Raw genomic sequence first — 60922 nt, forward strand, 5'->3', positions numbered from 1 at the left:
ACTGAGAATATTCTAGATTTTTTATTCAAAGTATGGCATATACGCAACTTGTCTGTATTCCCTCAGGTGCTTTTTACTGTATCAGGAGCCCCAGAGCACCGGAATCTGCATTATAAATTGAGCCCATAGGTGATCTGAATTCGCACTGGAGTCTGAGAACCACACTGTTCAAGGCACTGGCGGGATCCAACAGAGCAAGGTGGATGCGTGGATGCGGTCTCGGCATTCCAAGGGTATTTATGCATGTGTATGTGCGCACGTGCCTGTCAGCAGACTACTATAATGAGGTTAATATGCGTGCTGGAATAGCTGCAGGGAGGTCGCCTAGCAGGTGCACCTCGTCCAGACAGGAGATTCAGGAAGTCTCACAGGCAGCACCTCAAAGCTGAAATCTGGAGGCACCTGCACTGCAGAGAAACATGGGGAGTTGTCAGCCCGTAGACGGTAAACGCAGCTTTGGCTGTCAACGAAGAAAAATGACCAGGAGAAGATGTAGAGAGAGGGGAGGTAGCAGAGAGAGAAGAGGGCCAAAGACCGAACTGTGAAAGACTCCAAACCACCTCACTCCCTAAGATTTCACCTGCGCTGGACTTCATCAGCCCCTTCGTCCATCCCTCAGGCCTCCGGGAGACCTTCCGCGGAGCTGAGCCCGCGCCTAGGACTGCGGAGCCGCGCGGACCGCCGCCCCCGCCGCCTCAGCGCTGCAGTGCCCCGCCCAGCGGAGCCAGGAGGGGCGGGGCGCGGCTCCGCTGGGACCGCCCCCTGGGGGGGGCCTGGAGACGGCGCAGGGCGCGCCCGCTTTGCGTGGTGACGTCAGAGCGCCCGCGCTGGCGCCGAGGGAGGAGTGGGAGCCGAGAGCCGGCGGGCGCTGAGACTCCGGTAACCCGGGCTGGGCGGGGGAGAGGAAGGGGCGGGGCGGGGCGCCCCTCGGAGTGTGGAGTCGTGGTCGGACCTGGAACGGGAGCCCAGGAGACGCTCAGGACTCGCCGCTTCTCCCAGCAGGCTCCTGTCCGGCCCGGCGATGGAGTTTCCGGACCTCGGGGCTCACTGTTCCGAGCCAAGCTGTCAGCGCTTGGGTGAGGGGCAGTGCCGGGCGGGAAAGGGCTTGGAACTGCTGGTGGAGCGAGACGGGTGGGCTCCGGGGCTGGAAGTACCAGGAAAGGGCGGGGCGCGAAGCCGGGGGCGGTGGCCGAGGGGGCGTGGCTAAGGAGATCGATCGCGGAGTCACGCTGGGTGCAGCGTGGGGCGTACCGGGCGGTGTTCTCCTTCCCTGGAGAGGGCAGGACACCGAGGTCCCGCCGGGCCTGCAGTCTGACCCCCTCCCTGCAGATTTCCTGCCGCTCAAGTGCGATGCCTGCTCGGGCATCTTCTGCGCAGACCATGTGGCCTACGCCCAGCATCACTGTGCATCTGCTTACCAAAAGGTGAGGGGGCGATCCCGAGGGTGGAAGGGGCGGGTGGAGCGTGCACGCACAGCCCCCCGAGCCCGCTAGCCTCGCGTGTCCTCTCCGTGTTCTCCTTCCTAAGGCTCAGTCAGTGCTGGGGAATATTGCGTTTTCTTGTTGCGTTTGTCTGGGGGCACGTCCAGGTTCTTTCAGGACCAGAGAGTTGTTGCGCTGATTCCCGCCCCCTTGACTGTAGGATATCCAGGTACCGGTATGCCCCCTCTGTAACGTGCCTGTGCCTGTGGCCAGAGGGGAGGCCCCCGACCGCGCCGTGGGGGAGCACATTGACAGAGACTGTCGCTCAGACCCAGCACAGCAGAAACGGAAGGTGAGCCGTGGAGGGGGCCGGGCGACCCTGCTGGGACGCCTACGCGGCGGATCCTGTAATGTGGTTGGGGTCTGAGCAGAGACAGAGTTTCCCCTTCTCCTCAGATCTTCACCAATAAGTGTGAGCGCCCCGGCTGCCGCCAGCGGGAGATGATGAAACTGACCTGCGAGCGCTGTGGCCGAAACTTCTGCATCAAACACCGGCACCCACTGGACCATGACTGCTCTGCGGAGGGGCGCCCGACCAGCCGGGCAGGGTAACGGCCACCAAGTCCTCTATTTGCCTGTGGCACTGTCTCATCCTTTTAGAACAGGCTCAACCTCTGTCATTGCAAACTAGGAACCTTCAACCCTGTCCCCAGTGGCTGGGGAGGGGGGGTGTCTTTTAGCCTCGGGTGCATGTTTTTCCAGGCAGAGCAAGTCCCTCCCTCCCCCGCCCCGGGGGAGGCTCCTTCTTGGAGGCTTGCCAAGAGCGTCTCTTCCCTACAGACTGGCCGCCATCTCCAGGGCACAGGGCCTGGCCACTTCTGCGAGCACCGTCCCCAGCCCAAGCCGGACCTGGCCTTCCTCCACTCCCAGCAGGTAGGCCCGCCCATTTCTCCTCCCCTCCCTTTCCCCTTCTCGTCTCTGACCTCAGCTCTCTGCCGTAGAGCCACAACCCAGTCTCCATCCCGGACAGCCCCTCCAGTGGTTGCTTTGCAGAATGGCTTGGTGAGTTGGGCAGAGGTTGGATGGACAGGAGACCCACGCAGTGCTTCAGCCCTAAGGAAACTGGTCTTGTCTTTCCCTTTGCAGAGTGAGGATGAGGCTCTGCAACGAGCCTTGGCATTGTCCCTGGCAGAGACCAAACCCCAGGTCCCCAGGTACCTCCTCTCTGCTCAAAGAGGGTGGGCCATGGGCAAGGGCTGTTTGGAGGGAGGTGGGGCCGCTCTGACCCGATGCCAGGTCATAGTTAGGACACGAATACCCACCTTGTGAGGCTGCTATGGGGATGGAGAGAGTACCCAGAAGGGCTCAGCACCGCGGCGCCTAACATGAATTTTAGACGTCACTGTTTCTCGTCCCAGTTCTCAGGAGGAGGAAGACCTGGCCTTAGCACAGGCACTGTCAGCCAGTGAGGCAGAGTACCAGCGGCAGCAGGTGTGAGCGGGGGTGCAGATGGGGTCCTGCCCTGGAGGGAGGCAGAGGGGTGTGTGGGTGGGTGGGTGGCGCATGCGTGTGCTTGGGGGCGGGGGAGGGGGTCTTCTAAGGGGCGGTGGTTCTCCTTTTGCTTTCAGTGCTGCCTCCAGCCCATGCTGAGCTCTGAACTGAGGGCTGTCCCCTCACCTCCTTGACTTCGCACCCTGTCTTCCCTTCTTCCCCTCTCCTTGCTCCAGGCGCAGAGCCGCAGCTTGAAGCCATCCAACTGCAGCCTGTGCTAGGGCCCTGGGCTTGGGGAGGGAGGCTCGGCTGAGGAGGACTGTGGCCCTCACATCTCTAGGGTACACAGGGAGAGGAGGCCCCGAGCGGCCTGGAGTGCACAGATAAGCAGGAGTAACAGGTGGCCTCCAGGGAGCACCAGGCCCGTGGAGATAAGACTGCAGAAGGCCCTGCGAGCTCTCTGGCGGCAGGGGACAGCGGCGAGGAACCGTTCCCTGGTCGGGCCCTCCACGGGCGCTGAGCAGGCCCTACTCTCGGCCTCCTTCATGTCATCCCCCTAACCCCGGGGCTGCCCCGCTGTGTAGTGGGCAGGGAGGGGCCTGGAGAGAATAAAAGATCTTGGCAGACTAAGACATGCAAGCGCTGTGTTTCTTTCTCTTCTCCAGCTCCGAACAGAAAGTCTTGTTAAGAATGTTCACCTGGCTCCAGGTGAGCCCACTGCGACGGCCCCCATCACAAAGCCACAGCCACTGCACACGAGCCACACATTTATTAACCCCAAAAGGTGCTTTTCGGAAAGGTCCCTCTATCTCACCACTGCTAGCACCAAACCTCCAGACCGGGGTGACAAGGCTGGGCACAGGGGTCTATCTTATTCCCCGCTGAGTTAGCCTTCGGGAGAAGGGCCACACGCTTGTCACTGTGCCGTGGCCTGGGGCTCGCTGTCCTCAGAAGCTTCCTCCTGTCCCCGCTGCTGCAGCTGCCACATGTCCGCATACACCCCTCCTCGGGACAGCAGAGCCTCGTGCCTAGGCAAGGAGGAAAAGCGTCAGCCTGACCACAGGCCTCCCCCGAGGCCTGGCCACCAGCCTGCAGAGGACGGGGAGTGGGCAAGGGAGAAGCTTCTGGAACTTCTCCCGCTCTCCATGGAGCCCCCAATTCAGAAGCCCTGCCCTGTGCGTCCCGACTCTCTCTTACTGTCCTCTCTCCACGATGCAGCCGTCCTTGATGACAAGGATCTGGTCAGCACTGATGACGGTCGAGAGCCTGCAAAGCCAGAGATCGGTGTCCTGCTATCCCCTGGGAAACAGGCCACAGCGCCAGCTGCCCCCTCCTGTAGTCCCGTACCTGTGTGCCACGACGATGGTGGTGCGGTTGGCGCAGACTTTGGCTAGAGAAGCCTGGATGGCCCTCTCGTTAGACGTATCCAGCGCTGACGTCGCCTATGGAGAGAGCCTGGGTAAAACTGCTCCTGCCTCGCACGACCCTCGAGGGAAGGAGGGGGCAGGCCGCTAGCTGAGAGCTAACTGCTGGGCCTGACAGCTGTTGAGTGTTTAACACAGACTTGTACTGTCTGTCCAGGTGGGAACTGGCGCCCAGCAGGGATGGTTCGGGCACGCATGGGGCAGAGGTGTTGCGGGCAGGGGGAAGGCTGCCCGAGGCGTCACCTCGTCCAGCAGAATGATGTCTGGGGCCTTGAGAATGGTGCGGGCGATGGCGACACGCTGCTTCTCGCCTCCACTCAGCTTCAGACCCCGCTCGCCCACCTGCGTCTCGTACCCTGGGGATAACGCCGGCCTCCCTCAGTCATGAGCAATAAACTTGGCTTCTGTGACCTGAGGGGCGGGGGCGCGGCGTCCGCAGAGGAGCTCACCTTCCGGGAAGCCCAGGATGGCGTCGTGGATGCCCGCGGCCTTGGCAGCAGCCTCCACCTCGTCACTGTCGGCCGTGATACGGCCGTAGCGGATGTTGTTGGCGATGGTGTCGTTGAAGAGGACCGTGTCCTGGGGCACAACTCCAATGTGGGAGCGCAGAGAGTTCTGGGTTACCTGAGGCCGACAGACCATGTGTGCTGCCTGTGAGATTCCTCCCAAGCCCGGTGGGGAGGCTGAGCTGGCAGCAAACACCGGGGGTGAGAGGCCCCAGGGAAGAATCCTGTGGGCGCCACCGCAAATCCCAGCTGGGTGGACAAATCACTCAACAGCTCTCTTTCTGCATCTACACGAAAATACACAGGGCTGGTGCTGTGGCACAGCGGGTTAGGCCGCCTCCTGCAACGCAGGCATCCCATATGCTGGAGCGTCGGTTTGAGTCCCAGCTGCTCTGTTTCTCATGCCGCGCCTTGCTAACAGGCCTAGGAAAGCAATGGAAGATGGCCCGAGTACTTGGGGCTCTGCCACCGACATAGGAGAGCCGGATGGAGCTCCAGACTCCTGGCTTCTGCCGGGCCCAGTCCTTGGGGCCGTTTGGGAAAGTGAAGCAGTGGATGGAAGGTCTGTCTCTCCTCTCTCTGCCACTCTTTCAAATAGATCAATCAATCTGAGAAAATCCACCTTCTCTACATGCTTCAGCTGAGCGCACCTTGCGCGGCACACACAAATCCTCATGGCTACACTGCTCCTGGGCTTGGGGGGCTCACATGGCGCCGGGGATGGCTTCTACTCCCAGGACGCGCAGCCCCTGCCATTCTCCCGCACCTGGACCCCTGAGTCTCCTCCCTGGCACCTTACCTGGGAAATGTCCTGCCCATCTATTCGGATGCAGCCCGAGCTGATGTCATAGAAGCGAAAGAGCAGGCGCAGAATGGTGCTCTTCCCCGCGCCAGATGGGCCCACCTGGTGCATTGGAACCAGAGGGGGAAAGTCTCAGGCCCACTGGCTTTGGGGGCTTCTCTTCTGAAAGGCCACCAGTGGCCATTCACTCCTTTTGCCCGTCATACTGGGGCTCTGACCCCACAGCCTGGGTCATGAGCCACCATGGGCACCGAATGAGGGAAGCGTGCGGGGTCTGGGCCAAGGGGCAGGGTTTCCTCTCACCAAGGCCAGCGTCTGTCCAGGCATCACGGTGAAAGACACATCCCGCAGGGTCTCCCGGCTGCAAGGAAGGGTGGGCGTGGTCAGCAGGCCCCTCCCATCACCAGAGCTACAGGTGGACTCTGCCCTTCTCTGCCCAAGCTCTCTTCCAGGCACTGGTGGGCCAAAAAGCAGGCATTCAGGGCAGGGAGGCAGAGTGCAACTGGACACCGAGAAAGGAAAATGCAGGCACAGCGGGGAGCGCTCACCCGTCCGAGTAGCTGAAGTGCACGTTCTCAAACTCAATCCGGCCCTTGTGAAAGTGAAGGGGCCCCGCTCCAGGAAGGTCTTTCACCTGGGACAGTGCCACCAGTGTGCCTAGAATTACTGGCCTGGAAGCTTCCAGGCACAAGAAACACCCGGACTGCACACCCTCCCCTGGTCTTCACTCACTTCCGTCTCCTCCTTGAGCAGGTCGAACATGTTCTCCATGTCGATGAAGTTGGTCTGGATCATCCTGCAAGAAGGGTGCAGGCGGGGCTCTGCTGAGGCGCTGGGGACAGCAGGCACCTGGACAGGTGCGGGCCAGGGATCCGCTTACCTGTAGTAGGTGCCGAACCAGTTGAGGGGCATGTACAGCTGGATGATGTAGGTGCCGAACAACACGAAGTCCCCGACCTGTGGAGACCCAGGGGAGCCCGCGGTGTCACTCACTGCAGGCTACGCTTCCTGTCATCCTGCCCGCTTCCCACCCAGGAGCCTGGGTGCCCACATGGAGACGCTGGGCCCCGCCTTGCTGCTCCCCCAAACCTTCTCTTCCCCGATTCGGCCTCACCTGCAGCTTCTGCTCACTGACAAAGTAGGCACACAGCAGGGAGCCCGTGAGGAGCCCGAGCCCGATCACCAGGTTCTGGGTCTGATTCAGCAAAACCAGCGAGGCACTTGACTTCCACTCCAATTCCTGGGGCAATGACACAGGAGGGAGGAATGGCCCGGACATCCCGGCCGGCGCCCCCCAGCACCCGGGCGATACTCCCAGGCCAGCTCACTACCCTCAAGAGACTTCCTACTGGCACCCTCACCTGATACTTGATGATGGCCTCGCGATAGCGTTCCACTTCGTAACTCTCGGCGTTGTAATACTTCACCTGAAAGGACTTCAAACTCAGGGTCCGACCGGAGCAGAGCCAGCACTGGGCTGGCTCCCTCCAAACACCCAACCCCCCCTCGATGTCAGGCCTCGCACACAAGCACCGCTGACGCCCGCTGAGCCCAGGCCACACTCCTCCATGCCTCCAGGCCTCCCTACCGTCTCAAAGTTCAGCAGAGAGTCCACTGCACGTGCACGGGTGGCGTTCTCCTGCGTGTTCATACTACGCCGGAACTTGGCTCTCCATTCAGTGACCACAATGGTCAGGACTGGTGGAAAGTTGACAGGAGGGGGCAGAGTAAGACCCCATTCCTGACAGCAGAGGCCAGGGTGATGGTCCACTCCCCGCCATATACATGCTAAGCCTCCACTAGGGCCCAGGCGCTGGGAGAATAGGCCATGTCCGAGACATCGATGCAAAGCCACATGGGTACAGAAAGTCTTTGGCGAACAAACCAACCAAGGGGAGCCACGGCTTCCTACACAAATGAGGTTCCTTCCTGCCCTGCAGCCACAGCGGGGACTTAATGTGACAAGGATGCCCTGCCCTGGCCCTCCATCCAGGTTAAGCCGAGATTCGACCTGACACAGGACGAGACCCTCTCGTCACTGGGGGAGCAGCCGGAGCCTCTTCAGGCTCACAGATCTGCAGCCTCACAGGTGGGTCAGCCGGGTGGGGGGTTCCTGCCTACGGGAGCCCCTCGAGTTCAGGGGGCACTCACAGAGGTAGAGGCTCATGCACAGGAACACGATGAGGCCAAACCAGGCATTGAAGAACATGCTGAAGTAGATGATGCCAATGATGATGTCCGCCAGCGTGGGTAAGATGTTGAACACCAGGTAGCTAACAGGGCGAGTCCAAGCAACAGAGAAGGGTTTGAGGGCTTAGATCCAGCAACCCTACCTCCAGGAGCTTCAGTGTAGTGTTTTGTCTTTGACGAAAATCAGCAGCAAGTTGGAATTGATCTAAATGCCACTCAACAGGTGGATGGCTAAGTAAACCACAGCACGCCCAGACTGCAGGCTTCTCAGCATCAGGTGTAACAAACCAGGGAAATCCCCAATGTCCCCTGCTGGAGCAAGTCTGGGCCAACACCTATGTCACAGCAAATCCTCTTTTAGGGACAGCCACCCCAACATCCCATCAGTCCTGTGCCTCTGCACAGATCTCCGTAAAAATGCGAAAAGGCAGAACTCAACACGCTAAACAGGGCGGGCAGCTCAGAAGTGAGTTGAGTTCAAAAGAGGTTTGTTCGGTGTCTGTGGGTATCTGAGTTATGATAGCCTATGAACGCTAATCCTATAATTAAAGGGGAAAAAAAAATATCAAGGCTTGGGGGGCAGCTGCTCAGGCTGGGTCTATGCTGCTTCTCCTGACGGTATGCCCCACCCCTCCCGCCCCCACCGGCGCCGCACCTGAGCAGCCCAGTGACACTGGACGTGCCCCGGTCCACGATTCGCAGCACCTCCCCTGTGCGGCGTGCCAGGTGCCAGCGCAGTGAGAGCTCGTGCAGGTGGGAGAAGAGGTGCAGCTCCACCCGCCGCGATGTGAACTGCTGCACGCGGATCCACAGGAAGGTGCGCAGGTTGCTCACGAAGCCTGGGGGGGAGTCAGGAGGAGGCCTCAGCAGGGGCAGGGGGGCTCGGAGACCCAGAGACCAGTGGCCCGGCATTTGGATGTGAAAGCGCTAAGGGCATGGAGATGCCTGGGAGAGGAATGCCTGCAAAGGACGATGGTGATGCTGAGGCGATGCCCAAGAGAGGGGGCCCGAGGCCAAGCAGGGTGACTGCTGAGTCCCTCGTACCTGTACTGCCGGTGCCACCCCCCTGGAGGAACTTGAGGAAGACGTAGGTGATGACCGTCCAGGTCAGGGAGCTCCAAGGGGCCTTGTTGGTCAGCAAGTTCACTGTGGAGAACACGAGTCAGAGCCTGCTTACTGCCCCCAGGATTCTCTTCAGGCTTCAGCCACAGCCTCTGACTGCCCTGCTCTCTGTCCCACCTCCCTAGGGAAGGGCGGCCCCAGCCTCCAGCGGGCTGAGCTGGCACCCCTCTTGCCGCTCACCAATGTCCCTATAGAAGATGGGGACCAACACATTGAGTGCCCGGTCCAAGCCCATGAGCCCCAGACAGATCAGCACAACCAGCTGCAGAGCGGGACTCCCTCGAGGCCACAGGTAGCCACTCAGTAGGCGGAGCTTCCTGCCGAGGTCTCGCCAGGTGGACTGCTGGTCTGTGGACCGAACCTGGCATGATGAGAGACACAGGGGAAGGGCGCTCAGAAGGGCGGAGGTGCACCAGCCGGGACCCCTCTAGGGAAGAATGCGTGGCGCTCCAGCTGTGACCCCTCAGACCCACCGGGAGCTCTAACAGGTCACAAACTGAGCTTGGACAGGGAAGTCATCACGGTGCGGGGAAGGAAAGATGACAGGCGGTGAAGTGAACACAGAGGCCAGGAATCAGAAACTGAGGCTTACCTGGCTCCTTTCTGTGTCTTGGTCCTCGTCATGAACTTGCAAGGTGTAGGACAGGGGACGGAGTCCGGGGGCCCAGAGCCCCAGGACAAACAGCCCTCCGGACACCACATACCGCAGTACCCACAGGCCAAACTGAACCTAGAATCAAACAAGCGTGGGTAGGAGATCATCGAGGGCCCAAATCCCACCGTACAGTATTCAGAGACTTGAGTACTTGAGTTGTCCTCAGGGGCCCAACTCCTAACAGGCTTAAAAAAAAAAAAAACAAAAATAAACACACACCACCTACAGTGACTCAGCACACACCCGCCCCACCAGCTGGTGACAGCCCCACCCTTCTTCCTTTTCTTGGAGGAGCCGGGACAAACGGACATGCACTATTCTTCCCCAGGCCTGCCCTCAGTGCCTCCCCTCACCCCGCGAGGCCTCTCACCTGCTGGCCCAAGTTCGCCCTTGCCCACCACCACTGCGGGCTGTTCCAAGACACCAGAGCCAAGTTCTCAGCAGCAAACGCCACAGACCAGAAGAGCAGGAGACCCGGGCTGTGCCTGAACTTGATCCAGATGCCCATGGCCAGACTGTGCCGTGCCTGGTTCCGTTCCACCACAAGCAGCCACAGGCCACAGGCGCTGGCCACACTCTGCAGTATGGAGGCTAGCAGTACATAGCTTGGCAGCGGGGCCCCCCGCGCTGTGCCCATCCGGCCAAAAAGGCTGGCCAGGGGCAGCGCCACCTGGAACGTGGCCAGCAGCAGCTGCAATATGTAAGGAGCGACGCGAGGCCCGGCGCCCCAGGACAGCGCCTCGGCGCCGGCGGGCCGCTCCCGGCGCTTGCAGGGAAGGGCCAGCACCAAGGCCAGAGCCCCCAGGGCCAGCAGCGTGGAGGGCACGAGCGTGAAGAAGAAGCAGGGGCTCAGGCCGTCCTGCGCCCAGGCCGGACCCACGGGCCCTTCGGCCTCGCAGTAGTTGCCTACAGCCACCATGGTCAGGCGTGGCAGCAGGCAGAGACGGCGGGCGCTGCGGGACCGGAGACAGGGACCGGTGGCTCGGGGAAGGGCACGGATGCCAGCGTGCCTCGGGTCATAGATCCGCCGGGCCCTAAGCCGCTGGGGTCGTGAGGAGGAACGCACGTGGACCCGGCCACACCGCCCACTCGCCACGCGCACGCGCCGCCGTCACGCACTCACGCACGGCACGTACGCCGCCTCCGATTTTTCCCCCTCGCTCGCGGCCCGGGACCCTCCGGCCAAATCCAGGCCCGCAGGAATGAATGTTCGGCGTTCGACTCGCGCTGCCCTCTACGGCGGCCGCCCCGCCGGCCCCGCCCGCCAGGCCCGCCCCAGCCCCTACTCAGGGTCCCCATTGGCCGAATGTCTCCGAGGGGGCGGGAGAATCGCGCACGTGAGGAAGGCCGGCTTGAGGGGCTGAGCCGGCTTGGTCACGTGCTCGGGGCGGGAAATCCAACCGCAAGACCGCCGGCCAGGGACTTCCACCTCCACTGAAGCGGGGCTCGGAGATGGCCTTGCACCAGCTGGCCGCTTGGTATGCCCAGGAGCTGGCATGCTCCTAGTTTCCTGGACTCCTGCCCCGTCCGCAGGCACTGGAGGGACTCACACGCACCCCACTCTTACTCCCAAGGCCCTGAGTGACTCAAAAAGCCGCGCGACCCGGTCAAAGTCCCTTCTTTATTGAGGGTTATCAAGCTGTACACGGTTCCCACCCCACTCGCAGTTCACTGTCCCCTCAGTGCACCAGGGCCGGACAGGGAGTAGGTCAGAGGGTAGGCGCTGAGTCCCAGCATGCAACGCGGTAGCCCAAAGCCTGGGCGACGACCCTGCATCCCCTGCGAGATGACCGCGGGATGTGGGCCAGAGCTTTTCTTGCTGGGTTGTAGACAGCCGAGGTGGCGCTCTAGCCCTGTCCATCCCACGTGCGGGTGGCGAGGGGCACGGCAAGCAGCAATGGGGGCCCAGGAAGGCCTCGGTTCCCAGGGGCCCATCCTGGAAGTTGGAGAGGGCAGCAAGGAATTCCCATCGTGCTCCTGCGATTTGGAAGCCTTCCTTCTTAGTGTCAACGGTGGTGTGAGGGGAGCTGGGAGCTAGGGCCTCCACCCCAATGGCGACGGGCGAACAGAGGGGAGCAAGCAGCACACACATGCCGTGATGTGCAGGAAGCAAGAAGAGAGGTGAGCTGGCTGCAGCACTGGGCGAGAACTGGGGTGAGGTAAGGGCCACAGCCTGAGCTGCTCATCTATGCAGGGTGGGGCGCCCCGCTCCACAGTTGGCACAGGTTCGCCCTGGTTGGCAGCTTCTGTGGTGGGCAGCTCCCTGGAGACTTGCGGGGGTGGGTGCAAAGGTGGCAGTACTGGGGCTGGGCTGGGGACCAGTTTCTAGCACCACACTCTGAGCCAAGGGGGTCCTGGGGCTAAGGCTAGACTCGCGCGTGCCCCTGGTTCCTAGGCCCCAAATTCCTCTCCTGGGGCTGTGGCAGGCCCACCGTTGGCACCTCCCTTGGCCAGGCACGGACACACAAACACCACACACGTGGAGCCAGGCAACACTCAGAGGACCTCCTGTGGCAGGCGGATGGGACCGCAGGGCAGCAGTGGCCTCCATCCTGGGGCACAGGGACCTTCCTCGGCTTTGTCTATACCTGAGGAGAGAAGACAGATGGTGATGGAGAGCAGCCCTCGGCAATCCGCGTGTCCCATGGAAACCCGGAAATAAAGGAAAAGGATGCATGAGTCCCATCTTCCTTGTGTCCTGCGACTGTGACACCAGGTGCAGATAGTAATCTGGAGCTGGAAAGAATTCTTTCTGCACCTCTGCCTGGCAGTGTTCAGGGGGCTGCTTCCGCCTGAGGGCGGCTTTGTGGTCGTGTTTCCAGATCTCTTCCCCTGTTCCGTAAATGCTTGGTCTTACCTGTTCTTATTCCATGGCATATGCCATATAAACAGTTAACCCTGATGCAGACAAGCACAACCTTCATAAATTCTAAAAGGCTGTTACCACCTGCCCATGCTCTGTTCTCGGGGCTCCTCCAAATAGCATTAAAATGCGGGCTTCTGCGACGACCACTTTCCAACAGGGAGCGCCCACGCCCGCACTGGGTACCACCTGCATAGGGAGTTTGGGAACAAGTGCAGGGCACGGTGTGTCCACTCTGCGTTTTCATTGGCAGTTAGCCCTCAGAGCCCTGTCCGGGAGGTTGTCAGGGAGGAGAGATGAGGAAGCTACGTTCATTTCTGGCGAGTTAAGACTTGGGGAGTGTTTGGCAATGACAGGGGAAATAAATCTGGGTTAGGAAGAAAAAAAAAAAAAAAGCAAAGACAGGGAAAGGAGAAAGGAGGTGATTCTTAGGGAGGCTAGTGGAGAGTCCAGCCCTGGACGGCGGAGCCGGCTGCGGAGGCGACGGGCGTGCGCTTTGTGGGTGGTGGGGCACCTTACTTCCCCCGCGCGGCTCCCTCAGCCTGCAAGCCGCTACCCTGTGGTGCTCGGCCGTTCTTTTTTTTTTTTTTTTTTTTTTTTTTACAGGCAGAGTGGATAGTGAGAGAGAGAGACAGAGAGAAAGGTCTTCCTTTTTGCCGTTGGTTCACCCTCCAATGGCCGCTATGGACGGCGTATCTCGCTAATCCGAAGCCAGGAGCCAGGTGCTTCTCCTGGTCTCCCTTGCGGGTGCAGGGCCCAAGCACTTGGGCCATCCTCCACTGCCTTCCCGGGCCATAGCAGAGAGCTGGCCTGGAAGAGGGGCAACCGGGATAGAGTCCGGCGCCCCAACCGGGACTAGAACCCAGTGTGCCGGCGCCGCAAGGTGGAGGATTAGCCTGTTAAGCCACGGCGCTGGCCTCGGCCGTTCTTCCAAAAGCCTTTACCTTGTGCACCTGAGGCGGAAGCTCATCCTCCGATCCTTCCTCGGGCACGGGCTCAGGGTGCCTGGATGCCGACTGCCCGTCTTCAGCCCACCCTCCAAGGGGCAGCCGAGAGAAGTGAGAAGGAGCCCGAGGCACCGTGCCAGGATCTGGAGAGACAAGGGGCACAGACAGGAATGAGAAAGGTCTGGGGGGATGCTGGGGGCACAGGGGCCAGCCTCCCTTTGGGGGGGCCTCAAGAACCACCCTCCTCTAACTCTTTCCCCCGGAACCCACTGGATACCTGTGATGCCTCCGTAGCGCCTCTGGAAGCCCCCGTGCAGGGCAGTGGTCTCAGGTGCTCCAGGCCGGGGTGCGGCACAGGGGTAGCTGGCAGAGCGGGGGATGGGTTGGGGCGCCCGGGCCCCCTCCCCTGCTTCCTCTGGGGCACTCTCCCCACTCTCATCACTCTCCCGGCGGTGCCACACGTGCCGCTCAGGTTCAGCCTGGGTCTGCTGCTTGTGGAGCTGGGAAAGAGAGGGGTTCCTGGGTTGGGGACAGGCTGTTTGCCTGAAACAGCTGGCCCCCACCTTGGTGTTGGCCAGTTTCCGCTGCTACTGCCTCACCTAGAATCTTTGACCCAGGTCACCTGCCCTGTTAATGGCGTGCAACAAATCTGACTCACCTGGGTTACGTTCTGAGCAGATCCCTGGCAAAACCTGTGTGTAGGCTGTGGGGGCCCTCGTGTTACCTATCCAGGTGATTCAAGAGCACGCTGAGGGTCAGAGTGCCAGACAGGTGCTGGGGACATAGCGGTGCACAAAACAGACCACAGTGCTTGCCCTTGTGGGGCTCCCAGGCTGTTGCTGGTGGCTGGGAGAGGGCAGACCATAACCAAATAAACAAGGAAGACATGCAGCACATCAGATGGTGCCAAATGCTCTGGAGAGAAACAGAAGAGGAGGATTCGGGCCAAGGAGGCTCTGGCTGAGGGAGGGCAGAGGACATTTCAGGGCAGAGGTAACAGCAGAGACCTGAGGAAGAAGACGAGGCAGTCATCTAGGCAGCTCGGGGAGGGGGATTCTAGGCAGGGAAGACCTTGAGGGGGTGCGGACCCTCGATGCGAGCATACCTGGCTAGAGAGGCCACTAAGAGATTGTAGGTCACAGAGCAGGTGGAACCTGCTGGAACCCAGGCTCTGCTTGTCTGCATCTAAGTCCCCCGCCTCCACGTCTCAGCTGCCCGCTCACCTGGTGCATGTAGAGGGCGTGCAGGCTCATCTCGGTGGACGCGTATTCGGACAGCACCAGGCTCTGCAGCTGTCCTTCCCACACGCTGCTCCCGGAGCTGGCTGTCCTGGCGTCCACCCTGTGCCTCCCGGCAGAGACACACAGCGGTCGTCAGCACCTCTGCGACCCATGCCAGCTGCAGGGGGCTGCTGCCCTGCCCTCCCGCCTTGGCCCACCTCTACTCACCCAGAGCCCGTCATGGTGCTAGGGGCCCGGCCTGTGGGGCCCTGCCCAGGCTGCAGAGGGGAGAAGGAGCGAAGGGCAGAAGCAACTTCAGCCCGGTGCCTGGAGCCCTGCAGGTCCCTGGGCAGTGGGGGGCCCCGGCAGGATGAGCCGGCCACCACATTTGCAATAAGGCTCAGGGGCTATGAAAGAAAAGGGGAGAGTAGAAATCTCAGGGCAGGAGAGAGACCTCGGGATGCCCTGGTGTTCTGTGCCTCAGGACACAATGGGACACCCAGGAAGATGCCTTCCACCCCACGCCTGGTCCTCAGTTCCCTGCCCGGCCCTGTGACACACCTCGGACTCCGACTGTAAGGACTGGATGGACGTGAAGAGCGCGTTTTCAGGGAGCAGACCCCCTTGGGCAAGGCTGGCAGCGGCTCCGTCCCGCTGCACCTGCTCCTTGAGGAAGCCCAGGAAGGCCGTGCTCTCACGTGGTGGCTGCCAGCCAGGGTTGGTGATGGCAAAGTGCATGAGGGACAACTCTGTCTTCCCATCCTCTGCTTGCTGGTACACCGAGGCCTCTGTCTGCCCGCCGGACAGCCACTGTGCAAGGGAGACCGCGGTAAGCAGGACTGCCCTCTTACAGGGACCCCGCCTGCACCCTTCCCGCAGCAGGGAGCCCTGCCCCGGAGGACAGAGGCCGCAGTGCGTCGCCGTATGTGCCCCGGTGCCCACCCCACCAGCAGCCAGCCACATGCCAGGGTTCGTTGCTTGCACTGTGCTTTTCTCAAGGGAGCCTGGCCCGTCGCGCACATTAGGGCTGAAATCCAGCCCAGGCTCCTGGTTACCAGCAGTGTGTCCCTGGGGCAGGGCTGCCTTCCTGTGGCTTGTGGGCTCAGAAGGGGTGCCATTTTGCACTTTGCCCAGAGACGCTGTTGAGGGCAGCAGCATCCCTGGTCCCCTGTCTCTGGTCTCTGCCAGTACCTGCGGGTGCCCGTGCTGGCGAACGTCCATCTGAGCGAAGGAGCAGGTGTCGCCAACGCCGACGACCTCCACGGTGAAGTTGCGGAAGAAGTCTATGATCTCCAGGGCCCGTGGGCGCAGGCAGAAGATGAGGATGAGGGGTGTGACGATGGGGCTCAGTAGCTCCTCCAGGATGAACACCTAAGGGGGAGGGGACAAGGTCATGGAAGGCAGAGGGAGTGCGGCCCTCACCACCGAGCTACCAGCCGGTCTCTAGCAGGCCCTAACTGCAACTCCACTCACTGCCTTGTACTGGAAGAGCTGGGCAAACTCGTCCCGGGTCTGCGAGCGGTGGGCATTACCCTGCCAGTGGTCAGGCATGTAGTGGATGTGAGCGAGGATCACGCGAAGCAGCTGCTCAGGGCAGAACACCATGTGCTGGTCCGGGATAAAGGACCTGCTGGGATCGGGGGCCTGGTGAGGGGCTGAAGCCGCCCCCTGGCCTGCGAGCCTGCTTGCTCCCACCTGCTTGCCCTGCGCACCTGCACACGGTCACCGTGACCCCCAGGAGCGTGACGGTGGTCAGGACGTGCTCCACAGCCAGCACATCTTCGTCGTAGATGGTGAGGGCGATAAGCACGGCCAGGATGGAGCCGGCGAAGAAGGCGCCGTTCTTGGCCAGCAGCGTCAGCAGCGGAGACAGGAAGCAATTCATGTACTTGGAGGCGGGCTTGTAGCCGCGGTTGAGGCGCGACTGCAGCTCGTGCTCCAGCTCGTTGAAGTGGCGGAGGTAGCAGCGGCCATAGAGCGACCAGCAGCGGGCTCCCAGGGCCCCGGGCTCCCGCTTCAGCACCTCGGCATAGCTGAAGAAGGCGTAGAGGATCTGCCAGATGAGGATGAGGGGGCACAGCAGGAAGTTGGCGATGCCAATCCACAGGATGCGGTTGCTGAGGCGCTGGGCCAGTTCTAGCCTTTGCCCTCCGCGTTTGTACTCAGCCTTGAGGCTCCATTCGTTGAGAAAGAGAGAGCCGGGGCCCCAGAAGAGGATCAGCTCGAAGTTGTACTTGAGGCCGCGGGTGAAGAACACGGCCTCCCCGAGGCCGGGCAGGCGGAAGCGCAGGGGCAGCAGGGATTTGTTCACCAGGGCCACCATGTAGTTCTGGAAGCGGAGGATGCGGTGGTAGATGTCCAGCTCGGTGAGCTCACGCTTGTGGATGCAGATCTGGTGCTCCTTCTGGGTCTGCACGATCCGGGCCTGCACTTCCTGCCACGTGCAGTACGGCAGGGCAGACTGCAGGTGGAGGGGAGAAAAGACAAGGTGTGGAAGGCGGGCTTGTTGTCGCGACCCCGTGCCCAGCATTAGGTGTGAGGCTTAGGGGGTCGTGCGCTTAGACTCGCCGATGACAGGTAAGGACACCTGATGTCCAGGAATACCCCCAAGACACCTGAGGCTGTGGCGCTAACTTCCCCACTCCCCAGCCTTACCATGGGGATACGCAGGGCATGCAGGTAGAAGGAGTGGATCTCCCAGTAGCAGCAAATGTTGTAGATGAACTTGATAAGTCGGTGGACCCAGAAGACACCAGCGATGACCAGGATGGTGATAAGGGAGCCATTTTCCTGAATCCTGGTGTGGAAAAAGGAGGAGAGGCGGGGAGGCCCTCAAGGAAGGAATCTTGGCGGACATGCTGCTCTCTGCCGGGCTAAGCCCAAGCCTGAGTGCTGGGGTATGAGTGACAACCTCAGGCTCCACCCCCCACCCACCTGCTGGCAGAACCACAGGTGTTGGTGTTCCTCTGACCTTAGCCCTTACCTGGCACTGCACACTTGGGCAGGCAAAAAAGCATCTGGCAGAGTGACTTTGATAGGCTCGGTAGGGTGAAGACTGTGGTTCACCATCTTGTTGGCAAATAGGATGTCATAGTCCACACAGCTGACCAGGAAGGTAGTGAAGGCAACCACAAAAAGGAACTGCCTGGGGAGTTGGGAAGAGAGACTCAGGCACCCAGTGAAATAAAGTAGGGCAACGGAGGAGGGTGGCAGCAGACTGGGGACAAGGAAGGGGCTGGAGAACTCTCCATGGGCCCTTGCTACTGCCAAGCCCCACGGGGCCTTCTCAGGCCCGAATCAGCTCCTGTTTTTCACTCTTAGCCTCAGGCACCTGTTTTCCTCACTTCACGGCAATCTCTGCCATGGCCCCTGTACTCTCTCACACTCACTCTCCTCGTGGTTCTGAGCTGCAGCCCCTGATTGCCTTTTGAGCACTCCCCTTTGGGGGTCTGCACTCTTCTTCCTGAAGGAGGGCTTCCCAGCCCCTTTCCTCTTTGGCAGCACCATATGGCTCCTCCCTCCTAGAAGCCTCCAGCCAGCAGCTGGAACGGAAGCATTTTTCTGAAGTCAGCGGCTGGCATCTCGGGGCCCACCTGATTGAAGCCCAGGCATTCCCCCGGAGCTCGGATGACGGGATCACGGACTGAGTTCTCCTTATGGGAGAGCCGGTACTGGCAAAGCTCAAATAATGAGAAACTGAGGCTATCCGTTATGGTGCCACACCCAGTTCCAAAACTACAAAGGTCTGCAGAGTTTTGAACCTGGGACTGAGCTGGCAAGTGGGGCCAGGGGTGAGGACAAGGAGATGAGCTCCTCTACTACACTGTCTGTCTTGTACTTACATGAGCTCGAATACCTCCCCAATGAGCATACACGTGAAGCCATTCTTCTGGTGTAGATTATAGACGTGCAATTGTTAAGAAGAAATGACCAGCAAAGGCAGCGTTAAGAGCACAGGGTTTGATGTCATATAGCTGAGCTTAAGTCCTCATTCTGTGACTTTCCAGCTGTGTGGCTCTGCCCAAGTTCCTTAACCTCTAAGCTTTTGTCCACAGTGCTAAGTTAGGAATGATTGCACCTGTCTCATCAGGTTATTAGGTCTGAAATGACACACGTAAAATATCTAACACAGAAGAGACACCGAATGAGTCAAAAGACATTAATTATCACAATTATTAACATCTCATCACACAGGAGGGTCACCCTTAGTTCCCTTATAAATGAACACCACAAAGTGCACGCAGGCAGTAGTTCTCAGTAAACGTGGGGCATCATTATTTTTAACGGTCATTATTTCACCAGCGTCAGGATGAGCTCCGTCTCCTCCTCCAGAGATCACAGTCAAACCCACCGTGGCTTCCTATCAGGGACCTGACTTAGGGGGAAGCTAAAGGTTCCAGGGCTCCGACACAGAGACACAAAGGATATTCGAGAGAAGAAGAGGTCAAGGTTTTCAATGTGGTGCCAAGGGGCTGTGGACACAGGAGCACAGATGTCAGGGACCTGAAGCAACCCAAGCCCCTCGTTCCCCCAGTGCTCCCCCAACTTTCTCCCATGCCCCGGCTCTGGCTCTATCGCGCCCCAGGACTCACACTTGCTCCCCTCGGCGACATGCACCAGCAGGTCCTCCTCCCCGGGGGGTGAGTCGCTGTAGGAGGCCTCTAGGCGCTGGTATTCCGTGTCAAACTGCGCCATCACCGCCGCCCCCTGTCCACCCGGTCCACCTGCCAGTGATGAGGAAGAAGAGACCCTGGTTCAGACCCAGGTGCCCCCTGCCTGCTGCCCTGCCTCCCAGGCCAGAAGAGAGAGACTCCTTGTGCTTTGTTTCTATACCACCCTCAGCGGCTCAGAGGCAGAGGAAGGGAAGAAACCCAAGCAAACAGTAAGTTTAGGGCGTTGGAGGCCTTAGCTCTGGCCAGCCATTCCCAGAGTCTTCACTGGGTGCCTACAGCGCCTTTCTGATCTGAATTCAGAATGTGCCCCTGGTGTTGGGTGGGGGGTGGGAAGGGAGGGCTGCGGGTGGGGGCTGTTTCATCTTCTAGTCAGTGGAGAGGAGGGTCCCTCCCTTTTCCCCTTCTGAAAGCCCGGTTTCCCCAGAAACTAGCAGTTTGGAAGCATTCTGTAAGCAAAGGTTTGAGATAAGCACATGGCCCTACCAGCTCCATGGACAGTGTCTGCTCCACTCCAGCCCTCGATGCCCTGGCTCTGCCGCTGCTGGAGGAGAAGGCGTCAGGCCCCAGAGGGTGGGGAGAGGGGCCAGAAAGGAACCCAACCTTTCCCCCAACCCAAGCCCCACCAAGAGGAGGCCAAACCTGGGCAGGAAGCCTGCAGCCGGGGAAGAGGCACCCTTCCAGCCCAGGGCTAGGAGCACTTCGTCCGGCTATACTAAACAGGGCCACTCATTCAGCTCCAGGACCCCAGAGAGTAAGTCACTGACCCTGTAGAGACTGAGTCATTACTGCTCTGAGGCCAAGCAGCCCCCTGGACCGCTCCTCCATTGCCTGACCTTGGCTTTGGCAATCAAGACCTGCTTCTCGGGGCCCATAGCCCCCCAGGGAAGTCTTTTCTGAAGAGGACCTCACTGGTCACCCCTTCCCCCTGTGTCCCTAGCACCAAAGACTCAGCAGGTGGGCAGAGCTGGACGGGAAGTCCTGACTGGCTCATGGACACTCCAGATCCTGGGTGAATCTGTGAGCTCATAGGATCTGGAGCCAGGCAGGGGCGAGGTGGTACTCACCCAGTGGGGGTGGGCCCTGGGGACAGGGGATCCTGGCTCAGCCTGGCCTCGGTGGGAGTCCCTGGGTTAGTAAGAGCCCTGCTCTTCAGGAAACACCACTCACTGGGTCAGTGTAGACCCAGGGCCCATGGAGTCCCGGCAGGCAGGGCCTGGGCTCGGGGGTTCCTGCAGATGATGGGGGGATCGAGGCGGTCCTACAGCTGATACCCTGGCCGGGCTGGGCTGCCTCCCTACACCCAGCCGCCGAGACCCGAGCCCAGCGAGCCCCAGGGTGGCCCGGCCCCGGGCCCAGGGCTCGGTTCCCAACAGCGGCCAACCTCGAGCGCGGCCCCGCCACCCACGCGCGCCCCCCAGCGCGCGCGCCCGCTATCAAAACATTTCGGCTGCGCGCCCCCGCCCCGCCCGCGGCGCCCCTTCCCCCGTTACCCGCCGCGAGCTCACCTAGGGCTCCTCAGGCACCCCAGGCCAGGCCCAGTCCGGGCCTTAGAATTTCAATAGCCGGTCTCGCGTGTCACCTCAGGAACCGCGACCCGAGCGATTCCTGGGCTCTGTCTGTTCGGCCCAGCTCGGCCTGATCCGGAGCGCTAGGCCCGGCTTCTGCTACTCACTGTCACCCGCAGCCGGCCTGGCCAATGAACATAGGGGGTGGAGACACGACGGCCAATTCTCGGCTCCGGGGGCGGGACTAATGGCGAGAGGCGGTTCTTGGACAATCAGAGGACCAATGCGGTGCTTTACGTGGGGCGGGGCTCAGATGCGGGCGACGCAGTTTGTCCTCTTCGCTGCTCCGTAGTGACGGTATTGTTGTGGTGTTACGGAATCCGGCTTTGGAACTGGAGACGTGCGTACGCCGGGCTCCCGGGACATTTGGTATGGCTCCTGAGGGCGGGGACGCGTCTACGTGGTCGGTCATTGCCGGGTCTTGTAGCACGAGGAACGGAGCGCGAGCGGCTAGGCAACCGCGGTGATTTTAGCTGTGCTGGACTGGACTGGGGGCTCCCCCATTTCACCCGTTGGTGGTCCGAGACCAGGGGTTTGAGAAAGCCGAGTGGGGTCAAGGATTTACCGCAGAGCCGATAGCAGGTGGGGGCGCCGAGGTGTGCCTTGCGGCGTCGGAGAGACCCCGCCAGCCAGGCAGCTGGATCGAGCTGTTTCTTTCCCTCGTTCTGTTCCAGGAGCGGCTTCCCAGTAACTCCCGCTCAGCTATGTCGCCAGCTCCGGCTGCAGCGGCGGCCCCTGCGGCCGTCTCCCTGCTGGACCTCAGCGCGGACGCTCCGCTTCTCCGAGGCGTGAGCCTGGTGAGCCACGCTGCGGGGGAGGCTCTGCCTACTTCCTGTCCAGGTATCCGGGAAGGCTCGGGGTGGACTCCGGAGGCTCTGGCGGCGAGGGCTTGCTCTCCGGGCACACGTGCTCCTGGCGCTCCCCGGCTTGGGTGCTGGATTTATTCACCGGGAGTTTCAGCACAGCCCCCTCAAACGTCTCCACAGCAGTCAGTTGCCATTGCTCATGTCTCACCGCGTTAACCTTACACTTGAAAAACACTTTAACATGCCTAGATGTATTTCAGATCTAACTGGACTCCAATCAAATCATTCCTTTTGGCTGAATGTAAAACATTTATTATTGCTTTCATACAACATTAGTTTTCTTGTGCCTCTCTTGAGACAAACTGCCCAGTGTAATTGGAAGCGTATGCTTAAAAATCACATCTGAGAGGTGGCTTTTGTACAGTTAAAAAGAATTTTATTTCCAAAGTAACCTTACCAGAAATTATTTTCCTTTGGCTAATTTAAGTATAATATTTGATTTATAGTCATTTTACATACATCTTTCCCCGTATGGAAATATATGAAATAAATATGGAGAGATAAGTATATTATATTTAATACATCATTATGTATACTATACTTTATGTTGTTGCTGGGCCATTAATTTCATGACTAGATTAAAAATTCTTTAAGAGCGAAGTCATGCCATCTCGTTGTGTCCCCGTCTGCCTTGTGTGTTGGACACTGAATGCAATCCTAGGCCTGTGGAGTTGCCTCCCTTCCTACCCCCAACCCCCTTCCCTTATTTAGGTTCAGGGGAGACAGCAAGCCCAGAAAGAAAATTACCCCAGGGTCCTCTGGATGTGTCAGAGAAGTTGGCTTGTTTGACCTGTAACCAGACCTTCTGGAGCCATCAGGAACAGGTAAAGGCCGGGGTGCAGAGATTCTTGGCCGGGGCGCAGAGATTCTTGTTACATGCAGAAGTAGAGTGGGGGTGGGGAGAGGCAGACATTCGATTTGTCTTGAGTTCTGTGCTTCGGCTCAGGGAGTTGGTGTCACCCATCTTGGCTGGGTATATTTCCATCTCCTGCCTCCCTCTTTGCTTTTCTATCAGAGGGAACATTATAAGCTTGATTGGCATCGGTTTAATCTAAAGCAACGTCTCAAGAACAAGCCTCTCCTGTCTGCCCTGGACTTCGAGACGCAGAGTTCCACAGGTGAGCAGGACACGGCGGGTGGGAGGAAACACGGTTTGCAGGAAGCTCAGGGCTGGGGTAGCAGACGTATAGATGTCATGTCCACCGTTCTCAGGAGATCTTTCCAGCATCTCGGGCTCGGAAGATTCGGACTCAGCCAGCGAGGAGGACTTACAGGCGCCAGATGAGGAGAGGGCTGACTCGGAGAAGCCTAACCGGCCCCCAGGCTTCTGCTCCCATCGGGTTCTTTTCCAGAATGCCCAGGGCCAGTTTCTCTATGCCTACCGCTGTGTCCTAGGCCCTCGCCAGGCAAGTGGCGGCACAGGCCGTGTGGTGAACCCTGTCCTTTCCTGGTGGGTATGGGTATCCTCCTGGACAGTGTGGTCTTGGGTTGAACTTGAACTCTGGTTCTCCCACTTGACCCTGACTACCTCTCCGTCAAGCTTCAGATTCCCTTGTGAAACGGAGACCAGACTCAGGATGCTTGTATTAAACAAGGGAATGGATGTGGAGTGCTTAGCGCTGGCAGTTGGTTTCTTGCTCTCAATGAATGCAACACAGCTGTTTCTACTGCTTCTCTGTCACCCAGGCGGCCCCGGAAGAGGCAGAACTTCTGCTCAGAAACCTGCAGAGTGGGGGCCCCAGATACTGCGTGGTCCTCATGGCTGCAGCAGGGCATTTTGCGGGAGCCATTTTTCAAGGGTGAGTGGGTGCTGCGTGGCGTTACGGTGGAAAGGATCCTGTTAGCCTGGGAGCACCAGCTGGTCTCCAGTACTGAGTCTGTGCCGTTTATAGAGGAGAAGTGGTGACACACAAAACCTTTCACCGCTACACAGTGCGGGCCAAGCGAGGCACAGCCCAGGGCCTTCGGGATGCCCGGGGTGGGGCACCACACTCCGCTGGAGCCACCCTGAGGCGCTACAATGAAGCCACACTGTGTAAGGTGAGTTAGGCCCCCAGGTCTGGTGGCCCTCCTTTTTGTTACACTGGAGGGGGTGGGTGTTTGACTCCTGTACCTTTTCCAATTCTCCTTATGTCTGATTGGAGTCTCACAATAACACGTGAAGATACGCAGGGCTGAGTGTCTCTCTTTTCCAGGACGTTCGTGACCTGCTGGCAGGGCCAGACTGGGCTAAGGCACTGGGGGAGGCTGGCACAATACTGCTGTGTGCCCCTCGCTCTGGCCGGTCCTTGTTCTTTGGAGGCCATGGGGCTCCCTTGCAAAGGGGGGATCCCCGACTTTGGGACATCCCCCTCGCCACCCGCAGACCCACCTTCCGAGAGCTACAGCGTGTGTTCCAAAAACTGACCACCTTGCATGTCCACGGTGAGCCTTGGTTCTGGATGCCCAGACTCCCTAAGCCCTCTAATACTGTTCAGCCCAAGCCTTCTTCTCGTGAGGTTTTCTAACCCTCAGACTGCAGCCCAATGACATGTTCACTGAGAAGCCTGGGTGGGATTCCCTTCAGCTGTGTTTGAGAACGGTCTTTTGTGTTATGACAGGAGAAGACCCTCGGGAGACGGTCAGGTTGCCCCCAACTCCAACACAGTGGAAGACAGCAAGGGCCGAGAGAAAGGAGGCTACTGAGAAAGAACGAAGAAAGGTCCCCAGGGATGAAAACGAAGCACTTGGACAGAATGGAGAGTCTCCCAAACAGGGTTTGAGCACCATTTGGCAATTGTCAAGTCTGTCTGGGTGTCTGTCCTGAAAATGTAGTGTAAGTTCCCCATTGTCAACCGACCCATCTCCCAGTTTGTATAGGTCCTTACACAGCACACACCCACCCACCTCAGGGTCTGTCCGTCAAATGGGGTATGCCATAGCAATTACTGAGACATGTTTAGTAATCTTCCCAAGTCTATTACCTCTCTTGTTCATAGTTCTAAGAAGTCCTAGCATGGAGTAGACGCTTGCATGTGTTGCCTGAATCCCCCATCATTTACCTGTCTCACTGGATGTGGGTTTGGGCTAAGAGCGGCTTCTATACTTTCCTCTACCGTACATCATCCTAAGGCTGCTCACAGGGAGAGTCCAGGGAAAAAGAAGAACAATTTCGTTTCAGGATGATCTGAATTATCTCTTTATAGACATTGTTACGCACCTGAGGCAGCCCATGTCCTTCCACCTTCTGCTTATCCCTTAGATGGATCTGACATGTCAGACTTTCCCCCAGGTTCAGGGTCGGAGGAAGAGGATGGCTCCCAGGTAGAGCTGCAATTAGTGGAGCTGACACTGGGGACCTTGGATCTTCGTGAGTTTGAGGTGTTGCCCAAGCGGAGGAGGAGAAAAAGGAATAAGGAGAGAAGTCGAGACCAGGAGGCTCTTCTCCAGGAACCTCAAGAGGATGGGCTCTTGCAGTCAGCCTCCCAGGAGCCTTCGCCGGATGAAGCCAAGGCCCCTGGTCAGCCAGACCTCTGGGCCGGGCTTCTGGCTGCCTGCCGGGCAGGAGATGTTGGACTGCTGACGCTGCAGTTAGCTGCCGGCCCTGCAGACCCTGCAGTTAGCTCTCTGCTCAGTGCCCCCTTGGGCCCCGGAGGGTCTACTCTTCTGCATGCGGCAGCTGCTGCTGGCAGAGGCGCGGTGGTTCGTCTGCTGCTGGAGGCAGGTGCTGACCCCTCTGTGCAGTAAGTAAGGGTCCCCGCCCTGAGCCGCTTTGGGCAAAGAGAAGAGAATCTGGAGGCAGATGTTGGCACTGGCCACTCTTCAGCATTCCCTCCATCTGCTTGGGCGATGTTAGGCCAGGCAGGAGGCAAACGGAACCTGTTTTTCTGGGTTCTCGCACACAGGGATTCGCAGGCCCGGCCGCCTTACGCTGTAGCTGCTGACAAATCAACACGTAATGAGTTCCGAAGGTTCATGGAGAAGCATCCGGACGCCTGTGACTACCACAAGGCCCAGGTCGGCTAGAAGGGAAGTGCAGCGTGGGAAGGCCTCGCAGGGCCCAGCTGGAGCTTCTGCTTCCTGGCGGTTTGACAAAGGACGGCTTCTGTGGGTCTCATCTAGTATCTTCTGGAAATCCTCCAGGTGCCAGGGCCGCTGACTGCGGAGATGGAGGCCCGGCGGGCTACCCGCAAGAGGGAGCAGAAGGCAGCCCGGCGGCAACGGGAGGACCAGCGGCGGCAGCGGCAGGCGGAGGAGCAGAGGGAGCGGGAAGAGCAGCTGCGCTTCGCCGCCCTTAGCGACCGAGAGAAGGTGCGGCTGGAGCGGCTGCTCAGCACGGCCTCCCTGCCGGCCCCACCCCTTGCGCGGCCGCTGTGCCCGGCGAGGCCTTGTCTTTAACGTAACTCTGCTTTCTCGCAGAGAGCTCTGGCTGCAGAGCGCCGACTCGCTGCGCAGTTGGGAGCCCCTAGCCCTGCGACTCCTGACCCTGCGGTTGTCAACGCCCGGTAGGGGGCAGGGGGCTGAGCGTGTGGGCAGACTCCAACACGGGGACCATTTAGGGCAAGTGCAGCGAGTGCCTGCATGATATGCAGAAGAGTTGCTGAGGGAATTTGAGATGTTCTGGGCATCTTTGGAGCAAAAACAGAAACGGCAGGAGGGAGGGGAGCATTGGACTGCCCTGGAAGGTTCTAGGCTACCTGTGCAACCAGTTTTCTTCCTCTTGTGCAGACGCTGTTGGAGCTGTGGGGCATCCCTCCAAGGCCTCGTTCCCTTTCACTACCTCGACTTCTCTTTCTGCTCCACACGTTGCCTCCAGGATCATCGCGGTCGGGCAGGGAAGCCCTCTTCCTGATGGCTTTAGCTCCACCTGGGGCCAGCTGTAGGTTTCTTCTTCCCCATGAAGCCAGAGAGTATTCAGAGAATTAGGGGGAGGGACTCAGGACCAGGGCAAAGATGGGGCCACAGAGATGTGTGGAGCTGCTGCTGTCTCTGAAACTTTAATCACAATAAAGTTTGGCAAGGAAACCACTCGTACTCACACTCAGAGCATTCTGGCCCTTGGCTCCTTGTGGTCACTGTGGCCAGCAGAGGATCCTGCCTGCTCCACGTCCCAGGCCCAGGGGCTCCCTTTCCTTTCAGTGCCCACTTAACTGCATTGGTTCCGAGGCGCTCTGTGCCTCCGCAGAGAGAGAGTAGATGTATGTCCTGTGCACGGTGCTGTTGAGGATGGGCTGATCCAAAAACTGGATCTGGGGCTCGGGAGGCACGTTTTCTAGCTCCAGCAATGTGATTTTGTTGGTGGCTCCCCTCGGAAGCAGCAGGGGTCTTGGCACATAGAGGGTCTCTTGTGGCCCCTGTTTTGTCCAGTACCGGCCCAAGTTGAACCCATTGATCCAGACTTGGCCCTGGGAGGAGGCAGGAGGGGGGAAAGAGTCAGTTCTCTGGGGGTTGGAATCACCCCCTTTGGACTTCTGAGGAGTCCTTTCTTTCTCTTGTACCTCCCCCCCCACCACCACCAACTAGGAACATTAGCAATACCTTGGTCCATCCAGGGAGATAGAGGAATGTGTCCCCAAGCGGGCCTGCAATTGGAAACGTTGTAGAGTAGAAGGTGGGGCCAGAGGGAGTTCGAGGTTTTGTGCTTTTCAGTAAGTGAAGGGGGAACCACCACTTTACAAGGTTATCAACTTTCAGAGGGAACATCATCCACTGGGTAAGCATTACTTGCCCCAGAATTGGTGGCTGTAACAGGCCCTGCGGGAAAGGCAAATGAAAAGTCATCATTCACTGTGCTCTTAGGCCAGACTAACCCTAACCAAGCCTGGGATGTACCTGGTGGCCATGTCTAGATCCCCAACAAGCCACTGCTTCTCTGCCTGACTCCTAAAGACATGGCACCTGTTTATCTTCCATTAGGCCCCTGTTTTCCACAGGGTTGGTCGATGAGAGTACTGAGGCGGGGACAGGCAAAGCTCACCTTGAAGTCACTGCTGTTAGATCCGAAACTGAGTCTCCCCATGTTCTCCAGCAAGATATCCAGTCTGGCCCCCATTTCCCCCACCAGAAATAGTTGGTGTTTCATATTTCGTTCTAAAACACCGTGGAACACCTGTGGATCAGAGAAATGCTCTATGGAAGGAGGGCTGCAGCGTGCAATGCCAGCGTCCCGTACTGGAATGCCATTTCAGTCCTGGCTGCTCTGCTTCTGACCCAGCTTCCTGCACATGTGCTTGGAAAGGCAGCAGAGGATGGGCTGGGTACTTGGGCTCCAACTACCCATGTGGGAGACCAGGATGGAATTCCTGGCTTCTGCTTTTGGCCTGGTGCAGACCTGGCTGTTGTGGCCATTTGGGGAGTGAACTAGTGGACAGAAGATCTCTGTGTCCCCACCCCCACACACACCTTCTGCCTGCCTTTCAAATTTTTTTTTTTTTTAAAAGGAAGGGCTCTGCATTCAGCTCTGGGTTACGCAGAGGAAGCCACATTAGGAAACCTAATTTGGAGGGCAGAGAGAATATAGCCATAGGTCAGTTATCTCTACTCCTAAACTTCCTCATCCCTCCCCTGGACTCTGGAAGTATGAACAGGCAGGTGGGAAAGGGTGCTGGGGGCAGGAGGAAACTGGGGCTCACAAGTTAGCCTGGAATTAGGTTCTCACCCCATCCACCATAACATAGGCACGGTCGTGGACTCCATTATTTGGCACCCAGAGTGGCGTTGGCTCAAAAATGGTATGGGTCAGATAGGTCCGATACAACACGAAGCCGTGGTCCTGGATATAGAAGAATGAGTACTTAAGGTGAACTTAGAGATAAGAAAGGACATTGTGAAGAAATGGGTAGGTGGAGGCAGCTTTTGGCTACAGCTGTCGAGGGAAGTGGCTGTCCCCACCAGCCACAGTTTGTGCCTTACCTGCCCGACAGCCTCAAAGCTCAAGGGCAGGACTGAATGGATGGGCCCTTCAGGGCACAGGAAGTCCAGGAAAGCCAGCAACTCCCCATCCTATCAGAGCAGGGCAGAGTCAGAGTAGGAAGGAAGTTTCTGGATAGAGGGTAGGACGGATAGAGTTTGTATTCAGAAAAAAGGATAGGATGAGGAGGAACTCACCAGGTAGAGAGTCAAAGGTCCAAGTGTCATCTTGGGGCTCGGTGGAGGTAAAGGTCCCAAGGGAACTTCCTGGAACTGAGCCCAAATTCTCTCAGGAGCCATAGAAAAACCACAGAAACAACCCCTACTCCAAGACCCGAGAGCAGGGCTGTTAGCTTGAGGCCCAGGAGAGGCTTCAGAGGTCACGAATGAAGATCCTTTCGTTTTGCACACACTCGTGTGTATCCCCCCACATAGTCCCAGCTGGCTGAGTACCAACATCAACCTATGGGTACTCCCCCCACATTAGTAAAAGACTTTGGGACTTAACGAAGTAGTCGGGCACCTTGCTGATGACGTTTCGAAGAGCAAAAAGCTTAGGTGTGGGGTCTCCTGCTTCAGATATGGGCGCGTCATAGTCGTAGCTGGTGGTAATCGGAAGGAAGTGGCCCTTCTCATCAGCCCCTGAGGTTGAACCAATGTAATTAACGTAGCAATCAAAAAGCACCGTGTGGGAAACTGCCAGCAGAGTGGGCACTGGTGGCCACAGGTGGCTTTTCCCTTCCTGCTTTCACCCCAGAGATCTGGACTCACCATTCCAGTATCCAAAGTTGGTACCGCCATGGAACATGTACCTGAGGGGAGTGTAAGGGGAAAGGTAACAGCTGACAGATCGAGTCTTGACTTTCGGCCCCAACACCCCGTTACTGATTCATATTGGCCCCGGCAGCTCGAGTTACATGTTGACACTGGCTCCCAAGGTGAGCATGTTTTCCAGTCCTTTGGTTACAGCTAGAATAGAGCGTGTGGAGTGGTTCTGGCCCCAGTAATCCAGCCAGCCTGTGTAGTACTCAGAGTTCACCTAGAGTGTGAAGTGAAAGGAACCGTGAGTGAGATGCGGACAGGATGCGTTCCCAGCCCTGGCTCTTGCTTAGGTTTCCTTCCTCTCTGGCCCCTCACCAGTGGGCCACGGGGTTCGTACTTCCGAAGCAGAGTGAAGATTCTGGTCATGTTGTCAGCTGCAGAGAGGAGCAAAGGCAAAAGGTAAATAGCACAGGCGAGGTGCCCTTCCCCGGACGGCACTCCTAACCCTCGGTCAGGAGACCTGGGCCAAAATCTACGGTGGTGTAGAGTCCATGGAGGGAGCCGCATTTGAGTCCTTCTGGCCCGTCTGTGGTGAAGAGCAAAATCTTGTCCCCTAGCAGTGCACGGAAGAGCCCAGCCAGGTGCCTCATGTAATGGAAGTCACAGGCCTTGTAGCTACCATACTCATTTTCCACCTGCCAAGGGAAAGAAAGTGGAGCCCAGCTGAGAGCTGCAGAAGGTTAAGGACCCGTTGTATCTCCTTCCCTTTGCCCAGGCAGCTTCCCACTTATACCTGAATGCTAATGATGTTGCCCCCATTGTGGTAGAGAAATGGATAGATCTTGGGCAGCAAGACCTTGAACCAGGAATCCACTGCAGCAAGGAAATCTAAAGGAAGGAGCAGTACTCTGCTCATTAGGGGCCACCACCGCCTCCACAACCCCCACCCTAGCATCCTTGCCCACAGCTTCAGTGCTGCCTATATTCTGGGCTGCTATTTCCATCCCACTTGCCCACACCTAAATCTGGGAAGCAGTGACTCTTCAGAAGAAACTTTCAACACTAAGCACTTGTATACTTACATGTCAATGAAATCTGAACACAGAAAACCTTAAATGTTAGAACAAGGTGGGGGGCCTGCGATGTGGGTAAAGCTGCCACCGGCAGTGCTGGCATCCCATACGGGCGCCGGTTCAAGTCCCAGCTGCTCCACTTCTGATCCAGCTCTCTGCTATGGCCTGGGAAAGCACTGGAAGATGGCCCAAGTGCTTGGGCCCCTGCACCCATGTGGGAGACCTGGAAGAAGCTCCTGGCTCCTGGCTTTGGATTGGCACAGCTCCGGCCATTGCAGCCAACTGGGGAGTGAACCAGCAGATGGAAGACCTCTCTCTCTGCCTCTCCTTTTCTCTCTGTGTAGTTCTCTGACTTTCAAATAAATAAATAGATCTTAGAAGAACAAGGTAATGGGGCTGGTGTTGTGACACAGTAAGTTAAGCCACTGCCTGAAACACCAGCATCCCATATGGGTGCTAGTTTGAGTCCTGGCTGCTCCACTTCCAATCTAGCTCCCTCAAAATGTGCCTGGGAAAGCAGAAGAAGATGGCCCAAGTGTTTGGGCCCCTGCTACCCATGTGAGAGTACACAGTGGATGGAAGATCTCTACTCTGCCTTTGAAATAAATTAAAAAAAAAAATTTAAAGAACAAGGTAAAATATAGAGTTCTTATGTAATAAATTATATGCATGAGATACATATTCCAGGATCATTAGCTATTAGGTGGATTTTAATTCTATTACACAAATGGACGAGATCACCTAAGGAATGAGAATGAACAGAAACATCCAAGGACTGGACCCTGGCACAGCCCCCAGTACTTAACAGAAAGAAAAGAACCAGTAAGAGACAGACAGAGTGGTCAGAAAGATGGCGGGGCGGGGCGGGGCGGGGGCGGGGCCTGGTAAATGAGGTGTCAGGGAAGCTGAGGACAGAGGTCCCAGCTAACTGAATGCTGCTGCTGATCACGGAGGATGAGCGCACACCATTTTAGCGATGAGCAGGTTGCCAGCTTTCTCCAGCAAACCAAAGACTATGTTGCTGCTCCATCCAAACTTCCTCACTTTAAATGCATAGTTAACTGAGTTTGGAAAGGGCAATGAGTAGCCTAACACCCTCCAACACCCTATGCAGTGAGATAGATAGCACCTGGAGGGTCCTCCACAGGTATAAGGCATTTTGTCAGAGGGCCCTTTTAAAAGGAATAAGTCATATAAGATCATTCCCTTGCTCTAACGACTTTCTATTTGCTCATTAAATGAAATCCAAACACTGAAATATTGGGCATCCTTAGAGTTTAATCTTGAGTTACCATTTTTCACTTCTCTCTACGCTCTTTCCCCAAGTGCTATCTCAAAACCATCTTTAGACTTATGGCTTTCATATTTATGTTTCTAGCTCAGAGCACTCCAGCAAGTTCCACATCACACAATCTGAAGCTTATTTAATGTCCTTTTTCTCTTCCAGAGTTGTTCACCCACCACCACTATTCTCTACCCTCCCTATAGCACCATCTTGGCTCACCAGAAACTTGATTTCCTTTTTCTCAACCTTACTCATAAAGCCCCAACCCTCCCCTTCCAATCAAAATCTATCAAAAAAATCCTGGTGATTATAATCTCCAAGCCATATCTCAATTCTGCCCTCTTTCCATTTCCGTCACCATCATCTCTGTCCTCTACTATAGTAATGGTCTCCCAACTGGTTTCTCCACCTTCACCCGTTCTCCCCTGAATCTGTTCTCTACATCCCAGCTAGTGATATCAAAACAAATCAAATCATGTCACATCTCTGGTTAGATTTTGTTCCGGCTTTCCACTGTACTCGCAACAAAACACAAACACTTTACAATGGTCTACAAGACCCTGTGCCAGCTGTCTGTCTCATCTCTGGTTTTCATGTCTGACTATCTCCCTTACCTGCTATACTCCCACTATCTCGATCTACTGTCGGTTCGTCAATCACGCCATTTTATTTCACATCAAATATACTGTTGCCTCTGCCGGAATGTTCTTGCTTCACTCTTTACATGATCACTGCTTTCCCTCCCCTGGCAGTCAGCTCAAAGTTCACCACGGAAAAGCTTCTGACATCCCACCCACAAGAGGCCTTGTCTGCTACTCACTGTTTCGACTTACTTTTTTGCATAGGATGTGCTATGTATGTATGCAAGTGTACTAAGCTTGCAATACTCGCACATACAGACTTATTAAAAAAAAAAAAAAAAGTTGTGCCCTTCACTATGTTTAACCTGCACTGCATGGGGACTGGGTCTGCATGGTGCCCGTTTCAAGCATCCTGCTGCTTACAAAGGAAACAGTAACTTTAAGGAATGGCCCCCAATCCGGGGATGATCTATTCTGTTTCTGGCACCCAAATGATCCAATTTTTGATGTTTTCCTTGTTTGCTAAATCTTTTTGTCTCAACTCACCTGGATCTGAGGTTCTCAGATGAATATTGGGTTTTCGAAGCAACCAGGATGGGAGACCCCCCTGAGAGACACATAAAGACAATAAAGAAGCACGTGGGTTGAGTTGTTTTGGGGGTGCAGTGGGGGATGTGGGAGAGGAGGGAGTTGAGTATGGTGGAGGAAAAGGCCCTCGAGTGTGGGCAGATGAGAGTAGGCTCGAAACCCCACACAGGGGGTTTTGCTTCTGTCCCTTCTCCAGCTAACTCACCATCTCCCACTCTGCACAGATGTAAGGTCCTGGTCTCAGTATGACCAGCAGGTCCGCTACAGATGCCTCATTCAGAAAGGCAATGAGGTCCCGGCTGCCATTAAAGTTATAGACCCCAGGTTCTGGCTCATGGTAGTTCCAGGGCACATAACTGAGAAAGGAAGAGGTTAACAGGGCCCAAGGTGGGGAGATGTCAGGGAGGCCCAGGGGCTCAGGCCTTGCAGGGAGTCATCCGGAAGTGGTTCTAAGGAGGTCCTGGCCCTCCCTTCCCCACCCTTGGCCAAGGCGCCCTGGAACTCTAACTGGGTCCTCTGCAACCAGTCAGCCTTCCAGTGCCGAGCCCCTGTCTAATGGGGAGGTAGAAGGGTGCGGCCCGCCCCGGCAGGGCTCTAGGGAACACTTCTTACAACTGCACGGCGTTGACGCCGCTCATCCGCATCTTGTAAAGCCGGTCAGCCCAAAGCACCCGCGGTACCCGAAAGTAGTGCAGGCTGCCAGACACGTAGCGGAACGGGACCCCGTCCAGCAGGAACCTGTCGTGTTCCCGATCCACTACGAACGACCGAGTGTCTGCCTGCAAAGGCAAAGAGACCGGGCTCAGCAGAGGTCTGGGGCGCGGGCTGCGCGTCTGCAAATGGAACTAGCCCTGCCCGTAGCTTTGGGTTATTTTGACTTTATCTCATCCGCCGGATCTGATCCCGCCTCACCGCAGCCCGGCCAAGTGGTTTGACCCTCACTTCTTACCTGGGGCAGCAGCGACAGGAGCAGCAGAAGCAGAGAGGGAAAGCGGGGCGCCGCCTCCGGAGCCATGGCGCTTACAGGGCTCCTCTCTCTGAGCCGGAGGTCCGACGGTCACGTGTCGGATTCCTGGGAGGGAACCTCAGCGAGCAAGGGGGCGGAGACCACCTCAAGCTGCCAGGCGGTTAGCCTGGCCTGGGTCTCCAGCCTGCAGCTCCCTGCCACTCCACTAATTTGTAACAATCCTCTACATCTGGCTACTCAGAGCGCAGCCGCGAACCAGCTTCATCAGCGTCACCCGAGAGCCTGTTAGACACGCAGGATCTCAGGTCCTACCTCAGACCTATAGCATCAGAATTTGTATTTTAGCAAGATTCCCAGGGACACTCACGATGAAGAAGCACTGCTCTAGTAAGGCTGAGCTCCCTGAAGGTGAGGAGTGCTTTGTCCATCTGGGACCCTCAGCTTCAAGCACAGGGCCTGACACAGAGCAGGTTAAATCTACATGACAGAATGTCAGAACACGCAGGAAAACAGGGTCAGTACCAAGGGAAACCGGAAGAATATCTTCATGGTGATCAGAGCAATGGCAGGGGGAAACTAGGTCACAAGATGAACCCTTCTCCTGGAGAGCCCTGGTTTAAAAGAGCCCATCCTGGCCATCCCATCTTCCTTGGAAGTGTGCGCCCTCTCCAACTTCTCCTTGCCCATTTAGGCAAGAGATGTCAGTGACAACTGCTTGATGCCAGGGCTGAATCTGGGGATTTCCAACCCTCCTGCCCTCATAGTCCCAGACCTGGGGTGTGAGGACCGGAGTCGTAGTAACCATCATTCCTGTTGCGTGACACTTACTGAGGGTTATGTGTCAGATAGGGTGCTAAGCACATGACATCCCAGTCTTCAAACCCCATGAAGCACACTGTTACCGTTCCCACTTTACAGAGGAACACACTAAAGTTAGACAGCCATGTCAGGTAAGACTGCCTGAGCTCCCACAACTAGTTTAGTCTAGCTGGAATTTGAATTAGCCTCGCAGTTCATGCACTAAATATTAGGCACTATTACATGTATTTTTACAGCTACAGAAAACTAGGATCCAACAGGCTCAAGGTCACACAGCAGGTAGGTTACTAAGACCCCATGTCTAGAAACTGGCAGTGAGGTTCGTGAGCAGGGCCCGGAAGGTCACCCGCCCCTCCCCGGGCCCCCCTCAGGGCTGGGCCATAGTTGGGCGCATTCTGGCCCCAGCGCACGCACGGGAGGTTGTGAGGCCTCCTACCTCCGACATTGGGAGATAGAGGTCCTGGGGGCCTCGGGCCGAGCCCGGCTTTGCTCCCCCTTGGCGCAGACGCCTGCGTCTTGACCCCTACTGAAGGCCAGGTAGGGAACCTTCGCCCGGGTCCCGCGACCCGTGCACCTGCAGGCCTAGCCCGCCCCCGGCCTCTCAGTTCCGCGCCCCCACATCGTCGGGATGCCCAGCAGTTGCTAGGATACCGCGGGCCGTTACGCCGGCGCGGACTGATGACGTAGACACCGCTTCCGGCTTCTGGCTGTGCTCCCTCCCGGGCCAGGTCAGTGGGAAGTCCGAGCTGATCGACCCCGGGCTCCGCGCTCTGAAGTTGGGGGTGGGTTCTGCAAGAGGTGGGCCGGAGGCTCGCACCTCCTCGGGAACTACTCTATGCCCGCCCTCCTTTGGGGCCCGACGGGCGTGGGAGAGCCCGCCCAAAGGTGGACTGGGGTTGGAGGAAGTGGCCTGGGCCTTTAAGGCACCTGACTGCGGCCTTTTTGGAGCTGGCGTTGTCAGGACCCTTTTTCCCTACACGGAGATCCAGGTTCCAAGACCTGAGCCTAAGCTCTCCGCGCTGGTCCTTCAGGGATCGTGAGGATTGTGCCGGACCCGCGACTCTGCCGTTTGTTTGCCTTCCAGCATGAGCCACTGGGCCCGCGGCGCCTCGCCTGGAAGAGCCCACTCACCCTGGACCAGTCCCCCGGCAGCTTCAGCCCGTCCTTGAGGAGGATGTTTGAGACAGTATGGGCCACGCGCTTTGTGTCTGCTCTCGGGGAACGGTCATCATTGACAATAAGCGTTACCTCTTCGTCCAGAAACTGGGGGAGGGGTGAGTGTTTGGAAATCACCTAGTCCCCAGGGTTATGGTCGTGGAGGACCGGCGTTCTGCACGTGACAGGGGCAGAAGGGTTTTATCCCTAACCTCTGGGTCACCCGAGGGCACCTAGGTGCCTGGTAGTCCAGAGAATGGGTTCTGGAGCCCCGCCTCCCAGAGCCCTCCGCTTGTCCTTGATAAGCCATTGATTTCTTCCTCCACTAAATGGAGATGCTTATCCCGCCTCACTGATGGCGTTGTGAGGAGTAAATGAGGTCATGGGTTTAGACCACCCCACGCAGTGCATGGTTCATAAGCACCTGATACAGGTGCACAGCGCTGTGTTATGCCCACCTCCACCTCCCCGGTCTCCCTGTGCCTGCATTGGAGGAGCTCAGAGTGTAACAATCTTCAGCCTTCTCTTAGAGCCGCATCTTGGGAGGGTTTTTACTGAATGGGAGAGACACTGCGGTCTCCCCAGAGAAGCCCTCTGAATCCAAGCCCTGTGGGAGATGACCGTGGCCCTTCACTGACCCCTTTGGCCCACAGTGGGTTCAGCTATGTGGACCTAGTGGAGGGGTTACATGATGGACACTTCTACGCCCTGAAGCGAATCCTGTGTCATGAGCAGCAGGACCGAGAGGAGGCGCAGCGGGAAGCAGACATGCATCGCCTCTTCCATCACCCCAACATCCTGCGCCTCGTCGCTTACTGCCTGAGGGAGCGAGATGCTAAGCACGAGGCCTGGCTGCTGCTGCCCTTCTTTAAGGTCAGAAATACTCCTGGCTGTGGAGAGGGTTGCTGCAGAGCCACCGCCAGGGGCTGTGTGAGCAGTCAAACGAGCCGGCAAGCAGGGGTCCTAGCCACTTCAGGCTTGAGCTTTAGAGGAGCCCATGTGGGAGTGAGGGGTTTGAGGTCTAGGTGATCGGAGGGTTGATTGGTGTTGACAGAGGCAAGGGATCTGGCCCGGAGACCAGAGGCTCCAGCAGCGTCTCCATCTGTGGGGACACTTGTGTTGCAGAGAGGGACGCTGTGGGCTGAGATAGAGAGGCTCAAGGACAAAGGCAACTTCCTGACTGAGGATGAAATCCTGCGGCTGCTGCTGGGCATCTGCAGAGGCCTGGAGGCCATTCATGCCAAGGGCTATGCCCACAGGTCAGTGGGAGGGCCCTGTGTGCTCGGGGGGCCCAAGAGCAAGAACCACGCCAAGAGAAAGGGGAGGGCTCCCTGTGATCAGCCCCACCACCACCACCAGGATTCCAGCTTATGTGTCCTTTCTACTTCTCTGCAGGGACCTGAAACCCACCAACATCTTGCTTGGCGATGAGGGACAGCCAGTGTTAATGGATTTGGGTTCCATGAATCAAGCATGCATCCATGTGGAGGGCTCCCGCCAGGCCCTGACCCTGCAAGTAAGAGCCTTCGGGTTCCTTTGCCCACCTGTTCCACATCCCTGACCCCTTCTGTTACATGCCCCAGTTCGGTCACTTGACCCTGGCCTGTGCCCTACTTTTGAGCTCTGAGGCCACCATTCTAGGACTGGGCAGCCCAGCGGTGCACCATCTCCTACCGGGCCCCGGAGCTCTTCTCCGTGCGGAGTCACTGTGTTATCGACGAGCGGACTGATGTCTGGGTGAGGAGCATGTGGGTAGGAATCTGCGTGGGGAGGGGTGTGGCTCGGAGGTGCTGTCAGGTAGAGAAGTAGGTCTTTGGTTTCTGTTGCAAGGGGCCCCAGGAACCGCAGCTTGTTGCCATCTCTCTCAACTTCCTTCCTGTGAACTGTCACTGATACTGAAGGAAGTGGTCTAACTCCCATGAAGTAAGGGCTACAGAGGTGTCCAGCTCTCTGGGGCTTTCTCTGGGCCCTGGGAGCTCTGTGTGGCTCAGGCTGGCCTATTCTATTTAGCTTGTGTGGTCTTCTTTCACCTCAGAAGAAAGGGAAAAGATGGCCTTCTCCTTTGATCTTTCAGGGACTAACCAAGTTACGTTCAGTCCCTAGGCTGTGTGCTCTATGCCATGATGTTTGGGGAAGGCCCTTATGACATGGTGTTCCAGAAGGGTGACAGTGTGGCCCTGGCTGTGCAGAACCAACTCAGCATCCCACAGAGCCCCAGGTGAACAAGAGGGGACCAGGCGCCTTGGATGTCTCCCTGCTATTATCTGAGTTGGACCCTTAGCAAGGGGCTAGGGCTTCCAGTCACCCTGCCCGTCTCCCTCCACAGGCATTCCCCGGCACTGCGGCAGCTGCTGGCCTCCATGATGACTGTGGACCCCCAGCAGCGCCCTCACATTCCGCTCCTCCTCAGTCAGCTGGAGGCATTGCAGCCCTCAGCTCCGGGCCAGCACACGACCCAGATCTGAACAAAGCAGTGGCCGCACTGAGAAGGTGGTCCTTGTACCTCGGGAGGAGGCTCCCAGCCCTCACTGGACTCTCCATCCATTCGATCCAGGACTGCTCTTGTACAGTGATCTCCATCTCACCTCTTCTGCTGTCTGAATGCCACCAAGGGGCCTGACTGTGCGGGTGGGGCGGAGGTTGGAGAGGGAAACAGAGAATGCACTACGTGGGTCTGAGCGTGACTACCGAGTTCACATCATGTTCTGCCTCCAGATCTGGGAGCAGGAGAATGTATAAACAAAAGAATAAAGTGAAAGCAGGTTGGCGTATTAGTCTCAGTGTTCCTGGAGAGAAGAGCTGTGAGGGGCCAGTGTCTGGCTGCCATTTCCAAGGGAACAGCGTGGGAGGAGGGAGACTGTTGCGGTGAGCCGTGGTGTGACTTTACCATTCCGTGCAAGGAGGCAGCTGTTCTTACCTCAGATCTCCTTAGTCAGAGCCTTAACGCTGCCGTAGCAGGAACTGGGAGCAGAGCGCCGTGAAAGCACGCTCAACTCGTCCTTCCCTTCCTTCACTCCCGGGTGGGTAGCTTGGTCGAAGCAGCCCAGCCGGTTTGCCAGGCAAGGGCGTTTGGGTGGAGACACCCAAGGAAGGTCTGGAACAGCTACATAACAGGGCTCCCATCCTCGGCCCGGGGGCAGGGGCGTGAGCTGGCAGTCACTTTCCTCGCGGCTCCCTGCGGGTTCCAGCTCACACATGGTTAATGATTAATGAGGCCAGTGTGGCATGGCGGAGTCAGCTGCCACTTCCTGCCCGAGTAAACAGGGGCCCTGCCTGAGCGGGGCCTGGGGCTTGTTCTCAGGGAAGGGCATGGGGCCCTGAGTCACCAGGGAGGGGAGGCAGTGGCACAGTTCACACTTCTTGCTCTTGAGATAGAAGTTTCCTCCCCCAAGCCGTGCCAACCCCCCACCCCGACCCGCTGACGTCAGCATGGGTCCTGGGGTGCCTATTAGCTAGGTTGAAATTTTCCCCAGGGCCCTGGCAGGAGGCTCCCACCAGCTAGCATGGAGGCTGAGAAAGAAGGCACAAACAGAGGGAGACGATCTGACTTTTAATGGCACAGCGAAGCAGCAAGACAGCAGGCTGTGCAAAGCTGCCGGGAGGTGCAGTGGCACAAACAACTCCAAGAGGTGGCCCTTGTTCCCTCCCATCCCCCAAGCCTAGGATGTGGCTGTATGCCCAGGAACTCGGCCAGCCCAGCCCCATTCCCAAACCCTCATGCACAGAGGAACCCGGGCCAAGCTTTGCTTCCAGAGTTGGGGAATGCAGAAGCAGCACGAAGAATAGCAATAGGACTGAGGCCCAGCCACCACTGGGCTTTAATCTCTTGTTTGGAAAGGAAGGGAAGATGTGTGTCCTTGAGTAGCTTGTGGCTAGACTGACAGCTCCAGGATTTGGTCCTCATTTCTCCCCTGTCCAGGGTGTCCCTATGACCTTACAGCAAGGTCCCTGGGGTCATGCTTCCTGCTCCCAGTTGGCAGGTCTCACCTTCAGCTGTGGGACAGAAAATGATTGTGAGCAACAGAGAGTAAGGGCAGCGGCAGCAGCACGGGAACAGCAGCAGAAGCCTAAGCATTCACAACAGGACGCCAGACCGTGCAAGGAGACTTTATTTTGAAAAGATTTTGCAATAGACATAGTGAACAGGCTTCGGGCAGCTGTTCTATTCTTCTCCCTCATCCTCATCCTCATAGGAGTCGATGCCCACCTCTTCGTAATCCTTCTCCAGGGCCGCCATATCCTCCCGGGCCTCAGAGAACTCCCCCTCCTCCATGCCCTCCCCCACGTACCAGTGCACAAACGCCCTCTTGGCATACATCAGGTCAAACTTGTGGTCCAGGCGCGCCCAGGCCTCCGCGATGGCGGTCGTGTTGCTCAGCATGCACACGGCACGCTGCACCTTGGCCAGGTCGCCCCCAGGCACCACGGTGGGCGGCTGGTAATTGATGCCAACCTTGAAGCCCGTGGGGCACCAGTCTACAAACTGAATGCTGCGCTTGGTCTTGATGGCGGCGATGGCGGCGTTCACGTCCTTGGGCACCACGTCCCCCCGGTACAGCAGGCAGCAGGCCATGTACTTGCCGTGCCGGGGGTCACACTTCACCATCTGGTTGGCGGGCTCGAAGCAGGCGTTGGTGATCTCCGCCACCGACAGCTGCTCGTGGTAGGCCTTCTCCGCGGAGATGACCGGCGCGTAGGTGGCCAAGGGGAAGTGGATGCGGGGGTAGGGCACCAGGTTGGTCTGGAACTCCGTCAGGTCCACGTTGAGGGCCCCGTCGAAGCGCAGGGACGCTGTGATGGAGGAGACGATTTGGCTGATGAGCCGGTTGAGGTTGGTGTAGGTTGGGCGCTCGATGTCCAGGTTGCGACGGCAGATGTCGTAGATGGCCTCGTTGTCCACCATGAAGGCACAGTCCGAGTGTTCCAGGGTGGTGTGCGTGGTCAGAATGGAGTTGTAGGGCTCGACCACGGCTGTGGACACCTGGGGCGCCGGGTAGATGGAGAACTCCAGCTTGGATTTCTTGCCATAGTCGACAGAGAGCCGCTCCATGAGGAGCGAGGTGAAGCCAGAGCCGGTGCCCCCTCCAAAGCTGTGGAACACCAGGAAGCCCTGAAGTCCTGTGCACTGGTCAGACTGGAAGAGAAAGAGCAATGTGGTGTGGTCAGGGGAAGCCGGGGAGCTCTTTCTTCCGGCTCCATAAAGCCTAAAATAGCTGAGAAGTCAGGGCAAAGACTAATGGGTATCTGGTAGCCACATCAAACTGAGGCACACACATTCAGAGATGAGGCCCTGAAGTGGATCTGAAAACAATGTTCCTGACCCCTTAGCATAGCCCAGAGTTCTCTCCCTTCCACGGCAAATTCTTACCAGCTTGCGGATCCGGTCCAGCACCGGGTCGATGATCTCCTTGCCAATGGTGTAGTGACCGCGGGCATAGTTGTTGGCAGCATCCTCTTTCCCGGTGATGAGCTGCTCTGGGTGGAAAAGCTGGCGGTACGGGCCATTGCGGATCTCATCTGGAAGGGCATGAGCCACATTGTTAGGGCACAAACCACAAGGACCTTCCTTCCCCTGGGTGGTAGCTGTGGCCAGATGTACAGGAAGAGCTCATTCTTCTGCCAGCCTGAGATACCAGAGTGTGCGAGAGACCCAGACAGGCAGCCCCGGCCAGCCCAAGATCAGCTTGGCTTTCTCAGCTTCAAACAGGGAGAGGAACTTACAGAACCGAGAGAGCCAGGTCTAGACACACTCTCCAGACCAGCTTTGAGTCCCTGCCCACCCTGCTCCATGCTGCCCCCTCTTCCTCTCACCAATGACAGTGGGCTCCAGGTCCACAAACACTGCCCGGGGCACGTGTTTTCCAGCACCAGTTTCACAGAAGAAAGTGGTAAAGGAGTCGTCCCCTCCACCAATGGTCTTGTCGCTGGGCATCTGCCCATCGGGCTGAATCCCATGTTCCAGACAGTAGAGCTCCCAGCAGGCATTGCCCATCTGGACACCTGCCTGCCCTACATGGACGGAGATGCATTCACGCTGAAGGATGAAGAGAGGAGACAGCATGAGCCCCACAGCCACAAGCTCTCACCTCATGGGCTTCCCTGCAACGCTATCGCCTTCAGCTCGGATGAGTCTCGCAGCGGAGGCTTGGGGCTGGCTGGGGGCAGGCCCCCCTGCTCAGGACTCCCCAGCTGCAGGCACCCAGCAGGGCAGGCAAATCCCTTCATCTGCCTCTCGGTGGGGAGTTTGTCAAGTGAGAGCTATGGCTCCACGTGACCCTGCGGCACCCACAGGACACTCGGGGAGGACAGAGAGGGCACGTGCACGACACTGGCAGACGCTGCAGTAATGACACAAGGGCAAGACTCTTCAGCTGCCCTCATTCCCTGCTGCCCACAAACACAGCTCCCCCAGAGCCTGGGGAGGGGTACAGCCTCTTGTTCATAACTAGAGCACCCCCTCCCCCACCGTAATTCTCTTGAGGGTGAACACAGAGAATTCCACGTAGCCCTTTCTCCCCGCAGGCTTCCCGGCTGGCATCAAACCAACCACACTCGTCACCAGGTGGCCTGCTCCCCCCACTTTTAAAGCCCATCCGGCTCTGGGGATCCGTCGCATCTGGCTGCTCTCCCCACCTCCACCCCCGCACTCTGGCTGGCTTCACCACCTTCATCCACCGCGTCAGCCCCCACGGAAATAGCAGCCATAACGCTGGTAAGCGCCAGCCCTCCGCAGGAGCGAGCTAAAGGGTTGGGGTACGGGGGGGAGCTGCTGCAGCCTTAGGCTCCGTCCCTGCCGGTGTCAGATTAACCCCCCCGGGCACCAAAGTCCGCAGGACCCGCGCGCCTCTCTTCCCCCAACGAAATGCCAGGGTGACGGTTTCCAAATACCCAGAAAAGGAAGCGGAACCTTCCGGGGGCCCCCAGAGGTAACCCGCCTTGCCCCGGGCAGGGTGAGCGCCACGCTGCACCCGGCCCTACATCCGCTCTCCCGCCGGAGTCTTTCCAGTTAAATCCCAGCCGAAAGTAGGGATAAGGTTTCTGCCCCCGCTCCTGGGCTATAAATACCTCCCCCTACACACACCTCTTTCCCATCCCCCCAACCTGGCCCGGGCCCGCGCCGTCGCTCGGCGCCAGCTGTCTCTGCCCGTCCGTCCGCGCACCCGCGCTCAGGCTGCAGAGGGGCCGGCTCACCTCACGAGGCCGAACCCCATTCCCGCCTTCCCTCCCGGCCCAGAAGTGGGGTGCTGAGTCACGGGCCGGGGTGTGGGGGGGGGGGCGGCTGTGGGCAGGAGGGATGCTCACACAGCCTGAGGAAACGGGGATGCGGCACCAAGGACCCTGGCCCCTCTCCACCATCTGCCGCCAAGCACATGTCCGGTCAGTCCCAGGGACGGGGGCGGGCAGCCAAGCGGGTCGTCGCCCACGAGAGGACTGGGCGCGGGGCCGCGTGACTCCGCTGGGAGAGTTGGGGCACAAACGCTTGGTGAGGCAGGAGGGGGTGGTCCGGAGGGCTTCTCTTTGCTAGCGAAGGCTCCAGCCCCCACCACGCGAAGGTGGCCACCACAGCTCCGCCAAAGTCACCGGGAGGGGGGTTGGGGCAGGGTGCGAAACCCTCGCACCCCCTGCAGACCCGCAGGGCCAGGTGGAGGGCCCGGAGCATCCCTGGAGGGAGGGTCCCCCAAAGGACAGGGGCAATTCGGGGACAGGGCTCGAGGCCGGCGAGGCCGCACTCACCATGGTGAGTCCGGGCGGTGCGTCTCACGTAGAGTCGGGGTGACGGGTCTCGGTGAGAACTGCGCTAGCTGCAGTGCCGCACCGCTCTTATACTCCGGGGGCGGGGCTGCGCGCGCCGCTCCCCGCCAGGGGCGGGGCGGCCCGGTAGCCACGCCCCCAAGATCCAGGCCGGGGCCCCTCCCCCAGCCGCGCCGGGGTCCCTCACCTGTCGGGCCGGGGCGAGGAGCAGCGACCCGGGCTTTAACCCTTCATTCCCCGCTTTGGGCCGGCACTCCGGGCTCCAGAGATCCGCGGCTGGCGCACAGGGTGCGGTGGCCGGGCGCGCCTCGCCTGCACCTGCGTCATGGGGGCGCCGGACGTCCAGGTGTTCTGATTTAGGCCGACTGCGGTTGAGAGCGACCTTCCGAGGTGGCTGCAGCTGGCCTTCGCCGGGGCTCTCCCCGCCCTCCCTCCCTGGAGGCTCTGGCCGGCCGCTGGGGAGCCCCTGCCAGCGACACGCCGCCTGCCGGTCCCCGGCCGGGACGGCAGGCCTCCGTCCCCACCTGTGGGCGGCCGAGGGCCGGGAGCTGCACAGCCTGAGCCCCAGGGTGTCGATCCTGTGGACTCTCCCGCAGAGTTGAGTCCCGCAGCCTGCCTGCGAGGTCCGACGCTGGGAATCTGCCGCGGCTCGCCAACCCGGCGGGCAGGGGGCCGTCATCGGCGGCGTCACTATTAGTGAGCCCTCGCCCGGCCACCTGCGCGCTGCCCCTGGGCCCCTGGGGACCTGGATTCGCATCCGGACTGCCCCGTGTGACCTTGGTCAAGTGACTTCCTTCTCGCTGAGGCTGGGTTCTTGGCATTTTCACCAACGAAAAAGGAGGAGGCTCCAAGCCTGGAAGCAGTGTTGTGAGTTAACACAGTGTTTGTTGAGAAAGAAAGTGGAGATTCGGGTATCATGGCTGATGGGACCTTTCCCCTTCTCTCGTGCACATTGCATTTCCATTTCTTGCAAGTCGGGCTACTTCTGTCTTCCCCAAGTTGCCCAACACTTTCCAGCTGTCTGCTTCCCCTGGGGACACCCAGCAGGCTGGCTGGCAAGCCTTTTAAGAAACCTGTCTCCCAGGCTAGCCATCACCTGGAAAGCTCTCACCTGCCTCTCTGCCCCTCGGGTTTCCCTGTGGCCAGCAGGGTGGGCTGACAGCACAGCACCATTCCATACCGCCACCAGCCATGGCAACTTTCTACCAACAAAGTAGCTAATTGGCATTTGACTGTGGAAAGGCATAGAAAGAAATATACTGAAATATGATAAGGGCTCTCTTCCCAGCAGACTTGCCATCTGGTTGGAAGAACATGATTCATTCATAAAAACAGAACTGACAAGGGCCTCCAGTGAGGCTGCTTGGGGAGACCAGGGCGGCCTTCACGGAGGAGGAAGCCTTGGTGATTACAGGACACGTGGCTGCTAGCAGATCTTCCCTCACCCTCTTGTCTTTGCACCCCACCCCTCACCCCAGCAGAATGAATACAGCCAGAGACCTGAGCTATCTTGGGCAAAACCCTTACCTCTTCTTCGACCTTCACTGTAGAACTGGCCCAACAACTTTGGGTGTGCACCGTGTAAGTAGCCGTCTGGGTTCTTGGAGCACTTCTTCACATCGTGCTGGGTACACAGCTGTCTTGCTAGATGGCAAGCTGTTAAAGGCCTGAGCCTTTTCGTCTTTGTGTCTCTAGTTCGTGGCATGGTGCTGGGCACACAGGGTACACAGGTGCTAGGTGTGTGTCAGAGGAACTCTTCCACTTCCTATAGTTCGAGTGAAGTTGCAGATTGGCAGCCTAGAGGCCAAACTCACTCTCAGAATTGCCATGTTTGGCCTTGGTGGTGTTAACCTTCATAGCATGTAGGATATGAAAAAGTTGGGGATGTCCCTGTATGAGAGCACCCCTGAGACCACCCCTGCCATGTTAGGACACTGGCTAGAAGGACTCCCAGGGCCCAGCACATAGTTGTGCTCAGAGCTAAGGCTTGTCATGGTGGTGCAGTAGGGACACACAGCTGGGTCGCCCCACGTAACATCTGAAGGAGCGCTCAGCACAGTTCCTTCAGAATCAAATTGCAGGCCAGCGCCGTGGCTCAATAGGCTAATCCTCCACCTTGTGGCACCGGCACACCGGGTTCTAGTCCCAGTCGGGGCACCGGATTCTGTCCCGGTTGCCCCTCTTCCAGGCCAGCTCTCTGCTATGGCCCGGGAGTGCAGTGGAGGATGGCCCAAGTCCTTGGGCCCTGCACCCGCATGGGAGACCAGGAGAAGCACCTGGCTCCTGGCTTCGGACCAATGCGGTACGCTGGCTGCAGCGCACCAGCTGCGGCGGCCATTGGAGGGTGAACCAATGGCAAAGGAAGACCTTTCTCTCTGTCTCTCTCTCTCTCACTGTCCACTCTGTCTGTCAAAAAATTAAAAAAAAAAAAAAAAGAATCAAATCGCAGCAACACATCCTTCAAGGACATGTCTGCACTTGGAAGCCCATCCGAGACTCAACAGGGTTTCTACAGGGGATTATCACATAGGCACCCCTGCCTAGCGCATAGCCAAGGCTTAGCCTCCTAGAAGAAAAGCAGGTGTTGGACATAAACCATCTTGTTTACACAGTCTAGGCAAAATAAACCATCCTTATCAGCTGTTAACCAAGAACCAAATCCTCAGACTCCGGCCAAGAGCCAACCTTGCCAGCACTGTGGTCAGCAGTCTCAGGCCTGCTGTGTTAACTTTTTTTTTTTTTTTTTTTGCACAGTCATATACCGTTCCAGCTTTCTAACCCACCCTGAAAAGAGCCGACAGATCTGGCCATATCGGATCTGCATTCCCACATAACATGTGTGGCAGGCAGAAACGTGGCTTCCTTCAAAGATACCCCCACCAAACCCTCAGAACCTGTAATTACATCCCCTTCCACGACAGGAGGCTCAGTAGGGGTGACTAAGGTAAGGATCTAAGAGGAGAGGGGATGAGCCTGAATTATCCAGGGGGCCCAGTGCAATCACAAGGATCTTGATAAGGGGTGAGGTGGCAGGAGGGTCAGATCAGAACAGAAGAGGAGGGAGGCTGGAGTCGAGTGTGTGTCGGCTTTGAAGATGGGTGGGGGCCAGGAGTTAGGGAGCACAGGCAGCCTGCGGAAGGTGGAGAAGGCAGGGAACACGTTCTTCCCTAGGGCCTGCAGGAAGAGGTCAGCCTGCCCACAGCAGGTCAGCTCCCTAACGCAGCACGGTGATGCCTCCCTGTTGTTTTAGGTTTGCAGTGGGTTACAGCAGCAATGGGAGCAATGCACGCAGCAGCAAATGGAGCTGGGGAGCAGCTCTCTTCTTAAGACAGGCAACGAGGCCAGCACCGCGGCTCAATAGGCTAATCCTCCACCTTGCAGTGCCGGCACCCTGGGTTCTAGTCCCGGTTGGGGTACTGGATTCTGTCCCGGTTGCCCCTCTTCCAGTCTAGCTCTCTGCTGTGGCCCGGGAGTGCAGTGGAGGATGGCCCAAGTGCTTGGGCCCTGCACCCGCATGGGAGACCAGGAGAAGCACCTGGCTCCTGGCTTCGGATCAGCGCAGCATGCTGGCTGCAGCAGCCATGGGGTGGGGGGGTGAACCAACAGTAAAAGGAAGACCTTTCTCTCTGTCTCTCTCTCACTGTCCACTCTGCCTGTCAAAAAAAAGACGGGCAATGAGCTTCCTCCAGTTCACCATGGTCCTGATCACAATGACTGTTGCCCTTAACCTTCTTCTTCTTCTTCTTCTTCTTCTTCTTTTTTTTTTTTTTTTTTTGACAGGCAGAGTGGATAGTGAGAGAGAGAGAGAGACAGAGAGAAAGGTCTTCCTTTTTGCCGTTGGTTCACCCTCCAATGGCCGCTGCGGCCGGCGCATCTTGCTGATCCGAAGCCAGGAGCCAGGTGCTTCTCCTGGTCTCCCATGTGGGTATAGGGCCCAAGGACTTGGGCCATCCTCCACTGCCTTCCCAGGCCACAGCAGAGAGCTGGCCTGGAAGAGGGGCAACCGGGATAGAATCCAGCGCCCCAACCGGGACTAGAACCTGGTGTGCCGGCGCCGCAAGGCGGAGGATTAGCCTGTTAAGCCACGGCGCCGGCCTGCTCTTAACCTTCATAGACTCAGCTCACATTACACATTCGTGTTAGCCTGGCCTGTGCGGTCAGGAGTTTGTAACTCCTGGGCAGGCTCTCCAACTGGGAAAATGGAGAAGACAAGGGTTCCAGAAGAAATGCTCAAGGCATGTTAGTGGAATAGAGTTTGCTTGTGTGTGTGTTCCTATGGATCAGAAGTAGAGCGGCTGGGACACGAACTGGAGTCCATCTTTGATGCCGGCATTGCAGGCCTCGTCTTTACACACCACGCCACAACGCCGGAATTCATAGGACTACAGTTCTGATGGATTAGGGCCATCAGCTTTGGGTGGGTGCGTAGATAATGATCTACATTATCAGATCAAAAGCTTGTAGACATTCACCTATCTATACAGACCAGATTCCAGCCCTTCCTCACTCTGCCCCACTCACCACTCCATCCGGCTACCCTATCCTGATCAGGCCATCCATTGGCTGCTCTTTAGACCTCTCTCCCTCCCCCCCGCCCCATTGCTATCCCATTTTTCCCAACCTCTTCCCAGAACTTGGAGCAGGACAGCAAGGTACTCAGGGTTAAAAGTCTCCACTGACTCCCTCTGCGTGGCCTTAGTGACACCCCCGGAGCTTCCCCAGACGGCGGCGTGGATCAGCTGTCCCCCTTCTCGTAGCATGGCCCTTACATGGGGCTGGCCCTGTTTTCACCATCTCTGGGTCTCCACTCCTTGATACCGTCCAGTGGGCTTGGTTCACATATGCCATTGAGGTTCTCTCTCTCTCTCTCTCTCTCTCTCTCTCTCTCAGATTTATTTATGGGAAAGGCAAAGTTATAGAGAAAGATCTATCGTTCTTCCATCTATCCTCTGGTTCACTTCCCAAATGGCCACAATGGCTGGGACAGGGCCAGGCCGAAGCTCGGAGCCTGAAACTCTATGTGGTCTCCCATGTGGATGCAGGGGACCAAGCACTTGGGCCATCTTCTGCTGCTTTCGCAGGTGTGTTAGGAAGCTGGATCAGAAGTGGTGCAGCCAAGACTCAAACTGGCACTCATATGGGATGCTAACATTGTGGCAGGTGGGACTTCACCTGCTGTGCCACAGCGCTGGCCCCATGGAGATGCTCTTGCTAAGGCTACGGTGACCTCTGCTTGCCAACCCAAGGCCACATCTCCATCTTCATGTCCACCTTTCTTATGCCCTCGCAGCAGTATTTGACACAGTTGGCCCCTTATTCTCCCTTGCAATTCTCTCTTCTTTGCTTCTAGCTTTTGTTCTGGTGACTTCTGGCCCCTCATCCTCCTTCTTTTACAGATTTATTTTTCTGAAAGGCAGAGTTAGAGAAAGAGAGGCAGAGACAGAGATAGAGAGAGATCTTCCATCTGCTGCTTCACTCCCCAAATGGCTGCAATGGCTGGAGCTGGAACAGTCCAAAGCTAGGAGCCAGGATCCTCCTCTGGGTCTCCCACATATGTGCAGGGGCCCAAGAACTTGGACCATCTCTTCCCCAGCCACATTAGAGGGAGCTGGATTGGAAGTGGAGCAGCTGGGATGTGAACTGGTGCCTATATGGGATGCCAGCATCCCAGGTGGCAGCCTTACCTGCTATGCCACAATGCTAGCCCCTGGTCACTTCTCCTTGGTGTCTAATGGCTCCCCTCCAAATGATGCTCCCTACAGCCAATGCTAGGGCTCTCATGTTTCCCATTTATTTTTCTCTCTGAAGGAGCCCTTGTGGAAGGTATGTGACACAGGGGTTTTATTATACCATCTTTACTTTGGGGCATATTTCTAAATGTCCAGAATAAAAATTTATTGTACCCAGATGATGCTCCTGGCTCCTGGCTTTGGCCTGGCTCAGCCCTGGTCATTGTGGAGAGTGAATCAGTGTATGGAGGATCTCTCTCTCTCTCTCTCTCTCTCTCTCCCTCCCTCCCTCCCTCTATCCACTTTGTAACTTTGACTTTCAAATAAATAAATGTTTTTAAAAATCAGTTTTATAATGAAAACTCTGACCAGTTTTACTGATGCAGACACCCCCGGTTCACACTGTGCATCTCACACAGCTAGGTCCCCACATGAGCACGCTGGAAAGAGGGGCCTGCTGACCCGGGATAACGCACACAAGCCCCTTGCCTAAACCTGGGGACTGATAGCCTGGGTTTCTTTGTGATTCCGTTTGCATCTTCTTGTGGAATGAACTACAGCTACCTGGGTACAGTACCCTTTCCTCTAGTAGATGATTCCATTTGGCTTGTTTGCCCATCCACCTGGCCTCACAGGTGATTCTCAAGGCAGGTGTTGGCCTCTATGGAGAAAAGAAGTCTCCATCAAAAGGACTGACTTATTTCCCCCGGGACATGGGAGCAATGTTTGATAAGAAGCCGTTCATGGAGGATGCGTTAATAACCTAGGAAGGGGGCTGCATTAATTAAAAAAAAGTTCCTGTAGCTATTCAAGTATTATTAAGAAAAGGAGTAGAACTAGAGTATATACCTTCCCACACAATAGTGGAAGAATTAAGAGGGGCCGATGTTGTGGCATGGTGGGTAAAGATGTGGCCTGCAGTGCTGGCATCCCATATGGGCTCCAGTTCCTCTCTCAACTACTCCACTTTGATCCAGCTCCCTGCTAATGGCCTAGGAAAAGCAGCAGAAGATGGCCCAAGTGCTTGGGTCCCTGCTACCCATGTAGGAGACCCAGATGAAGCTCCTGGCCCAGCCCTGGCCATTGTGGCTATCTGGTGAGTGAACCAGCAGATGGAAGATCTCTCTCTCTCTCTCTCTTCTCTCTCTGTCCTGCCTCCCCACCCCCGTTCCATAACACTGAATTTCCAATCAATCAATCTTGAAAAAAAATAAAAAGAATTGACTGTGGTGTATATCTCAAACTTCTGTCTCCAGTCCAGACAGACCTCTCCTCTGAACTGCAGGCCCTTGGGTCTGTTTGCCTTCTGGATATGTCCACCTGAAATCCCCTGGACATCTGAAGTACCACATCCAAAGTAGACTATTTTAAAGGCAGAGTTACAGAGAGGCAGAGGCAGAGAGAGGCCTTCTATCCACTGGTTCACTCTCAGATGGCCGCAACTGCCAGAGCTGTGCTGATCCAAAGCCAGGAGCCAGGAGCTTCCTCCAGATCTCCCATGCGGGTGCAGGGGCCCAAGGACTTGGGCCATCTTCCACTGCTTTCCCAGGCCATAGCAGAGAGCTGGGACTCGAACCAGTGGAGCAGTAGGGACTCGAACCAGTGCCCATATGGGATGCCAGCACTGCAGGCAACGGCTTTACCTGCTACGCCACAGCACTGGCCCCATGAGTTTATTTATTATTTTTAAATTTATTTTATTTGTTTGAAAGGCAGAGTTAACAGACAGAGAGGGAGCTCTGTCTACTGGTTCATTCCCCAAATGGCCCTATCAGCCAGGCCTGGGCCACGCCAAAGCTAGGAGCAAGGAACTCCATCCCAGTCTTCCATATGGGTGACAGTGGTCCAAGTACCCAGGCCATCCTCTGTTGTTTTCCTAGGCACATTAGCAGGAAGCTAGATTAGATGTGGAGCAACTAGGACTTGAACCAGGCACTCAGATAGGAGATGCTGGTGGCCCAGGTGGTGGCTTAACCTGCTGCAATGCCAGCCCTCAGGAGCAACTTCTTTCCCAGCTTCCTGCTTCTTTGAACTCCCACAAGGCATTCCCCATGCAGGAGCTGCAGTCATCGCTCTAACACACAAACTAAGCAACAATGCTTGCTTAAAATCCCTCCACTGTGTCTACAATAAAGGCAACCTCCTTCCAAGAACTATTTCGTTCTATGGTCTCACTTTGTACCTTCCTCTCCCTCACTCACTCTGGTTCCTAATTGCCAGGGCTTGACCAGGGGGCTGGAACTCAATCCAGAACTCTCCCACGTAGGTGTCAGGGATCCAACCAGCGGAGCCATCCCTGCTGCCTCCCAAGGTGTGTGCCAGCAGGAAGTTAGAACTGAAAGGAGGCTCAGAACTCAACCTAGGCACTCTCTTAGGAGATTTATTTGGGTATCACAGCCAGCATCTTCACTACTGTACCAAACACCCGACCTCATTAATACGCTTTTAAAATCTCAGTCTCTTCACTCTGTTTTACATGACACTTGCCTGCCACTGGGAGAGTTTTCAGAGTTGATGATGCCCAGGCCAACTCTGAGATGTCCAACCCCAAAGGCCAGCTGGGATATATTTAAGTGCTCCCCCAGAGAGTGGTCTGCACAGTGGGTCCCAATCCCTCCATCTGAATGATAATTCCTGAGCTCTGGGCCATCATGAGCCAAGCCCGTGGGAGGCTGGGCTCCCTCTCCTTTGACGTGGCTGAGTCTTCTCGGGGGCTATCTGGTCCTGTGTGGGAGAGAGAAGTGTGTTCTGGCTTTGCAGATGTCAGTCTGAAGCCAACTAGAGTTGGCCAACTTGAGATCCTAGGGTCTTCTAAGTCTGGCAACACTTTCGCAGTCCCGATGGCTGTCGGGACGAGTAACTGAGAAGTGCAGTTTTCCTGGTGGAGGTCAGTGGGTAGGCACTGAAGTCAGATTGTCCAGCACGGTTCTAGGTGTTTCTGCAGCCACTGTTTAACTGCGTGAGTGCAGGCACAGAATTGGCGAGGAGATGGATTTAACCAGGGTTGTGGTGTAGTCAAACAAGATGGTGAAGCTAGAAGGAGACAAGCCAGGTGAAGGGTATGCAAGGGAGTGACCCTGGCAGGTCATGGAACAAGGCTCAGGAGGGTGGAGGTAAGGACACGGGAGGGGGCTGTGGGACAGTGAACACTCTGTCATGTGGAAAGAAAGGAGGCAGAGCCTGGGTCCCAGAGGAACCTTAATTCCACCACTAATGAACCCCATGCGACCCTGAGCAGCACTCAAGAGACTTCAATTTCCTTTTCTTCATCGTGGGAGGGGAGGATCATCTTGTCTACCTCGAAACATTGTTGAGGGACTCAGAGGAGATAAGAGGTAATGCTGCCTTAAGAACTATAATGCAGAAATAAATAAAAATAGTTTATTAAAAGCTAAGAAAATACAAATAAAGAACTATAAAGCAAAAATAAATAGTAATAACAACACTACAAAGCAGGACACAAGTGCTAGAGATGAACATTTTGATTTCGGAATCTTGGCCAAGGTTATAGAGGGACCAGGCTGGAGGGGCCAGGACTTGCAATGGACTAGGGGGAGACATCTAAGAATAGCCTTGAGACTCTGCTCAACACCTTGCTTGCCCATGGGGAGTAACAGCAATTCTGTATAAGTACTTTAAATTCATCCTGGGGGTGGGCGCTTGGTACAATGGTTAAGACGCAACTAGGGACACCTGCTCCCCAGTTGGAGGCCTGGGTTCTGGTCCTGGCTCCACTTCCAACCCCAGCTTTCTGCTAATGCACACCCTGGCAAGCAGTCGTCCCTGAGACCCACATGGGAGACCCAGACTGAGTTCCTGATTCAGCCCTGGGTTTTAGGGGCATTTGGAGTAAAGATCGCCCCCTCTCCCTCACTGTGTGTGTACGTGTGTGTGTGTGTATCTCTGTATCTCTCTTTCAAATAAATAAAAATGAGGGGGGTTGGTGCCGTGGCTCAGTTGGTTAATCCTCCAGCTGTGCCACCGGCATCCCATATGGGCACCGGTTCTAGACCTGGTTGTTCTTCTTCCAGTCCAGCTCTCTGCTGTGGCCTGGGAAGGCAGTGGAGGCTGGCCCAGGTCCTTGGGCCCTGCACCCACATGGGAGATGGGGAAGAAGCTCCTGGTTCCTGGCTTCGGATTAGCGTAGCTCCAGCCGTAGTGGCCATTTGGGGAGTGAACCAATGGAAGGTGTCTGTAACTCTACCTGTCAAATAAATTAAAAATTAATTAATTAATTAAAAAATAAATAAATAAAAATGAATAATTAAAAAAAAAGCAGGGGCCGGCGCTATGGCGTAGCAGGTAAAGCTGCCGCCTGCAGTGCTAGCATCCCATATGGGTGCTGATTCAAGACCTGGCTGCTCTACTTCTGATCCAGCTCTCGCCTATGGCATTGGAAAGTATTAGAAGATGGCCCAAGTCCTTGGGTCCCTGCACCAATGTGGAAAGATCCGGAGGAAGCTCCTGGCTTCAGATTGGTGCAGCTCCGGCCGTTGTGGCAAACTGGGGAGTGAACCAGCGGATGGAAGACCTCTCTCTCTCTCTCTCTGCTTCTCCTTCTTTCTCTGTGTAATTCTGACTTTCAAATAAATAAATCTTCACAAAAAAAAAAAAAGACAAAGCTTATCTTGTTCGATCCTCACTATACTATCTCTCCCATTCTACAGATGAGAAAACGGAAGTAATAGTGCTGGAAGGTACCTGTTAGAGATGGAGTTAAAACCAGGCTCTAGTTTCCCTGTGTCCTATGATATTCTGGTGTCTCCCTAGAATGCCCTGAGGCTTGCTCCCCTGCCCAGGGCCTCATTATTTCTGGATCACTGAAGACATTGTGGTCCCAACCCCTTCCACTGTAGCCCTCACGGGCCCTGGGCATGGGAGCCCTGCTGCAGCTCAGTGGGTTTGATTTCTAGCCAGGCAGTGCCACCAAGAAATGGAATCCTATGAGCAACAGATGCCATGTACTCAGGGGTCTAGACACCTGTGTGGGTCACCAGCACCGGTCCATCCTCTGCCCACCCCACCTGGCTCCTTTGTTGGGGCCCAGGTGGTGCTTATCTGCTGCTTTGTAACCAAGTCAACAGGCCTGCCCTCCTGAGGCTGTCGCTAGCAACACTTCCCCCACCCCAGGCAGTGGGCCAGAGAGCATCAGGAGGCGGAGGGCAGCAGCGAGGGTCTCCCATGGACCCACCCCTGCCTCCCGTGGAGCTGCAGACAGAGGACACCAGCCAGGCAGCATGGTGAGCAGGGTGGGGGGGCTGTGCTCGCAAGTGAGGGGCCCAGATGGCTGGTGCAGGGGACCCTTAGGGGTCTAGATGTTCAGGGGGCTCCAGTGTGAAGTGGGGTGGGGAGACAGAGACTTTCAGACGCAAGTGTGACCCTGACCCGGTGTGTGCTGGTTTGAGGGGTGGGGAAGGAAGGGACACGGAAGCCAGGCCTGAGTCTGAGCCTGGGCTCAGGAGCGTGGCTGCTAAGGGGCTCTGAGTTGCCACATAACCAGGACCTTCCTCCCTGGGGCAGAATCTCCAAGTCTGGGGCCTGGCCCACCTCCCACCGTGGGAACAGGAGCTGCTGCCCTCTGGTTTCTCCCCCAGGTGCCGTCTTGTGCACCTTTGTCTGACCCCTCATTTCTCTTAGCGATGGAGGGCGGGAAGGAGAGGGAGGTACGCTCATCTCGAGAGCCAGCTGTGCGTGGGGGCACCCTTGATATCTTTAATCGTCTCCCCAGCAGGCAGGGGAGGAGGGCAGCTAAGGGCATGGTTGGCACCCAGCTGTCCTCGCTGAATTTGCCTGCTGTGCTCCTGACCCGGAGCAAGTTGCTTAACCTTTGTTTTTGTAGAAGATTTACTTTAAAGTGTCACTGTGTTCCTAAATCGGTATATATGAAATACATGAAACTTGTATAACTTAAATAAAATTTTAAAAATATTTATTTTATTTATTTGAAAGGCAGAGTTACAGAGAGAGAGAGAGAGAGAGAGAAAGGGATGGAGGAGGGAGAGAGGGAGGGAGCGCTTTACCCACAACCCCTGTTGCTTAACTTTTCCAAGGGTAATTTCCTCATTTGTAAAATGGGAGTTACAAAAGTGCCTCCCTGCGGGGATTGTTGTGGGATTCCATGGGATCACCTATGCCTGGCGCCTAATGAGAGCTTACTAAATGGGAACTAAACAACATAACAACGCAGCCTGCAGGGCATGAGTTGATATTATTTTTACTGTTGAAAAAAAAGTCCTAGAGAAGCTGAAGACAAGTGAGAGGGGGAGGGGCTTGGAGGCCAGGTCTGTGTGGCTCCAGAGCCTTGGTTCTTTGCCCCAAAGCTGCTGCCCCACAGGAAAGGGGCTCATCCCCTGGAAGGTCAGAGGTCAGAGACACCTGTATGGGGCCGACAGTTCCAGGGACCAAGACGGTGCCTGGTTGTATGGACAGGACCTGGGCCGGCTCAGACTAGGCTCATCTAGTCAGTGATGGCCTGGCCAGGGGATCGGTGAACCAATCACCTGCCCTGCCCCACCCTGCTCTACCCACAACTGGGAAGGTTTCAAGTCCTTGGGTCCCTAACTCCCTCCCAGATCACCTTGTTACTCCCCGTTCCTGTGATACCAGGGGCTGGGTGGTGAGGAATTGGTAAGGAGACCCAACATCTGCGCCGGACCCTAGTGTGTGTCAGCCAGTGGGCTGGCACTGCGCATGGTTTCTTCCATCGAATCCTTGTGGTGGTTCTCAGTTCTTGTTACTGCTCCCGTTTCACAGGGAGAGGAAGCCAAGAAGGAGGTGAAGACTCTTGCCCAAGACGAGCAGAGACGTGACGAGCCGAGTCGTGGATTATTTGAGGATTAATCCTTGTCATCTGGAAGTCAGAAGGAGTCAGACCCTTGTAGCATGCCCAAAAGCTAGCGGAGTGTTAAGTGTGTGGAGAAAGCATCCTTATCCAACGCTGATGAAACAATCCAGACATACCCAAAGGCATGAAGGATCATGGGGGGGGAGGGACGCAACGGGAGCCCATGCCTCTTCTGCATGACTCCAAATTTGGGGGCGATGCTTTCTTTATTTCTGTAATCTTTCCCTCGCTTCCCTCGCCGATGGCTCCTCTTTTCTTCGGGAACGTGGATGGACGGACTATCGCACTCCACCAGGATCGTCTGATCCCCGCAGAGTTCCTCACTGACGTGCTTAGTCATGGAGCGCGACTCTGTAATCACACAGCTGCCCACATCTGTTTCCCCCACGGGTTTTGGGCTGTCCCTGGCAGCCAGCGCCACTGGTCCTCAGTGTCACCAGTCAAGGCTTAGATGCAGGAGGTGGGGCAAGGGGTGCAGAGCCCGGAGACCTTGGCTCTCCACCAGAGAAGGGCTGAAGGCAGGCAGGCAGGAAGTGTGTCTGGGCACGATATGCTTCTCTCTGCTAAGACTGTTTGACCGCCCTTTGCCCGTTCGGCGTGAGTGCCTCTCAGTCCACGTGGGGCAAGCTGGCGTGCAGATGGGCAATGCCTGCTGGGAGCTCTGCTTTTCGGAACATGGGATCCAACTGGATGGGCAGATGTCCAGCGTCAAGACCACTGGGGGAGGAGATGACCCCTTCAATACCTTCTTTAGTGAAACCGGGGCTGAAACACACGTGCCCCAGACAAGTGTTGGTGGATCAGGAGCCCACCATGATTGGTGAGCGGTGATCAGCCCTACAATGGCGTCGGCCCCAGGTGCTGCCACCAAGTCCGTATCCACCACTGGGAGCACTGGAGTCTGCAGTTTCAGTCTCTCAGTGGTTGAAGCCAACTGGAACTCCCGATGTAGAAAGTCACTGTCACTCAGTTCCGGAGCCCCAAGGCCACGCCATATCCTCCTCCTTGTCGTGGAAACACATCCAGGCAGGGCAGTCATGGCCGTCTGAGTCACAGGCAAGGAAGATGCTGCCCTCAACTACATCATCCGCAAGGAGCTCACTGACCCGGTGCTGGACCAGATCAGAAACTGGTGAGGGAAGGGCTGAGGGCTGGGCAGGGGAGCCTGGATTGCTGCCATGAAGTGGTCTGGAGGCCAGATGGAGGAAGGGCAGCTCCGTCCCGGGGAGGGGCTCCTGAACAAGCCTTGGACGCACAGGATCAAGACTGCACTCTGATCAGGGGAGGCCGCCTGTAAGCACCAGCCAGGAACAGAGAATCTTCCGTAGTAACTGGCCTGGCGCTAGGCAGAGTGACCCCTAGTGTCAGCAGGTAGATGAGCTGCCTGGCCAAGTGAATAAACACCCCCAGAAGACCACCTCGTACAGCAGGCGTGTGGGCAGGAGGCCCTGTGAGAATCAGGGAACCAAGTAATACCGGCCCAAGGCTCTGTGGCTGATGTTGGCCTCCACCAAGGATGGGGATCAGAATTCTGGATTGTTCATCTCAGCTGGAGAAGCCTTCCAGACACATCTGGGGGCCCTGGATAGGAAGCTCGGTGGAGCTGGCAAGTTACGTTGACAAAATGATTCAAGGCAGTGGGATAAGATTCAAGAGAGTTCTGTGTTAAAGACCACAGGAAACTGGAGTGCAACAGTGACCAGGAGGAGGCCCTTTCCGTGAGGATCTCTTTTGTGCTCTCGGAGAAGTCCTCCAAAGATTTCATGAAATTTTGTTGGGTCTCCTTACCAATTCCTCACCACCCAGCCCCTGGTATCACAGCACAAGCTGGCTCTTCCCTGTTCGCCAGCTGCACTTCACACGCCGCGTTTTGCTTCCCTCACTTTCCGGTCTGACCAGTGCACAGGACTTCAGGGCTTCCTGGTGTTCCACAGCTTTGGAGGGGGCACCGGCTCTGGTTTCACCTCGCTCCTCATGGAGCGGCTCTCTGTCGACTACGGCAAGAAATCCAAGCTGGAGTTCTCCATCTACCCAGCGCCCCAGGTGTCCACAGCCGTGGTCGAGCCCTACAACTCCATTCTGACCACGCACACCACCCTGGAACACTCGGACTGTGCCTTCATGGTGGACAACGAGGCCATCTACGACATCTGCCGTCGCAACCTGGACATCGAGCGCCCAACCTACACCAACCTCAACCGGCTCATCAGCCAAATCGTCTCCTCCATCACAGCGTCCCTGCGCTTCGACGGGGCCCTCAACGTGGACCTGACGGAGTTCCAGACCAACCTGGTGCCCTACCCCCGCATCCACTTCCCCTTGGCCACCTACGCGCCGGTCATCTCCGCGGAGAAGGCCTACCACGAGCAGCTGTCGGTGGCGGAGATCACCAACGCCTGCTTCGAGCCCGCCAACCAGATGGTGAAGTGTGACCCCCGGCACGGCAAGTACATGGCCTGCTGCCTGCTGTACCGGGGGGACGTGGTGCCCAAGGACGTGAATGCCGCCATTGCCGCCATCAAGACCAAGCGCAGCATTCAGTTTGTAGACTGGTGCCCCACGGGCTTCAAGGTTGGCATCAATTACCAGCCGCCCACCGTGGTGCCTGGGGGTGACCTGGCCAAGGTGCAGCGTGCCGTGTGCATGCTGAGCAACACGACCGCCATCGCGGAGGCCTGGGCACGCCTGGACCACAAGTTTGACCTGATGTATGCCAAGAGGGCGTTTGTGCACTGGTACGTGGGGGAGGGCATGGAGGAGGGGGAGTTCTCTGAGGCCCAGGAGGATGTGGCTGCCCTGGAGAAGGATTAGGAGGAGGTGGGCATGGATAGTGTGGATGGGGAGGGAGAGGAGGAGGAAGCACTGAGTATTACAGAGATTTTGTGTGTCTGCCCTAAATAAAATGCCTGGCTTATTGTCTCATACACGTCTTTTTCTCTTGGGGAAAACCAAAGGGGAAGGCACTCTCACTCACTCTCTCTCTGTCTCTCTCTTTCTCAGACTTATTGTATGTATTTACTTGAAAGGCAAAGTTACAGAAAGAGGAGGAGAGATTGAGATCTTCCATCTGCTGGTTCACTCCCTAAATGGCCACAACAGCCAGGGCTGGGCCACACCGAAGCCAGGAGCCAGGAGCTTCATCCGGGTCTCGCACATGGGTGCAGGGGCCCAAGCGCCTGGCTGTCCTCCACTGCTTTCTCAGGCACATTAGCAGGGAACACATTAGCAGAGCAGCCGGGACTCGAGCCAGTGCCCATATGGGATGCTGGCATTGCAGGTGGCAGCTTAATAAGCTATGCCACAGTGCTGGGACCCAGGAGGGCTTCTCTTCCATGGGAGACAGGAAGGCTGATGTCAGCCTGCATTCCCAGACGGCAGATCGAATGTCATATTTCAATTCCAGGAGGCACAGTGGGGGCCCAGGGGAATAAAACCAGGATGATGCAGCTGAATCAGTGACAGCTCAAAGCACCCTTGGGTGAGTGGCAGGCAAGGGAGTGGTAGCTTATTCACCAACTCAGCTCTTTCTTAACATTTTTAGTTATTTTATTTTATTTGAGAGACAGAGACAGACACACAGAGATCTTCCATCTGCCCGTCCAGGTCCTAAATGCCTGCAATGGCCGGGACTGGGCCAGGCTGAAGCCAGGAGCCAGGAACTCAATCTAGATCTCCCACGTGGGTGGCAGGGATCCAACTATTTGAGCCATCGCTTGCTGCTTCCCAAGCTGCACATTAGCCAGAAGCTGGAGTCAGAAGTGGCGCTGGGACTGGAACCCAGGCATATAATATGGGATGCCGCTACCCCGCTGAGCCAAACACCTGCCCATGGCTCTGCTGTTTTGTTGGTTAAAGCTTCACCCTCTCAAGCATGAGTGGGGCCATAGGGTCGACAGGAACCCCTGGGGGAGGCACTGTGAGGTGTGCAGGTGCAAAGTTGGTTGGAGCACACCCAGGGCTGCAGCAAAGCCTGTAGAGGTCAGGAGGAGCCAGGGGATTCAGAGCACCACCTGAGGGAGCCGATGCTCACTGGGCCGCCCTACAGTCTCAAAACTCGTCTTCTCCTAGCGGGGGCTTGGGCCATGGAGAACGCAGACACTGGTTTTTGAGGTGGGAGAGTGGCCAACGGCAGCAACAAGGAAAGAGTGACTAGGCTGAGGGGCTCATCGCCCACCTCCCAGGAATCTCCCTCAGCCGCTTTCTTTTAAAGACAAAGTATTAGGTACTGGTGTTGTGGCACAGCAGGTTAAGCTGCTGCCCGCCATGCCGGCATCCCATATCGGAGCAGCAGAAGCTGCTTCTGACTCAGCTAGCTCCCTGCTATTGAGCCTGGGAAAGCACAAAAGAGGGTCCCAGTACCTGGGCCGTTACCACCCACATGGGAGATCTGGATGGGGCGCCCCTCAAGACACTGCCTCTTCCAGCCTGCCAGGTCCCCAGTGCCTAGACGGTGACTCAGGTGCCCCAAGGGCAGGGTGTGGGTGACGCTTGGCACTCCTCTGCCCAGGCTCTGCTGTGGGTGGATCAGGATGAGGGACACAGACCCAGATTCTGGGCCTGAATCAGAGCAGAAGCTTCTGTGGGGTCAGATTGCAGGGCTATCAGTGCCCTTTGGAAAGGGTCCACTCACATCTTGTGGGAGGTGGGGTGAGGGCCTGGGAGAGACTAGGAGGGAGGATTCGAAGAGGGGTGGGATCTTCACCTGCCTGGGCATCCTGAGAGGCCGCCAGGTTC

The 60922-nt window shown here is 57.0% G+C and overlaps 7 protein-coding genes and 1 pseudogene across 20 annotated transcripts; 4 read left to right on the forward strand and 4 right to left on the reverse strand.

Moving 5' to 3' along the window:
• The first annotated feature begins 812 nt into the window (after positions 1–812).
• Positions 813–3544, forward strand: ZFAND2B (zinc finger AN1-type containing 2B). 4 transcript variants are annotated; one of them, XM_062192226.1, is made up of 10 exons: positions 813–879; positions 1003–1076; positions 1330–1424; positions 1642–1773; positions 1878–2029; positions 2262–2354; positions 2423–2483; positions 2568–2635; positions 2840–2912; positions 3149–3544. In XM_062192226.1, exons 2-10 carry the CDS (start codon positions 1022–1024, stop codon positions 3191–3193), a joined length of 774 nt encoding a protein of 257 aa, XP_062048210.1. In that variant the 5' UTR covers positions 813–879; positions 1003–1021; the 3' UTR covers positions 3194–3544. The 4 variants fall into 4 exon arrangements, with proteins under 4 accessions (XP_062048210.1, XP_062048182.1, XP_062048200.1 ...); XM_062192198.1 differs by having other exon boundaries at positions 3253–3544; XM_062192216.1 differs by lacking the exon at positions 3149–3544 and adding an exon at positions 3050–3142.
• A 121-nt stretch (positions 3545–3665) lies between these two features.
• On the reverse strand, positions 3666–10723 carry ABCB6 (ATP binding cassette subfamily B member 6 (Langereis blood group)). The gene is made up of 19 exons (XM_062192186.1): positions 9982–10723; positions 9549–9686; positions 9137–9317; positions 8879–8980; positions 8490–8673; positions 7796–7917; positions 7233–7342; positions 7006–7071; positions 6759–6884; positions 6525–6601; positions 6377–6440; positions 6193–6278; positions 5948–6005; positions 5642–5746; positions 4786–4960; positions 4580–4692; positions 4260–4354; positions 4110–4178; positions 3666–3940 (listed from the first exon to the last, which is right to left on the reverse strand). Exons 1-19 carry the CDS (start codon positions 10528–10530, stop codon positions 3829–3831), a joined length of 2532 nt encoding a protein of 843 aa, XP_062048170.1. The 5' UTR covers positions 10531–10723; the 3' UTR covers positions 3666–3828.
• A 1386-nt stretch (positions 10724–12109) lies between these two features.
• Positions 12110–21179, reverse strand: ATG9A (autophagy related 9A). Of its 5 annotated transcripts, none has more exons than XM_062192276.1 (16): positions 20820–21179; positions 19798–19855; positions 19234–19365; positions 19070–19113; positions 18484–18548; positions 17625–17786; positions 17297–17438; positions 16354–17102; positions 16115–16271; positions 15833–16012; positions 15203–15451; positions 14870–15048; positions 14645–14762; positions 13699–13921; positions 13419–13564; positions 12110–12199 (listed from the first exon to the last, which is right to left on the reverse strand). In XM_062192276.1, exons 3-16 carry the CDS (start codon positions 19334–19336, stop codon positions 12194–12196), a joined length of 2523 nt encoding a protein of 840 aa, XP_062048260.1. In that variant the 5' UTR covers positions 19337–19365; positions 19798–19855; positions 20820–21179; the 3' UTR covers positions 12110–12193. The 5 variants fall into 5 exon arrangements, with proteins under 5 accessions (XP_062048260.1, XP_062048233.1, XP_062048252.1 ...); XM_062192249.1 differs by lacking the exon at positions 12110–12199 and adding an exon at positions 12210–13039 and having other exon boundaries at positions 13392–13564; positions 19798–19852; XM_062192268.1 differs by lacking the exon at positions 12110–12199 and adding an exon at positions 12210–13039 and having other exon boundaries at positions 13392–13564; positions 16115–16268.
• Positions 21153–26577, forward strand: ANKZF1 (ankyrin repeat and zinc finger peptidyl tRNA hydrolase 1). Of its 2 annotated transcripts, none has more exons than XM_062192300.1 (14): positions 21153–21248; positions 21554–21719; positions 22457–22569; positions 22761–22863; positions 22958–23151; positions 23432–23544; positions 23638–23785; positions 23941–24169; positions 24346–24501; positions 25017–25467; positions 25630–25741; positions 25868–26035; positions 26144–26229; positions 26453–26577. In XM_062192300.1, the coding sequence occupies exons 2-14, from the start codon at positions 21584–21586 to the stop codon at positions 26574–26576; spliced, it is 2133 nt and encodes a 710-aa protein (XP_062048284.1). In that variant the 5' UTR covers positions 21153–21248; positions 21554–21583; the 3' UTR covers position 26577. The 2 variants fall into 2 exon arrangements, with proteins under 2 accessions (XP_062048284.1, XP_062048274.1); XM_062192290.1 differs by lacking the exon at positions 21153–21248 and adding an exon at positions 21257–21461.
• Positions 26578–26859: 282 nt separating this feature from the next.
• Positions 26860–35339, reverse strand: GLB1L (galactosidase beta 1 like). Of its 4 annotated transcripts, XM_062192314.1 has the most exons (17): positions 35145–35337; positions 33872–33994; positions 33535–33701; positions 33128–33278; positions 32881–32941; positions 30189–30283; positions 29916–30090; positions 29771–29829; positions 29551–29672; positions 29405–29445; positions 29157–29275; positions 28832–28906; positions 28637–28726; positions 28383–28496; positions 27702–27833; positions 27263–27478; positions 26860–27129 (listed from the first exon to the last, which is right to left on the reverse strand). In XM_062192314.1, exons 2-17 carry the CDS (start codon positions 33935–33937, stop codon positions 26860–26862), a joined length of 1953 nt encoding a protein of 650 aa, XP_062048298.1. In that variant the 5' UTR covers positions 33938–33994; positions 35145–35337. The 4 variants fall into 4 exon arrangements, with proteins under 4 accessions (XP_062048298.1, XP_062048318.1, XP_062048308.1 ...); XM_062192334.1 differs by lacking the exon at positions 28637–28726 and having other exon boundaries at positions 35145–35339; XM_062192324.1 differs by lacking the exon at positions 35145–35337 and having other exon boundaries at positions 33872–34967.
• A 10-nt stretch (positions 35340–35349) lies between these two features.
• Positions 35350–38634, forward strand: STK16 (serine/threonine kinase 16). Of its 3 annotated transcripts, none has more exons than XM_062192361.1 (8): positions 35350–35436; positions 35793–35982; positions 36517–36736; positions 36989–37122; positions 37259–37379; positions 37505–37600; positions 37960–38081; positions 38190–38634. In XM_062192361.1, exons 2-8 carry the CDS (start codon positions 35897–35899, stop codon positions 38326–38328), a joined length of 918 nt encoding a protein of 305 aa, XP_062048345.1. In that variant the 5' UTR covers positions 35350–35436; positions 35793–35896; the 3' UTR covers positions 38329–38634. The 3 variants fall into 3 exon arrangements, with proteins under 3 accessions (XP_062048345.1, XP_062048354.1, XP_062048362.1); XM_062192370.1 differs by having other exon boundaries at positions 35414–35490; XM_062192378.1 differs by lacking the exon at positions 35350–35436 and adding an exon at positions 35457–35506.
• A 1322-nt stretch (positions 38635–39956) lies between these two features.
• On the reverse strand, positions 39957–43686 carry TUBA4A (tubulin alpha 4a). The gene is made up of 4 exons (XM_062192391.1): positions 43598–43686; positions 41675–41897; positions 41232–41380; positions 39957–40997 (listed from the first exon to the last, which is right to left on the reverse strand). Exons 1-4 carry the CDS (start codon positions 43598–43600, stop codon positions 40026–40028), a joined length of 1347 nt encoding a protein of 448 aa, XP_062048375.1. The 5' UTR covers positions 43601–43686; the 3' UTR covers positions 39957–40025.
• Positions 43687–56826: 13140 nt separating this feature from the next.
• Positions 56827–58999, forward strand: LOC133760232 (tubulin alpha-8 chain-like; annotated as a pseudogene).
• The last annotated feature ends 1923 nt before the right edge of the window (positions 59000–60922 follow it).

The sequence above is a fragment of the Lepus europaeus genome, chromosome 1 (genome assembly GCF_033115175.1).
Source record: "Lepus europaeus isolate LE1 chromosome 1, mLepTim1.pri, whole genome shotgun sequence".
In the NCBI taxonomy this organism is placed as follows: domain Eukaryota; kingdom Metazoa; phylum Chordata; class Mammalia; order Lagomorpha; family Leporidae; genus Lepus; species Lepus europaeus.

Coding starts and splice junctions, on each gene's coding strand:
- ZFAND2B (XM_062192198.1), top strand. CDS start 1,022: ATGGAGTTTCCGGACCTCGGGGCTCACTGTTCCGAGCCAAGCTGTCAG. Junction 2,030..2,261: donor CGCCCGACCAGCCGGGCAGG/GTAACGGCCACC, acceptor TCTTCCCTACAG/ACTGGCCGCCATCTCCAGGG. Junction 2,636..2,839: donor ACCAAACCCCAGGTCCCCAG/GTACCTCCTCTC, acceptor TTCTCGTCCCAG/TTCTCAGGAGGAGGAAGACC.
- ABCB6 (XM_062192186.1), bottom strand. CDS start 10,530: ATGGTGGCTGTAGGCAACTACTGCGAGGCCGAAGGGCCCGTGGGTCCG. Junction 6,602..6,758: donor TCAGTGAGCAGAAGCTGCAG/GTGAGGCCGAAT, acceptor GGGTCTCCACAG/GTCGGGGACTTCGTGTTGTT. Junction 5,747..5,947: donor CTGGACAGACGCTGGCCTTG/GTGAGAGGAAAC, acceptor CCAATGCACCAG/GTGGGCCCATCTGGCGCGGG.
- ATG9A (XM_062192258.1), bottom strand. CDS start 19,336: ATGGCGCAGTTTGACACGGAATACCAGCGCCTAGAGGCCTCCTACAGC. Junction 16,272..16,353: donor GTCACGGTGACCGTGTGCAG/GTGCGCAGGGCA, acceptor CCCCGATCCCAG/CAGGTCCTTTATCCCGGACC. Junction 13,565..13,698: donor GCGCTACGGAGGCATCACAG/GTATCCAGTGGG, acceptor TTGTCTCTCCAG/ATCCTGGCACGGTGCCTCGG.
- ANKZF1 (XM_062192300.1), top strand. CDS start 21,584: ATGTCGCCAGCTCCGGCTGCAGCGGCGGCCCCTGCGGCCGTCTCCCTG. Junction 21,720..22,456: donor TCTGCCTACTTCCTGTCCAG/GTATCCGGGAAG, acceptor TCCCTTATTTAG/GTTCAGGGGAGACAGCAAGC. Junction 23,786..23,940: donor ATGAAGCCACACTGTGTAAG/GTGAGTTAGGCC, acceptor TCTCTTTTCCAG/GACGTTCGTGACCTGCTGGC.
- GLB1L (XM_062192314.1), bottom strand. CDS start 33,937: ATGGCTCCGGAGGCGGCGCCCCGCTTTCCCTCTCTGCTTCTGCTGCTC. Junction 28,497..28,636: donor GCTTTGAGGCTGTCGGGCAG/GTAAGGCACAAA, acceptor TTCTATATCCAG/GACCACGGCTTCGTGTTGTA. Junction 27,834..28,382: donor CCTATGTTATGGTGGATGGG/GTGAGAACCTAA, acceptor TCTGATCCACAG/GTGTTCCACGGTGTTTTAGA.
- STK16 (XM_062192361.1), top strand. CDS start 35,897: ATGGGCCACGCGCTTTGTGTCTGCTCTCGGGGAACGGTCATCATTGAC. Junction 36,737..36,988: donor TGCTGCTGCCCTTCTTTAAG/GTCAGAAATACT, acceptor CTTGTGTTGCAG/AGAGGGACGCTGTGGGCTGA. Junction 37,123..37,258: donor GCCAAGGGCTATGCCCACAG/GTCAGTGGGAGG, acceptor ACTTCTCTGCAG/GGACCTGAAACCCACCAACA.
- TUBA4A (XM_062192391.1), bottom strand. Junction 41,381..41,674: donor CCTGGAGCCCACTGTCATTG/GTGAGAGGAAGA, acceptor ATGCCCTTCCAG/ATGAGATCCGCAATGGCCCG. Junction 40,998..41,231: donor TGGACCGGATCCGCAAGCTG/GTAAGAATTTGC, acceptor TTTCTCTTCCAG/TCTGACCAGTGCACAGGACT.